Source organism: Physella acuta, unplaced genomic scaffold, assembly GCF_028476545.2.
Source record: "Physella acuta isolate Inbredline_101_S28 unplaced genomic scaffold, ASM2847654v3 ptg001446l, whole genome shotgun sequence".
Taxonomy (NCBI): domain Eukaryota; kingdom Metazoa; phylum Mollusca; class Gastropoda; family Physidae; genus Physella; species Physella acuta.
Genome location: NW_026732961.1, coordinates 170,118 through 242,206, shown reverse-complemented (window position 1 = coordinate 242,206; position 72,089 = coordinate 170,118). Strand labels below are relative to the sequence as shown.

Below are 72,089 nucleotides of genomic sequence, written 5' to 3'. Positions count from 1 at the left end.
TTTATAAGTTTTTCTTTATAGTTATTTAAATCATAGTGTACGACCCGCGGCATATCATACGCCGCTATTTAGTTGTTGTTTTTTCTACTTTTCATAATTTTTCATAAATCGTTTCAAACTAAATTATCTGCCCCTAATAGTCGTCACTAAATCCGGCTGTGTTTGTAATGTTTGTAAACATAAAGAGTGAACCACAGCTCACCAGACCATGTAGGGGTGGGGACGGTAGGGAGCGCGTTTGCAGCTTGTTTTCTAGCGGCTCCCAGAAGAGAATTATATATATATAGATTCTTATATGTTTAAAGAAGCTCATTTATTTTCTACTTTTTAGTGCATTATTACATAAAAGCTTGTTTTTAAAACGTTTTTACTTTCTCGTATATACGAAGTATAGAGAAAGTCTTAAAATCGTGCAAAAAACAAATCGAGATTTTTGCAAATCTCGACATTTTATACATCCCTGAGTCGGAAAAACATATTTTTCCAATCTTGTCTGTATGTCTGTGTGTGTATGTGTAAACACGATAACTTGAATACCATTACAGCTAGGTTGATGAAATATCATATATAATGATTTTATCAAAATCGTAGATACGTATCAATTTTTCAGCGGTCTCCGATAAACAGAAGTAGTACTTTTTCTACTTTGAATTTTTCTCTATCTTCTATAAAAATTTAAGTAATTTCCGTTGACAGGAAGTAGTAATCTACGCTATTTCCAATTTCTTAAAAAACTAATGTAAATTTATAAAGTACTAATAATATTGCGTAATATTATGCACTTTTTATTTGGCGTTCACTTGGTGTGCAATTCTTTTTTCTACGAGATTTTATTTTATTTTTAAAAAGTTTAAGAAATTAAAATGGATTAAAAATCATGTCTATATCCCGAGTTCCCATCCCATGTTGTTTAATGTATGAATATTCGAGAAAGTTCAGGGGAGATCACTATCGGTTTATTTTATGAATTAACACAAAACATTAAGGTTATCAACGATAAATGAATGAATGAAAGAAACTTTGAAATCTTCTAAAGCTTCATTGACATCAGTACAAACAGTTTGTAAACAAATACAAACATGAATGAAAGTATAAATCAAGACAATGATGGCGATGACAAATCTAATGTGGAGGTTTAAACAAAACAAAGATACAAGTGTAGCCTATAAATATTTTATTTATTTATCAACAATGAACATTTGTTTATGAGTAAGTTTACGTGTCTAACAACTCTAAACAAATGACGTGAAAGAAACTAAACAATTTAAGTTTAATTAATGGAGTCGCCATTTTGTTTGTTTACATTAGACAAGGGGAGAGAACTAATAGTTACAGATGGATCAATACAACACAGTCTCTCCACTATAATTTCCTTCAGAGTTTGATCCACTGTGGGGACGTGACCACCACCTGTCATATCCCGGCATGTAGACATGTGCTCCACTGGAGCCTGGACATGTACATGTTGTGTACGTGTACGTGTACCTACCTCTACCCTCATGTTTGTGTGTCCATCGTCCTACTGAGACCTGTTTAGGACAGCCATGAGGATGTGACACTATAACGGTCAACTTGTCCACATCAGCAAATCTCTTGTATTTGTCCCAAACTATCTCACGAAGATCAACAAAGTATCGACACATCTTGTCCAGTTCATCAACCAACTCTAAGTCACATGACACACATGTAAACTCACGCTTGTCTCCTTCAATGTCTGCCCCACCCCACACCCTCCAGCCATCAAGACTGACCCCAGGACCTTTAATGTCATCAAAACCTACAACACACCTGGTCTGTCTCGCCTCACTCTCATCAAACACCACGTGTGTGGCTGTCCTCACACAAACCTCCCCCCACACTTTGCTGGGTGTGTCGGAGTGTTGACACTTGCCACATGGACAAGTGCCCTTGTTGTCACTCTCTGTGTACTTGACCACACTCCACATCCTCCCCGTCCCTGTCCTCAACACGTCACTTCCTCTGGTGTTATAAAATGGATACTGGCCACTGAAGCATGGAGTAGACTTTGGTCTCTCTAGACTGGTGTACTTGACCTTTATCAGGACCGTTAGGGCAGACAAAGCTTTGATTACCTCCAACATGATGACGTCACGCCAACGTGAGGGGAGATGATACAAGTTAAAATCATTAACAGGTATAAAGTTGACATGACCTGGATTCTTCTTACAGCCGGTATAGTGCTTGTGTAAGTCAGCTTCACCTCCATAGCAGATCTCGGCTTCATGATGTCCTGGAGAGGTACAATTGAAGGGAATTTTTCTAAAGAGTTTGAACAGTAATTTAATCAAATAAATAAATATAGAGTGTTACAAAGGGAGATCATTTATAATATTAAAAAATTACTATTAAAAATATTTTCTACACGAAAATATCTAACCTGGTGTAAAGATTTTTTTACTCTGTGTTGCACCCATTTTTAGAACTGGTTCACACTTCCTGGAAACAATTGTAAACAAAATACACATTATGTAAAGTATGCAGTCAAGTTAGCCACCCCACAATCAGTTACAAGATCAGAGAGACAAAAGGAGTCTTCATAGTACATGCATATATACTTTATAGTAAAAAGTCATTGACACATCACCTATTGTATTAAATTGTGAGACATGTAACAGTGTTTTTTAAATAAAGCTCTGGGATTATATAATATAACAGTTTTGTAAATGAATTATTATTTTTTGTTTTTATGTCAATCTTTTAGCTGATTAGTCAGGCATATTTTTAAAACAATAATTAAACGGTATATGAAATGTTTGTATGTTTAGCTGGTTTTATTTTATGCCATTAAACAAGTGAAAATGTTTGAAATTATTTCAGCTTAGTAAACATTCTCTGAGTGATCAGTATTTAAAATATGCATTAATTGCTTAAATTTAGAGTTATCAATTAAAAGTAATTAGTTTTCACAACAGATACATATGTTCTTGTCACCAGCATACCACCACTAATCTGGTTATGCTATAAAGCTTATTTTAAAATTCTAACCTTCAGAATTCCACAATAAAATCCTTGTGTGTATTGCCGTAATTTCTGTACTGAAGTCTTTATTTCTTTACTAACTGTCAAACAGAAGGATACAAATATAGACGTGTAAAATTTACAGAGAGTCAAAATATATTAGGTGAAATACAATTTCCCTTTAATGAAATTCTCGTTGTGTGTGCTAAATATCTAAATAAATGCAGAATGGAATAATGTATAAACTTACCATTTGACCTAACGGTGTAGTAACATATAAAGCAACCACTTGTGATGTCTGATGTTGACATACCCCGAAGTGTTTTTCAAGATTATTCAAAAAAGTTAAGGTGAGATCACTCCCACTGTAATTAGTGCATTCTTACGTCAAATTTGGTTACTAAAACCTATTTGATGCATTATTTTCAGTACTCTAAAACAATAGTTTCATGTCTAAAAAGTATTGCGCGCCCAATGAACATGATAATGTGTGTATATAGTGCGGAATAGTTGTAGGTCACCCTACAACATACAGAAAATTTTAATTTTTTCATAAAAAAATAATTAGTTATCCAATTAGATCTAAGTCAAATTTGATGTCATCGGAATTTGTACCTGCGTGCAGAGTTTGAAACCAATCGGTCGGTTGAAGTGCTCGAAATTTCGTTCGACAATTTCGATCTCTGACGCACGACAGTTAGACAGAGGAAGGAAGATAAATAAAAGCTTGTAATAAATAGATCTAAATAAACATACTATTTTGAATACATCTAGAAATCTTAAACTAATCGGCTATTTTACGGTCGAAAAAAATATATAATTATCTTAAATGTCAAGATCTAGACGTCTAGCAGCAGCTAACCTGTGCTATTTTTTATTTACTCTTATCGATTCAACCAGATATTGCTAGCCTACTATACGGATATTGTTTAAGGTAAATAAAGTATAAAATGGGCTTACATTTTGCAACATGGTGTGTTAAGCTAATGAGTTTGTCACTGAGCGACACTAATTTTAGGTGTAACACTTTTTCAAAAACGTACAGTTAAAATAAATTTTTATCCAGTAAAATAACAGGACAGAGGGGAGTCAACAAACCGAAAATGTAAAAAAAATATAGAAGGGTGGGGTGACACCATCGCTTACCACACACAGACACCCGACCTATAGTGAAATAAGAAAATTCCGGGCTACTAACTAATACAAATTAATGTCAATTTTTTTTTTAATAACAGATGATGCTGAATTTTATTATTTTTACTAAAGACCTAAGATATTTCTTTTGACATTGCAAATTAAAATATTTTGCTAAGAAGGGAATTAAATAGACTGAAATCAAACTAATTGTGGACACAGGTATCTTTTAAAATAAAAAACGATCCTTTAAACAGCTTACCCTACTGCTAAAATCAAAAATTATTCACTAGCTTCGCCTACTCCACTTTGCATGCTGGTAGACCTGAAATACCCATGTAGGTTGCCACCAGGAAGAAAGATAGATCTGGAATTTTTAAGATTTCGTTTTTCAATTCATATTTTCAGAAAATTTTAGAATTTAAATGTGTTCCTGGTCAACAAAAAAAAACAAAAAACGACCACCTACAGAATGTGCCTGCCTACAGAATGTGCCTGCCTACAGAATGTGCCTGCCTACAGAATGTGCCTGCCTAGAGAATGTGTCTGCCTACAGAATGTGCCTGCCTACAGAATGTGTCTGCCTACAGAATGTGTCTGCCTAGAGAATGTGCCTGCCTATAGAATGTGCCTGCCTAGAGAATGTGCCTGCCTAGAGAATGTGCCTGCCTAGAGAATGTGTCTGCCTAGAGAATGTGAATGCCTAGAGAATGTGCCTGCCTAGAGAATGTGCCTGCCTAGAGAATGTGCCTGCCTAGAGAATGTGCCTGCCTAGAGAATGTGCCTGCCTAGAGAATGTGTCTGCCTAGAGAATGTGCCTGTCTAGAGAATGTGCCTGCCTAGAGAATGTGTCTGCCTAGAGAATGTGCCTGCCTACAGAATGTGCCTGCCTAGAGAATGTGCCTGCCTAGAGAATGTGTCTGCCTAGAGAATGTGAATGCCTAGAGAATGTGCCTGCCTAGAGAATGTGCCTGCCTAGAGAATGTGTCTGCCTAGAGAATGTGCCTGTCTAGAGAATGTGTCTGCCTAGAGAATGTGCCTGCCTACAGAATGTGCCTGCCTAGAGAATGTGCCTGCCTAGAGAATGTGCCTGCCTAGAGAATGTGTCTGCCTAGAGAATGTGCCTGTCTAGAGAATGTGCCTGCCTAGAGAATGTGTCTGCCTAGAGAATGTGCCTGCCTACAGAATGTGCCTGCCTAGAGAATGTGCCTGCCTACAGAATGTGCCTGCCTATTATTTCTCTGTAACTGCTCATGTCACTCAATAGGATTACATCAGCACATGGGGGTCTTTAGATACGTGTTTAGGACGGGAACAGGGTTTTACCCCTCTTCCGTCAATTCCAACCCCGCCCCCCCCCCCCCCCCCGACATAACCCCCGACATTACACCCCCCCTCCGGGGTAATTACCACCACCCCTTTCAACCCCCCCTCCCCCCCACACACACAAACCATCCTGTCAATTACCCGGTAAATAAACACAACCTAAACACAAATTTAGGTAAACACAAATACATTACATGAATAGATGTTTATGTTTGTTCACCTTACAGACATACCTATGTTCATGTTGATGTAACATATAGATAAAAATATTTAAACAACGTGATGATGGAAAGTTGGAAGACATGAATGATGGAATGATACAGTTCTATCTGTTCTAGAGATCTCTAAAGGTATGATGTGATCACTGAGGGAATGCTAGAACCCAAATAGGTCTATGATTGTAGAATTGAATCACTAAAAGAATACTACAGTCCCATTGCTGTATGCAAGGGACTGGGCTCATTTCTTTGTGCTACATGCACATTTTCCATCAATGTATTATTACGTCTAATGCGTCCCTAGGATAGGGCAAACACTGCTCAGACCGCCAACTAATATCACCAGGCGGCCATTGAGGTGAAACACACAAGTAAAAGATGTCGACCAAGAAAATCCTGGCGACGGGACTTTGGAGCTGGAACTACATCACCACATTACCATCACCACCACTTTCACACTAGAACAGGGGTCTCCAAACTTTTCAGCCCGAGGGCCGCATTAACTATCAAATATCAGTTCGGGGGCCAGAGTTTCTTTAAGGCATCTCTTCAGGGTCGTGGCGCCGGATAACGTCTACCGCAGACGCGTAGCGACCCTTCCCGGCACCAGGGGACAAACTTTCGATTTTGCACCCCCCATCTCGAACTTTTCATTTGCACCCCCCCTCAAACTTTCAATTTGGCGCCCCCCCCTAAGGTCGGCGCCCGGGGACATATGTCCCCCCCCCCCCCCCGCCCCTCCCTACGCCTCTGGTCTACCGCCCCTTCCCCCCCCCCCCCCCCAACAAAATATAATTTATATAGAAATATATACAAATTTCAAGTGTCCACCCCCCCACCCGAAGTCCACGTTTGTTCTCAAAATGTTCTTCACGCATTGCATTCTTGAAAATGTTTGTTCACACAGGTATGTTGTTCGAAAATTTGAAAGGTACTTTGATGCAAAAGTTTTAATGTTAGGAAAGTCTTCCTTGTGCAAAAACGTATGAAAACTCATCTGCCCTTCTTTGAACGTGTCTCTAAGGAAGTCATTTTCTTGCAATTCAATGACCTCCAGCTGCAGTTCATCTTTGCAACTGGCCATATTTGCTTCAAATGGTATTTGAAACAGTCTTACTTGTTCTGCCTATGAATCTAAGTCAGAAAACCGCAACTGAAACTGCAGCTGGAGGTCTTTGATGATCTCGTATATAAATGACGTGGGGAACTCAGTTGTTGTTTCAGCCGTAATGACCTTGCACTGTTGAAAGTGTGTCAAGTTGTTAGCCTGTACTTGTTCCAAAAGCATGACAAGTTTGTATTTAAAGGCCTTTATGTGGGTGTAAAGATCAGAAACTAGATTTCACTCTGTTGCCGTTTTAGGTTCAGAAAATTTAAATGACTAGTTATGCATACATTATATGTAGGGAAGCCAGCTCTTGTGTTATGTTCAGGTCTTCACCCACACCTCTAATGAACACAAGAAGTTGAGGGGGAACAGCTGCCCAGCGACTCATCCATTGCAATTGAAAAATGGCTGAACTTTCTTGAATTTTTCGCAATTAGAGTCACTATGTTTTCACCAATGTCTGCAACACGACGGGCAATGCTATTTGCACCCAAAGCTACATTTTCAAATTGTTTTGAATTTTCTGTCCAAAGCTCCTCAGCCACCTCCAACAAACATTTATTCAGTTGACAAAAAGATCGTCGCGGGCCGGATAAAATGACCTCGCGGGCCGCATGCGGCCCGCGGGCCGTAGTTTGGAGACCCCTGCACTAGAACAAACAAACCAACAAACTGCTTTACCAACACCACAATACAATCACTAAAACCACCATCACACCAGTAACATACCCTCACAACCGCCACCCCAATAACGCCACTACCTCATTAACGGCTACAGGACTTTACCCCCCTGGATATTTCCCCCCCGGACATTTCCCCCCGTATTTACCCCCCGGAGCAATTACCCCCTGTCAATTACCCCCCCCCCCCCCCCGGGGAATTCCCCCTCCCCAGCCCTCTCAAGTTAAAATCCTAACTCTAACAAAAATTTTAAACCTATATTCTAATTTAATCCAAACCTTAATAAAAAAAAGACCAAAACCTAAGCATCCACCTAAGCCTAAAACTTCACACAAAACCAAAACCAAAGCGAGACACAACCCTAACCCTAACCCTAACCCTAACCCTAACCCTAACCCTAACCCTAACCCTAACCCTAACCCTAACCCTAACCCTAACCCTAACCCTAACCCTAACCCTAACCCTAACCCTAACCCTAACCCTAACCCTAACCCTAACCCTAACCCTAACCCTAACCCTAACCCTAACCCTAACCCTAACCCTAACCCTAACCCTAGCCCTAGCCCTAGCCCTAGCCCTAGCCATAGCCCTAGCCCTAGCCCTAGCCCTAGCCCTAGCCCTAGCCCTAGCCCTAGCCCTAGCCCTAGCCCTAGCCCTAGCCCTAGCCCTAGCCCTAGCCCTAGCCCTAGCCCTAGCCCTAAACCTAACCCTAACCCTAAACCTAGCCCTAGCCCTAGCCCTAGCCCTAGCCCTAGCCCTAGCCCTAGCCCTAGCCCTAATCCTAAACTAACCCTAACCCTAACCCTAACCCTAACCCTAACCCTAACCCTAACCCTAACCCTAACCCTAACCCTAACCCTAACCCTAACCCTAACCCTAACCCTAACCCTAACCCTAACCCTAACCCTAACCCTAACCCTAACCCTAACCCTAACCCTAACCCTAACCCTAACCCTAACCCTAACCCTAACCCTAACCCTAGCCCTAGCCCTAGCCCTAGCCCTAGCCATAGCCCTAGCCCTAGCCCTAGCCCTAGCCCTAGCCCTAGCCCTAGCCCTAGCCCTAGCCCTAGCCCTAGCCCTAGCCCTAGCCCTAGCCCTAGCCCTAGCCCTAGCCCTAGCCCTAGCCCTAAACCTAACCCTAACCCTAAACCTAGCCCTAACACTAACACTAACACTAACACTAACACTAACACTAACACTAACACTAACACTAACACTAACACTAACACTAACACTAACACTAACACTAACACTAACACTAACACTAACACTAACACTAACACTAACACTAACACTAACACTAACACTAACACTAACACTAACACTAACACTAACACTAACACTAACACTAACACTAACACTAACACTAACACTAACACTAACACTAACTCTAACCCTGTCAGGGGGGGGGGGGGGTAATGTCCTACTGGGCGGGGGGTAATCGACAGGGAGGTAATTGACAGGGGGGGGTAATTACTCCGGGGGGTAATGTCGGGGGGGGGGGGAATATCCGGGGGGTAATTGACAGGGGGGAAATGCCCTGTTCCCCTCATTAACACCACCCTACAAGCATACACTCCCCCACCTCACCATCAGGTCGGGTGGTTAATGTGGTTAATGTGGTTAATGTGATTAATGTGGTTAATGTGGTTAATGTGATTTTCTAATGAATGAGAACACACAAATAATGTGTACGTACAAGTTAACGTTTGGACCTATAGAACACGTCTGAAATAAGATAAGTAGGAATAACAAGCAAAAAAATAATATAAGCACCTCATTAAAATCAAATTCATTGTCGAGAATTGTGTACAGTTAGCTTTTAGCATCTTTTATATAAGTACCTCATTAAAACCAAATTCTTTGTTGAGAATTGTGTACAGTTAGCTTTTAGCATCTTTTATATAAGTACCTCATTAAAAACAAATTCTTTGTTGAGAATTGTGTACAGTTAGCTTTTAGCATCTTTTATATAAGTACCTCTTTAAAAACCAAATTCATTGGTAAGAATTGTGTACAGTTAACTTTTAGCATCTTTTATATGAGTACCTCTTTAAATCAACGTGTCACAACGTGAAATGATTCTCACCAGGCAATAGAAGGAAAAACAAATTGACCACACCACTACAAGTAGAAACTGGAGAAGCACATCACAAAGTGTACGAGCAAGAAGAGGGGCAGATATTAGATCAGACCAGAATCTTGTGGTCGCCAAGCTAAAAATAAAGCTGGCACACCTTACAACGAAAATAAACGAGAGAGCAAGATTTGACATAGATAACACACAGACAAATAGTGAATAACAATTAACTTTTAATAATTAACAGCTCAGCAACCAGATGAAAAGGAGAAATATCATAGACACAACGTGAAATAATTTAAAAAATAAACCAGGAGTGATCTCAAAACTTTCTCGAATATTCGTATATAATACTACGGGGGATGACAACTCGGGATATAGACATGATTTTTAATCTATTTTTAATTACTTTAAGTTTTTAAAATAGAGTGAAATCTCGTAGAAAAGAAGGATTGCACACCAAATGAAAAAAAAATATGTGTATAATAGTGCGGAATATTATTAGTACTTTATACATTTTTTTTGAGAAATCGGAAAGAGCGAAAATTACTACTTCAGATCAACGGAAATAACTCAAAATTTGAAAGATATTTTACTTACATATGAAATTTCGTTTATCTGTCTAAAATAGTACTCAAGCTATAGGCTTTTGAAACATTGAAAGTAGAATAATGTCCACTTCCGGTTATCGGAAATAGCTCGAAAGTTTATACGCATCTACAAATTTGAAATAATACTTATATATGAAATTTCATTAACCTAGTTGTAACGGTACTCAAGTTATCGTGTTTACAGACACACACACACACACACACACATACGGACAGAATTGCAAAATCTAGTTTTTCCGACTCGATCACGCATAAAACACTAAAATTTTATATATCTGTATTTATAATTTTTGCCCGATTAAAATAAGTCCTCTATACTCCGGGTGTGATGAAGTACTGATGTGAAAAACGGTGGAAACTGTTAACATTTCATATGATTTTTGTTCATGATTACAACACTTTCTCTATACTCGGTATACGAGAAAGTAAAAAAAAAATAATCAAGAACCATGTAATGAAGTGTTATGCCCTGCACCAAACATTAAAAACATCGGATAAACGATGAGATATGACAAGAAATGAAATATAGAGAAAAAATATCAAGTCAACCTGGCTAAAACATGGACTCACAAGCAACAAACTAGACAAGAAAACAAATTTCATAACAATGCTAAGGAATGACAAGCGCAATCTTTTGCAACAATCAAGCAGAACAAGTTGAAGATGCAGTGGGGAAAGGGGGTTATTAAACAGCTATACAAGATTACTAAACTTTTGAGTGGGGAAAAAACTAGCCAAGTACAGTGTACCCGTCCATTACATACTAAGAAAACTACTTTCTTCTGTAGAACAGCAACTTGAGGGATAGAAAGAATATTTTCAAGAAATGCTGAGCAGACCAACCCCTCTTAATCCCCCCTGAACTAGCTACAGGAAATATTCTTGACATAAATATGGAACAGTTAGACAAAGAAGACATATGGATGGCACTTGACTAAATGACGACAAAGCTGCAGACATAAACAATATATCGCCCGAGGGAGGGGTAGAAATAGTCAACCTACTGCAAAAGTAGTTATCTATACTGCGCAAGGTTTTTAGCAGAATTCTAGTTAACAGATTTAAAGTACCATATTGTGACAAACACCCACAGGGAAAACAGGCAGGAACTAGACAATATCTCTCCTCTATGTAACATTTGTAGATTTTGAAAAGGCCTTCGACAGTATAGATATAAAACTATATGGGTAGTGATGGGACACTATGGAATCACAACTAAAATTATAGCAATAATCAAAGACCTCTATTCATCTGTTTTTATGTATAACTTTTTCGAATTAATTAAATGGTCTTAAAAACCTGTAATTTAATTTAATTTACCTTTTATGGTTGATAAATTAGCAGAATTATAGTTATTTATATTGTAGGTCTGAAAAAAAATAATAAAAGGAGACAACTGCGTCATAAAAGTACTTGACTGCATATTTCATTGTTAGTTCCCTTAGACCCCATGTTAACAAAAGGTTTTACTTTTGAAGGTTTTTTTGTCTTTCGCATTACTAGTTTTTAAAAACTAAGGTAAACTTGAAGATTAATGATAACGACTGAGTGAAAAGTAATATTTATCAGTTCAATACGTTTATTTGTGTGACGTAATAGTTAGTAGATCATAGGCTATTGAACCAGCTGTGATTAAAACAATATTGTCGTTAGCAGTGTAAGTTGGTCTAGTTCAAGTAAATGTTGTCGTTAGCAGTATAAGTTGGTCTAGTTCATGTAAATATTGTCGTTAGCAGTATAAGTTGGTCTAGTTTATGTAAATGTTGCCGTTAGCAGTATAAGTTGGTCTAGTTCATGTAAATGTTGTCGTTAGCAGTATAAGTTGGTCTAGTTCATGTAAATGTTGTCGTTAGCAGTATAAGTTGGTCTAGTTCATGTAAATGTTGTCGTTAGCAGTATAAGTTGGTCTAGTTCATGTAAATGTTGTCGTTAGCAGTATAAGTTGGTCTAGTTCATGTAAATATTGTCATTAGCAGTATAAGTTGGTCTAGTTCATGTAAATATTGTCGTTAGCAGTATAAGTTGGTCTAGTTCATGTAAATATTGTCGTTAGCAGTATACGTTGGTCTAGTTTATGTAAATATTGTCATTAGCAGTATAAGTTGGTCTAGTTCATGTAAATATTGTCGTTAACAGTATAAGTTGGTCTAGTTCATGTAAATGTTGTCGTTAGCAGTATAAGTTGGTCTAGTTCATGTAAATATTGTCATTAGCAGTATAAGTTGGTCTAGTTCATGTAAATATTGTCGTTAGCAGTATAAGTTGGTCTAGTTCATGTAAATATTGTCGTTAGCAGTATACGTTGGTCTAGTTTATGTAAATATTGTCATTAGCAGTATAAGTTGGTCTAGTTCATGTAAATATTGTCGTTAACAGTATAAGTTGGTCTAGTTCATGTAAATATTGTCGTTAGCAGTATAAGTTGGTCTAGTTCATGTAAATATTGTCGTTAGCAGTGTAAGCTGGTCTATTTCATGTACATATTGTCATTAGCACTATAAGTTGGTCTAGTTCATGTACATTTATTTGTTCAAATCAAAGACTTGTGCCTGTTTTCAATTGCTTTAATCGGCGTGGTTTTCTTTGCTCCTGTCATAATTCTCAACCCAATGTTCTGGACTTTGTCAATTTTGATAATATTTGTTTTAGCTGCTGAGCCCCAAGCTGAAGCACCATATTCTAACGTAGGTCTCACATAGCTGGTGTAGGTATTTTCAGGATAGATAATTTGCTGAAAATAACGACCACTGAAGCCTCACCCATGTCCAAGGCCAAGACACCAATACCTCCCAGAGGCCAAATGAAATCTGACCAGGTATGTTTCCATTACAAATAACCTGGTCATGTCTTTGCAGATTGTCAGCAGCGCCAGCGACACAAGGCGATAAACTGCATAAGCCAGTCAATGGCAGTCCTCAGGCGAAGCAGAATGACGGTGACCTGAGTCCGAGTGGTGCCCCGGACAGCTGTTTTCAACCATACGTTGTGGTAGGTACAGTCTCGGGACCACAACAACATGACGTCAGGCCAGTGGTAGGTACAGTCTCGGGACCACAACAACATGACGTCAGGCCAGTGGTAGGTACAGTCTCGTGACCACAACAACTTGACGTCTTGACGTCAGGCCAGTGGTAGGTACAGTCTCTGGACCACAACAACATGACGTCAGGCCAGTGGTAGGTACAGTCTCGGGACCACAACAACTTGACGTCAGGCCAGTGGTAGGTACAGTCTCGGGACCACAACAACATGACGTCAGACCAGTGGTAGGTACAGTCTCGGGACCACAACAACATGACGTCAGGCCAGTGGTAGGTACAGTCTCGGGACCACAACAACATGACGTCGGGCCAGTGGTAGGTACAGTCTCGGGACCACAACAACATGACGTCAGGCCAGTGGTAGGTACAGTCTCTGGACCACAACAACATGACGTCAGGCCAGTGGTAGGTACAGTCTCTGGACCACAACAACATGACGTCATGCCAGTGGTAGGTACAGTCTCGGGACCACAACAACATGACGTCAGGCCAGTGGTAGGTACAGTCTCTGGACCACAACAACATGACGTCAGGCCAGTGGTAGGTACAGTCTCTGGACCACAACAACATGACGTCAGGCCAGTGGTAGGTACAGTCTCGGGACCACAACAACATGACGTCAGGCCAGTGGTAGGAACAGTCTCGGGACCACAACAACATGACGTCAGGCCAGTGGTAGGTACAGTCTCGGGACCACAACAACATGACGTTAGGGCCAGTGGTAGGTACAGTCTCTGGAACACAACGACATGACGTCAGGCCAGTGGTAGGTACAGTCTCGGGACCACAACAACATGACGTCAGGCCAGTGGTAGGAACAGTCTCGGGACCACAACAACATGACGTCAGGCCACTGGTAGGTACAGTCTCGGGACCACAAGAACATGACGTCAGGCCAGTGGTAGGTACAGTCTCGGGACAACAACAACATGACGTCAGGCCAGTGGTAGGTACAGTCTCGGGACCACAACAACATGACGTCAGGCCAGTGGTAGGTACAGTCTCTGGACCACAACAACATGACGTCAGGCCAGTGGTAGGTACAGTCTCGGGACCACAACAACATGACGTCAGGCCAGTGGTAGGAACAGTCTCGGGACCACAACAACATGACGTCAGGCCAGTGGTAGGTACAGTCTCGGGACCACAAGAACATGACGTCAGGCCAGTGGTAGGTACAGTCTCGGGACAACAACAACATGACGTCAGGCCAGTGGTAGGTACAGTCTCGGGACCACAACAACATGACGTCAGGCCAGTGGTAGGTACAGTCTCTGGACCACAACAACATGACGTCAGGCCAGTGGTAGGTACAGTCTCTGGACCACAACAACATGACGTCAGGCCAGTGGTAGGTACAGTCTCTGGACCACAACAACATGACGTCAAGCCAGTGGTAGGTACAGTCTCGGGACCACAACAACATGACGTCAGGCCAGTGGTAGGTACAGTCTCGGGACCACAACAACATGACGTCAGGCCAGTGGTAGGTACAGTCTCGGGACCACAACAACATGACGTCAGGCCAGTGGTAGGTACAGTCTCGGGACCACAACAACATGACGTCGGGCCAGTGGTAGGTACAGTCTCTGGACCACAACAACATGACGTCAGGCCAGTGGTAGGTACAGTCTCTGGACCACAACAACATGACGTCAGGCCAGTGGTAGGTACAGTCTCTGGACCACAACAACATGACGTCAGGCCAGTGGTAGGTACAGTCTCGGGACCACAACAACATGACGTCAGGCCAGTGGTAGGTACAGTCTCGGGACCACAACAACATGACGTCAGGCCAGTGGTAGGTACAGTCTCTGGACCACAACAACATGACGTTAAGCCAGTGGTAGGTACAGTCTCGGGACCGCAACAACATGACGTCAGGCCAGTGGTAGGTACAGTCTCTGGACCACAACAACATGACGTCATGCCAGTGGTAGGTACAGTCTCGGGACCACAACAACATGACGTCAGGCCAGTGGTAGGTACAGTCTCTGGACCACAACAACATGACGTCAGGCCAGTGGTAGGTACAGTCTCTGGACCACAACAACATGACGTCAGGCCAGTGGTAGGTACAGTCTCGGGACCACAACAACATGACGTCAGGCCAGTGGTAGGAACAGTCTCGGGACCACAACAACATGACGTCAGGCCAGTGGTAGGTACAGTCTCGGGACCACAACAACATGACGTTAGGGCCAGTGGTAGGTACAGTCTCTGGAACATAACAACATGACGTCAGGCCAGTGGTAGGTACAGTCTCGGGACCACAACAACATGACGTCAGGCCAGTGGTAGGAACAGTCTCGGGACCACAACAACATGACGTCAGGCCAGTGGTAGGTACAGTCTCGGGACCACAAGAACATGACGTCAGGCCAGTGGTAGGTACAGTCTCGGGACAACAACAACATGACGTCAGGCCAGTGGTAGGTACAGTCTCGGGACCACAACAACATGACGTCAGGCCAGTGGTAGGTACAGTCTCTGGACCACAACAACATGACGTCAGGCCAGTGGTAGGTACAGTCTCGGGACCACAACAACATGACGTCAGGCCAGTGGTAGGAACAGTCTCGGGACCACAACAACATGACGTCAGGCCAGTGGTAGGTACAGTCTCGGGACCACAAGAACATGACGTCAGGCCAGTGGTAGGTACAGTCTCGGGACAACAACAACATGACGTCAGGCCAGTGGTAGGTACAGTCTCTGGACCACAACAACATGACGTCAGGCCAGTGGTAGGTACAGTCTCTGGACCACAACAACATGACGTCAAGCCAGTGGTAGGTACAGTCTCGGGACCACAACAACATGACGTCAGGCCAGTGGTAGGTACAGTCTCGGGACCACAACAACATGACGTCAGGCCAGTGGTAGGTACAGTCTCCGGATCACAACAACATGACGTCAGGCCAGTGGTAGGTACAGTCTCGGGACCACAACAACATGACGTCGGGCCAGTGGTAGGTACAGTCTCTGGACCACAACAACATGACGTCAGGCCAGTGGTAGGTACAGTCTCTGGACCACAACAACATGACGTCAGGCCAGTGGTAGGTACAGTCTCTGGACCACAACAACATGACGTCAGGCCAGTGGTAGGTACAGTCTCGGGACCACAACAACATGACGTCAGGCCAGTGGTAGGTACAGTCTCGGGACCACAACAACATGACGTCAGGCCAGTGGTAGGTACAGTCTCTGGACCACAACAACATGACGTTAAGCCAGTGGTAGGTTCAGGCTCGGGACCGCAACAACATGACGTCAGGCCAGTGGTAGGTACAGTCTCGGGACCACAACAACATGACGTCAGGCCAGTGGTAGGTACAGTCACTGGACCTTAACAACATGACGTCAGGCCAATGGTAGGTACACTCTCTGGACCACAACAACATGACGTCAGGCCAGTGGTAGGTACAGTCTCTGGACCACAACAACATGACGTCAGGCCAGTGGTAGGTACAGTCTCTGGACCACAACAACATGACGTCAGGCCAGTGGTAGGTACAGTCTCTGGACCACAACAACATGACGTCAGGCCAGTGGTAGGTACAGTCTCTGGACCACAACAACATGACGTCAGGCCAGTTGTAGGTACAGTCTCTGGACCACAACAACATGACGTCAGACCAGTGGTAGGTACAGTCTCTGGACCACAACAACATGACGTCAGGCCAGTGGTAGGTACAGTCTCGGGACCACAACAACATGACGTCAGGCCAGTGGTAGGTACAGTCTCTGGACCACAACAACATGACGCCAGGCCAGTGGCAGGTACAGTCTCTGGACCACAACAACATGACGTCATGCCAGTGGTAGGTACAGTCTCTGGACCACAACAACATGACGTCAGGCCAGTGGTAGGTATAGTCTCGGGACCACAACAACATGACGTCATGCCAGTGTTTGGTACAGTCTCGGGACCACAACAACATGACGTCAGGCCAGTGGTAGGTACAGTCTCTGGACCACAACAACATGACGTCAGGCCAGTGAAGATTCCATGGGACACGGGAGCCGCCGTTTCAGTGATGGTGTGTGACTGTTTACCCAAGTCGGCATCATTGAACACTGGAGTATCTGTCATGCTTCAATGTATAATAGCGAAAACTATAGCGCACCCATTCACATAGTTCCAGGCATCTCTTCGGGGGAGGGGGGAGGGGCTCACCCACCCGGGTATCAGCTACAAACTTGACTGCCGACACTACGTCTCAGCTAAAACATTTGACTGCCGACATTAAGTCTCAGCTACAAACTTGACTGCCGACATTAAGTCTCAGCTACAAACTTGACTGCCGACATTAAGTCTCAGCTACAAACTTGACTGCCGACATTAAGTCTCAGCTAAAACATTTGACTGCCGACATTAAGTCTCAGCTACACACTTGACTGCCGACATTAAGTCTCAGCTAAAACATTTGATGGCCGACATTAAGTCTCAGCTACACATTTGACTGCCGACATTAAGTCTCAGCTACAAACTTGACTGCCGACATTAAGTCTCAGCTACAAACTTGACTGCCGACATTAAGTCTCAGCTAAAACATTTGACTGCCGACATTAAGTCTCAGCTACACACTTGACGGCCGACATTAAGTCTCAGCTAAAACATTTGACTGCCGACATTAAGTCTCAGCTACACATTTGACTGCCGACACTAAGTCTCAGCTACACACTTGACTGCCGACATTAAGTCTCAGCTAAAACATTTGACTTCCGACATTAAGTCTCAGCTACAAACTTGACTGCCGACATTAAGTCTCAGCTACAAACTTGACTGCCGACATTAAGTCTCAGTTACAAACTTGACAGTCGACAATAAGTCTCAGCTATAAACTTGATTGCCGACATTAAGTCTCAGCTACAAACATGACTGCCGAAATTAAGTCTCAGCTACAAACTTGACTGCCGACATTAAGTCTCAGCTACAAACTTGACTGCCGACATTAAGTCTCAGTTACAAACTTGACTGTCGAAATTAAGTCTCAGCTATAAACTTGACTGCGGACATTAAATCTCAGCTACAAACATGACTGCCGACATTAAATCTCAGCTACAAACTTGACAGCCGATATTAAGTCTCAGCTACAAACTTGACTGCCGGCATTAAGGCAAGTCTCAGCTACAAACTTGACTGCCGACATTAAGTCTCAGCGACAAACTTGTCTGCCGACATTAAGTCTCAGCTACAAACTTGACTGCTGACATTCTCAGCTACAAACTTGACTGTCGACACTAAGTCTCTGACTGCCGACATTAAGTCTCAGCTACAAACTTGACTGCCGACATTAAGTCTCAGTTACAAACTTGACTACCGACATTAAGTCTCAGCTACAAACTTGACTGCCGACATTAAGTCTCAGCTACAAACTTGACTACCGACATTAAGTCTCAGTTACAAACTTGACTACCGACATACTCAGCCACAAGCTTGACTGCCGACATTAAGTCTCAGCTACAAACTTGACTGCCGACATTAAGTCTCAGCTACAAACGTGACTGCCGACATTAAGTCTCAGCTACAAATTTGACTACCGACATTAAGCCTCAGTTACAAACTTGACTGCCGACATTAAGTCTCAGCTACAAACTTGACTGCCGACATTAAGTCTCAGCTACCAACTTGACTGCCGACATTAAGTCTCAGCTACCAACTTGACTGCCGACATTAAGTCTCAGCTATAAACTTGACTGCCAACATTAAGTCTCAGCTACAAACTTGACTGCCGACATTAAGTCTCAGCTACAAACTTGACTGCCGATATTAAGTCTCAGCTACAAACTTGACTACCGACATTAAGTCTCAGTTACAAACTTGACTACCAACATTAAGTCTCAGTTACAAACTTGACTACCGACATACTCAGCTACAAGCTTGACTGCCGACATTAAGTCTCAGCTACAAACTTGACTGCCGACATTAAATCTCAGCTACAAACTTGACAGCCGACATTAAGTCTCAGCTACAAACTTGACTGCCGGCATTAAGACAAGTCTCAGCTACAAACTTGACTGCCGACATTAAGTCTCAGCTACAAACTTGACTGCCGACATTAAGTCTCAGCTACAAACTTGACTGCCGACATTAAGTCTCAGCTACAAACTTGACTACCGACATTAAGTCTCAGTTACAAACTTGACTGTCCACATTAAGTCTCAGCTATAAACTTGACTGCGGACATTAAGTCTCAGCTACAAACATGTCTGCCGACATTAAATCTCAGCTACAAACTTGACAGCCGACATTAAGTCTCAGTTACAAACTTGACTACCGACATACTCAGCTACAAGCTTGACTGCCGACATTAAGTCTCAGCTACAAACTTGACTACCGACATTAAGTCTTAGTTACAAACTTGACTGCAGACATTCAGTCTCAGCTACAAACTTGACTGCCGACATTAAGTCTCAGCTACAAACTTGTGTGCCGAAATTAAGTCTCAGCTACAAACTTGACTGCCGACATTAAGTCTCAGCTACAAACTTGACAGCCGACATTAAGTCTCAGCTACAAACTTGATTGCCGACATTAAGTCTCAGCTACAAACTTGATTGCCGACATTAAGTCTCAGCTACAAACTTGACTGCCGACATTGAGTCTCAGCTACAAACTTGACTGCCGACATTAAGTCTCAGCTACAAACTTGACTGCCGAAATTAAGTCTCAGCTACAAACTCGACTGCCGACATTAAGTCTCAGCTACAAACTCGACTGCCGACATTAAGTCTCAGCTACAAACTTGTCTGCCGACATTAAGTCTCAGCTACAAACTTGACTGCCGACATTAAGTCTCAGCTACAAACTTGATTGCCGACATTAAGTCTCAGCTACAAACTTGATTGCCGACATTAAGTCTCAGCTACAAACTTGATTGCCGACATTAAGTCTCAGCTACAAACTTGACTGCCGACATTAAGTCTCAGCTACAAACTTGACTGCCGACATTAAGTCTCAGCTACAAACTTGACTGCCGACATAAAGTCTCAGCTACAAACTTGACTGCCGTCATTAAGTCTCAGCTACAAACTTGACTGCCGACATTAAGTCTCAGCTACAAACTTGACTGCCGACATAAAGTCTCAGCTACAAACTTGACTGCCGTCATTAAGTCTCAGCTACAAACTTGACTGTCGACATTAGGTCTCAGCTATAAACTTACCTGCCGACATTATGTCTCAGCTACAAACTCGACTGCCGACATTAAGTACAAACTTGACTGCCGACATTTCTCTTCACTACCATCGTGTTTTGTTTATCATCAACACAAAACATTAAGATTATCAACGATAACAAAATGAATGAAAGAAACTTTGAAATGTTTTAAAACTTTATTGATATCAATACAAACAGTTTGTAAACAAATACAAACAGTTTTGTAAACAAATACAAACAGTTTTGTAAACAAATACAAACATGAATGAAAGTATAAATAAAGACAATGATGGCGATGAAAAATCTAATGTGGAGGTTTAAACAAAACAAAGATACAAGTGTAGCCTATAAATATTTCATTTCTCAACAATAAACATTTGTTTATAATTTTGTTTATATGTCTAACAACTCTTAACAAATGACGTGAAAGAAACCAAACAATTTAAGTTTAATTAAGGGAGACGCCATTTTGTTTGTTTACATTAGACAAGGGGAGAGAACCAACAGTTATAGATGGATCAATACAACACATACTCCCCACTATAATTTCCTTCAGAGTTTGATCCACTGTGGGGATGTCTCCACCCCCAGCCATATCCCGGCATGTAAACATGTGCTCCACTGGAGCCAGGACATGTACATGTTGTGTACGTGTACTTGTACCAACCTTCCCTCTCATGTTCGTGTGTCCATTGTCCTACAGAGACCTGTTTAGGACAGCCATGAGGATGTGACACTATAACGGTCAACTTGTCCACAACATCAAATCTCCTGTATTTGTCCCATGCTTTCCTACATAGATCCTCAAAGTGCCGCACCATCTTGTCCAGTTCATCAAGCAACTCTAAGTCACATGACACACATGTAAACTTACACCAGTCTCCCTCAATGTCTGCCCTACCCCACACCCTCCAGCCATCAAGACTGACCCCAGGACTTTTATTGTCATCAAAACCTACAACACACCTGGTCTGTCTCGCCTCACTCTCATCAAACACAACGTGTGTGGCTGTCAACACACCAATCTCCCCCCACACTTTGCTGGGTGTGTCCGAGTGTTGACACTTGCCACATGGACAAGTGCCCTTGTTGTCACTCTCTGTGTACTTGTACACATAACTCACCCTCCCCGTCCCTGTCCTCAACACGTCACTTCCTCTGGTGTTATAAAATGGATACTGACCACTGAAGCACGGAACAGACTTTGGTCTCTCTAGACTGGTGTACTTGACCTTTATCAGGACCGTTAGGGCAGACAAAGCTTTGATTACCTCCAACATGATGACGTCATGGTAACGTGAGGGGAGATGATCGAAGTTAAAATCATTAACAGGTATAAAGTTGACATGACCTGGATTCTTCTTACAGCTGGTATAGTGCTTGTGTAAGTCAGCTTCACCTCCATAGCAGATCTCGGCTTCATGATGTCCTGGAGAGGTACAAGGGGAGGTCATTATATACATAAAATAAATAATTTCAATTGCACACAATTAATTAGCACATAACAGGCATCATAACATAAATTATTGACAGTTTCACAATTTAGAAACACATGTAAAGAAAGTTAATGTTTTCTATAATAATTTTTGATTACTTTACATATCTTTTTCCGTTTTTATTTTAAACTAAGTTAAACTTTTAAACACATGGGGCAGATGAAGTAGAGTTCTTATGTTTCCAGGAACTCGGACTAGTGTGGTTAGCACTAAGCCCACTGCCTTTGTTTCGCCAATGTCAGTCCGGCAGAGGCATAGCGACCCTTCCCGGCGCGCATGGCGAACTTTCAATTTTGCTGAACGACCCCACTTGATATTTTGTGAGGTGGTAGGAGAACGCCTAGGGGTGTCAGAAAAAACTAGTAACATCCGAGATCTATCTGCAAATGGGTCAAAACAGACCAGTCGTATTTTGCAGTATAATCTTTGTATTTTATGGGAAAAACAGGTTAATTTCGACACAGATTTCAAGGCACTTACCGTCTGTACATCAGGCTAATTTTTGGCATGCTTATAGGTAAATGGCTAGGTAGTGCGGACAACATGTTGGTTTGACTCAAAGCCCTCAACTTGATACCACAGGGCTAGCAGCTAAACGCTCTATTACACAACCCCGCCATACAAACATAATTAAAACAATGTATGCCTAATTAAAGTTATAAATCCCTATTAGCCACTGACCTGGAATAAATTCCACTAAACTTTTTCCAGATTCTTCTATTTTTCTAGCCTTGACCTGACCTTCATCATTATGTTCTGTAGAAAAATAAAATACATTAACAACATAGGCTATTTTTTACTTTGTAATTTAGTATAGTAATATAACATAATCATGTAGAAATACATTTTTTTCTACTCTATTGTCTTTAGAAACTATTTTAAAACAGTTTATTTTATAAAATAAAAAACTTCAAAGCTTTAAATTTACCTTCACTTGCCAGTACCAGTTGCCTTTTCTTTCCTCCTTTATTCTCCATGTTTGTTATTTCCTGTTAGGAAATACAATATTACCTGCGCTAATTAAATGCCTTAAAGTTTTAACATGTACATGTTCTTTTAATTAATAATTACTTTTTTATTTTTGTGTCAATTATACTAATTTATTAAGTAAAACTGTTCATAAACGTTGGGTGTTTAGTTCGGCACATATTATATTTATAACTTTGATTACTGATATATGAAATGTTTGTAGGTTTTGCTGGTACAATACATTTTATGCCATTAAACAATTGAAAATGTTTGAAACGATTTCAGCTTAGTAAACATTCTCTGAATGACTATTATTTGAAATCTATAGGCCCTATATATAATTCTCTACGTGTGAAACATACAAGACACCACCACGTAAGGGGGGAAGAGAGGGTAGTTTCGAATTCACAAATTATGAAGTACTGAAAAGTAGCAAATAAAACATCTAAATAGTGGCAAAAGCTTACGGCGCGGGTCAGCTTGTTTAAATTAATTGTTTCAATTTTGCTTTATTATTAAAATAAGCATATAAATAGGAGATTGTTTATATTATTGTTTTGAATTTATATACAACTCAATGCAACAAGCCCGCCGTTTGGTTGAGGCCACGACGGGGGGACGTTCTGACTTGGATTCAAAGGGATGACTCAAAATATCATCAGTCAAAGTTACTTTAAAATATCTAACTGTATTTATTACTTAAGCAATATTTGGTGGAATCACACCCACATCGTGAAGGTGTGAATCTAGAAAACTAAAAGTTAGATCTCTAAATTTTTAAAAAATTATAAATCTTGATTTAGAACTTAAGTTTCTAAACCCTCGCTCATCTATAGTATAGACTATAGATCTAGAACCTAGAGTCTAGATACTACTAGAATAACTAGATCTAGATAGATCTAGAATCTAGGTCTAGAAAATTCTATTCTAAAATCAATATTTAGATCTATCTTGCTAGATCTAGCTATTATTTATAACTTTATTAGTAGGCCTAGATGATCTAGTCTAGATAGTAAAGTAGATCGTAAGATTCTAGTAATCTAGGCCAACAAATCTAATCTAGAATCTATCTAGAAGCTAGATCTAGATTGTTCTAACAGTCCTAAGCTAATTTTAAGTAGATCTAGAAGATTCTAAATAGTAAATGTATGGGCCTACATCTAATTAAATAAGTTAAATAAGCCTAAATTGAATATTAATTTCGATGTGTCTAGAGTCTAGACAATTGAAATTTTAGGTTTTAAATTCATTTCAACGCTGGTTGTAGTTTGATTCATGATTGTTGGAATAATGTGCTGCTGCATGGTTCAAATGGAAAGTCCGTCGTCTGCTAAAGTCGCTAGGGTTTGTGGATCTAAAATCTAAGCCTCTAAAAGTCTAAGGCACAGAGATCCTCAAAATCTTACATCGATACTGCAATTATATTTGTACTATTACAACGCTAGGTTTGGTAATAAATAGGAAATAAATAGATTTAGATCTAGATCTAGTTGGTTTTTATTATCATAATATTCTGAAACGTAAACGATAATAAAGTACATCTAGATCTAGAAACCTCGACTACAAAGTCAATAAGATTATATAATATATATAAAGATCTAGATTAGATCTAGATCTAGCAGCGGCGAAACGGTGCGATCTTTATTTACTCTAATCGATTCGACCGGATGTTGCTAGACTACCAAGATATAGGTAAATAGGGTAGGGGGCCTAGTCCTAAAAATGTACAACATGGTTTGTTAGGCTAAAATGTTTGACACAAGGCAGGTGTGTGAATGGGGGGGGGGGGGTTCAATCCGCACTAGGTGACACTAATTTGTTTATGGGTGAAACCAAACAGAAACATTTTCATTCACGGTTAAAATAATATTTAATTCAGTAAAATAATAAAATAGTAGGACAGGGAAGTCAACAAACCGAAATAGAAACAAGGAGGAGGGGTGGGGTGACACCCTCGGTTACCGAACAGAACGACACCCGACCTAGATCTAGATCTATAGTTAAGGAAGTTCTGGGTTACCAATATCGCTATATTAATAAATACCAAAATATAATAAGATATCATAACAGATGGTGCTTAATTTACTAATTTTTACTACTGTACTAGACTAGAATAGATCTAGATCTAGTACTAGAGATTGTAGAAATCCTTGTAGTTAGGCCTATCTATATCAGAAATTACCTTAATTATGTAAAAAGTATTTCCTTTTTCTTTTAAAGTATTTTTTATAAATAAAGCTGTTACAATAAACAGTAAAAAATATTATTGGCTTAAACAGCGTTATGTGGAAGCAAAAAAACATTCACAGTAATAAATAAAATATAATTTGTCAATTAGACATGATCATGTACCTTTTGGCAGCAAAAAGTCAATAAAAGTTTGAAAGTAAAAAAAAATGGAAAAAGGCAAATTTATAAAATCCAAAATGCGCTTTTTAAAAAAAATCTCTTTTGACACCGTAAATTAAAATTTTCTGCTAAGAAGGAAAGAGTTTAAAGTAATTTAGCTATTTGAATAGACTTTAACAAAACTAATGGTGGGTACAGATATCTTTTTAAATTAAGAATTTTATTTTAATCCTTTTAACAGCTTACCGTAGGCTGCCTGATGCTGAAATAAAAATTGGCAAAAGTATTGGGCTTGTAAGTTTATCGTTCTTTCTCGCGTTAATTCATGTCTGGTTAGCCAGGGAGAGATAAAAGTTTTCGAACTAAATCAATTGTTGTGAACGGGATTCCCATTGATAACAAAAAACATGGCGGCTATTTGTTAGTAGGTCCCGCTTCAAGATTTCAAAATCATCAAACGTTCCAGAAAAGCAACAATTGTAAAAACTTTCAACGCTGTTTTGTTCATATGGATGGGAACAAACACATGTGTATGCATTTTTTAATATAAAAGTTTTGTGGCGGTAAGTATATTGATTTTATTTTTGTTGTTGATAGTTTGTCCAAGGCTAGGGGACATTACTCTGACTCTACTCAGTCTTTGCTACGAGACTCAAGATTCCCAGACCTAGAAATCTAGATCTAGATCTAGATCTAGACTAGATCTAGATTCTAGAATCTACCAACTAAGATGTACATTGCTTTAACCTAGTTCTAAGAGTATAAGTTCATGAATTAGAATCTATTAGATCTAGATCTAGATTCTAGATCTAGTATTTTAGTGATCTAGATCTAGATAAAATATTAAAAATATTATTATTAAGAAAAGGATGACTCTCAGTCAGTCTCACTCAGTCTACAACTTAAATCGAATCTAGACTCTAGATCTAGATAGATCTAGATCTATCTAGATCTAGATCAGACTAGATTAGAAAGTTAGATTGACCACATTCTCTTGTTTATGTAAAATTTAAATCTAAACATTTGTATTTACTATTTAGATTTTAAATTTATATCTAGATCTAGATCTATCATCTAGCAGCTAGCTAGATAAAAAATATAGATATAGATTCTCTAGACTTTGACAATAATGTTAATAGACCTAGATTCTAGATCTAGCTAGATTACTGAACTAGACTCTAGTCTAGTACTGATTACTCAGTGATTACTGTTTAATATTTTAGAAGTAGGCCTATAAGAAGTAGCTTGTAGATAGATGGCTAGATACTAAGATAGAGATAGTAGATCTAGATGCAGATGGTAGTATGGTAGGCCCTAGATCTAGATCTAAAATCTAGATAATCTAGTAGATCTAGATAGATTCTAGATTAGATCTAGTTTAGGTAAAACCTACCCTAGTTAAGTTTAGTAAGGCTAACCTGTTTTTTAATTTTAAATTGATTTTTTTAGATCTAGAATCTAAACTAGATCTACTCAAGCTATTTACTAGATCAGTAGCCAGTAGAGTGAGAAGAGTAGTAGTAGAGTGTAGTGTAGAGTACTGTAGAGTAGACTATTGTAGAGTGTAGGTACTAATAACTAGACTACATTTAGGGCTTACAGACTTATCAGACTACAGTGTTGCAATTAGTAGATCTAGTAATATATAGATTAAATTTAGACCTAGTTTGAAATTGTTACAGTAGTGCTACTACTTTTCTAAGTACTAAGTAGTGTAGACTACTAGAAGAGCAAGATGATAGATCTCCATCAAGCTACAATAGAGTTTAGTTAGTAGTTAGTTAGCCGTAGTAATAGTACCAAAAGCAGTGTAAGTAGCACAGTAAAAAAAGAGTATTACTAGTCCAACTACTATTGTATTAGGCCCTTTTATTTTTAGCAAGTTAAAGTTTGGTTAAGTACTAGTCTTCTAGCAAGTTGCCTAGTAGTAAACTTAGAAACTAAATCATGTGTATTAGTACTATTAGACTTGTGGGCTAATCTTGTTAGTCTAGACCAGGGACTATAAATTCTACAATTGATAACTTTCGGCCTTTTAGTATAAGCCTAATTATTAATGAATTACATGGTACAAAAATTAATAAATTGGTCAGGGTCAGTACAGTTACAGTTAGCTGTTAATAGAATTAAGTTTTAGATCTATTGACTACAATTTTTAGTTACAAGTAATGAAAATGAAACTAATAGTTTTGTGATAGTTAAGATATGGTTAACTGTAAACCAGATATTTTAGTTTTTAAGACAAGCTAAGTAGATAGAAAACTGAACCTTTACAATAAAATTGAATAAATGAAACATATATATATATATATATATATATATATATATATATATATATATATATATATATATATATATATATATATATATATATATATAATATCACATATTAGTTAAATAATTATTTTAATATAATATATGGATAAACTTAATAATTTATTATATTTAAATTCCCTAGGTACTTGGCAAGCAATTTTCTCACACTTTACTGTGGCTATTGGTGCTGATCTTGAGCTAAAGGTGAGCTGAATTTTTTTTATAATAAGCCATTTTTGAGCTTAAACCCAAGTTTGAAACCAATTCAGTGTTCTAATTCTTAAAGAATATGTTGCTACTAAGATTATTTACTGTAAGTATTAATATGTATGGCTTGATAGTGGGACTGTCAGACAGTAGCTTTCTATCCTAACATTTCTATCCTAAAAGATAAGAGTTAAGTTCCCTGGCTTTAGTCCTGGTATGATGTCCTAAGTCTCATGAGTACCAGCTCTCATGAGTACCTGGCTCAAGATAGGGAAAAACTAAAGGTGGCTGGGTATATACCTCTGAACACTCTAATTTTAAATGTCACAGAAACAGGTGAATTTTAATTCAACTGCTATATTGGCTGTATGTTTTAATCAATGATTAATTTTTTCATATTACTAAAAGTTGTTAAAAATATTATTTATTTAATTTCTAGGTAAATGGAACAGCATGGATGTGGATTTTTAGACACAAGGAAGCTGAATTTAACTTTTAATGAAGAATTTGAATGATGATTGTCCATTAAAACAAATATTAATCATATACATTATAATGCTGTATTATTGATGCATCTTCTGTTTTAAGTAATTAAAAAACCATCCATTTATGAAATTCTTTTAATATTTTTTTTTAAATTTTTAAATTGTAGTTCTGTTTTGTTATTTGAAAACAATGATGAAAGTATACTGAACTGCCATTGAGATATTTATATAAATGCTATTGTTTATAGTTTAATTATTTCAGAAGCAACTATATTGACATCAAAACTGAATTTCATTGTACATTAAGTATAAAAGCTTACCCGCAAACCAGTCCATGTCAATAATTTATTGACATCCAAACATTAAATTTTTTTAACAGACTACTTTCATATGGGATAAGAAACATTTAATTTTGAAATTCATTGGTTTATTAAATTTTAATGGAGCTGAAACTAAAACACTGGGTACAAATTTATTATTATTTTGTTTCTCAGAAAATTGCAAATTTTGAACATAAGAACTGTGGGAAGTAGGCAATGATGTTAAAATATCTCTTGAAACTTGAAGAAATTGTGGAAGGTTTAGAGATAGAAAACAAAATTTTAGAAGATGATGTTTGAAATAATGGTAAAATATCTTCAGCAATTGTCACTGAATAAATATTTTCATTAGACAAATCACATTTAGGTATAGAAGAATAAGGTATGTCTTCAGATTTTCTTATCAGCGAAGATCCTGGGTGATTCTCTTTGTTACCTTCGGTCAAACGACAAGCCAATTCTGGAAAATTCATTGGGTTTTTTGCCTGGGCAGCTAAATATATTTAAATTAAGTTCATGCAAGGCTTTAGAAACATCAATTGGATAAAACTCTATAATTTCATTAACTTTTTATTACTATCAGCTCGAAAGGAATAATATAAATAAGTTACAAATCATCAATAAATTAAATTTGCAGATATTTCCATTTCACCAAACTTTCTCTAAGTCATAATACATATTTTAAATTCATGGCATTTTGTTAGGCTAGAAATGTTGACTTTCATTTACCACAATAATCTGATTATATAAATTAACAACATTGCATTAGGATTACCCAGCTATCATACATTCTTCTTTTTACTGCCCTCCTTTATGAGGGGGAGATAAAAATCATCATTTAATGTGTGACGCAATTTACAGATGAACCCTCTCTCTCTCTCTCCCTCCCCTATATATATGTATATCTATATATATAATCTCTAAAATCATGTTGGTACCTCTACCTGTTTGAATGTTAGGCCCCTTTCCTTCAATTGTTTCTGTGTGGATCTTCTCCATGGGGGTCATCCATGAATGACGTCACGCTTTTTTGACGATTTTTACCTCCTCCCCTCTGTCACACATCGTCACAAAAAACCAGACCCCCCCCCCTAAAATGACGTCACACATTACTAGATTCTAGATCTAAAATACTACAGTTGCCTACACTCTAGATTTAGTTCTTAAGTTCTACAACAAGACCACACTAAACTTCACTAGATCTCTAGATCTAGAATAATCTAGATTCTATATATAAATTGATATTGAACATATTCTAGTCTACCTGTCTTAAAGTAAAAAGCCTATTTATTAGGCCTAATTTTAGTAATTTAGTAATTAATTCCACTCAACTACACTGTAAAATAAAGAATCTAGATCTAGAATCTAAATCTCTAGACTACTCTTGAGTCTATAAATTAAAAATAAATCCTGTATGTCGTATGTTACTGTCTAAGTCGAAATTTTCAAGAGGGCTTTTTTTTAAAGTCATAGATCTAGATATAGAATCTATATATAGAATTCTAGATCTAGAAATCTAGATCTAGGCTATATATATATAGGGGTCATCCATAAATGACGTCACGCTTTTTTGGACGATTTTTACCTCCCCCCCTCCCCTCCGTCACACTTCGTCACAAAAAGCCAGACCCCCCCCTAAAATGACGTCACACCTCAACCTACAACCCCCCTCAAAATTGCAGTTGAATTTTTTTTAAACATTGATATTTTTCCAAAATCTTGTCTAAACTATTACAATTTATTAAAACAGTTATCTAAAACGCGAAATAACGTCTAAAATTCGTTTTCTAACATTGCTTTTTTATAATGCAAAAATGTGACGTCGCAACATCTGACCCCCCCCCCCTCCCCCTCATCACACATCGTCACAAAATTACGGACCCCCCCCCCCCCTCCCCCCTACGAGTGTGACGTCATTTATGGATGACCCCATATATATATATATATATATATATATATATATATATATATATATATATATATATATATATATATTTATATATATATATTGAAATCTTTTACTTTTAGGCCTATAAATCTCATATTTTATATAAATGTATTATTATTATACAGGGTGTATTCTAGATCTATCTAGATCTATATAAAATATAATATAATTGTGCGTGTGTGTTATTTTAAACTTAATTTACTTAAAACAACTCATTGTCCGACAATTTTTCGGAGTTTGTTTTTATTCCAAAAGCGAAAGAAGATTTCATAACTTAAAGAAAATTGCGCTAAAAAAATTAATAAAAAATATTCACATTTGGTTTGAAAAACAACAAAAACGCTAGCTGGCAACTACCGGAGCGAGAACTTGGTAAGCTACTTTAACAACTTACAAGCCCAATAAGCTACGCCTCGTTCGCTTTGTATGCTGGTATACTTGAAATAACCGATTAGGTGGCCACCAGGCCTAAAAATAGAAATGAAATTCCTGGGATTGTATTTTTCAGTTCGTATTTTCCCGAAATTACGTAATTGATTTATCAAAAGCCAATCTAAATCTATGCATTTAAGGAATATAAAATAGGCCTATACATTTTGGGGTCGTCCTCAAATGACGTCACACTCGTAGAGGGAGGGATAGGGGGTCCGTAATTTTGTGACGGTGTGTGATGAGGGGGAGGGGGGTCACTTTTGTGCATTATAAAAAAAGGAATGTTAGAAAACGAGTTTTAGCCGTTATTTAGCGTTTTAGAAAACGGCTTTAATAAATTAAAATAGAAATTGATCAAAATACTCTATGTTGACAGAGTTCTGACAAGATTTTGAAAAAATATCCATGTTTTAAGAAAAATTCAACTGCAATTTTGAGGGGGGGGGGGGGTGTAGGCTGGGATGTGATGTCATTTTAGGGTGTGGGGTCTGACTTTTTGTGACGTGTGACGGAGGGGAGGGGGGAGGTAAAAATCGTTTAAAAAGCGTGACGTCATTTATGGATGACCCTTTAATTCACGTTAGAAATCTCCAATCTAATTAGCATTTTAAAAAAAATTATTTTGTGAACTGAAGCAGTTTCTTGTTTTACGGCATCATAACATGACAAACAATAGCCCACCACCAATTCTCAAAGATTTTTCGCGAAGTTCTATAAATGGATTATAGGAAAAATAATTTTATATTTTGTCATTTTAGTTTCTCTAACTTTGTGTCCCTGATTATTTGTATGATATTTAGTAATTCAAAGTTGTCAAGTTTCTCTCAGTATATTGTATGTGATTGGTGAGTGACCTGTTTGCACATGATAGACGATACACAAATTTCATGTAGGCATACAATAGTTTCTATTTTTAAACTTTGTAATATTCTAAATATAGACCAAATACTCTCGCTATTTTTACATCTTCTGGCCCTTGCCCTAACAACGTGCATGCATCTAATGTTGTTTTATTTCCTTATATCTAATAGAATTAAATAGGCCTACTTGTTGAGCGTGTTCCTCGTTTTGATGTTGCCATACAAAATTAAATAACGAGGATCAGATTCCTAAACCAAGTCTCGAACCCAAACATTTCACTCACCAAGTAAACCACCAGCTTGCGCCATACTGCAGAAGTTTTCGTGGGAAGGGAAGTAATCAGAAGAAAATTGTTTACATTTTGTTTCTTGTTAATATGTCAGATGGTTAAGATGGGAGGGGGATAACTCCTGCATCAAAACACAGTTTTTGGGTTTTTATTTAGTTAATTGTTCAAGGCATAGAAGAGGGACTAAAGAAACATCAAGATTACATTTTACAGCTGGTCGTATTAAAATTGAAGTGGGGTACTTTCGTAATATATTTATGTAAGGCGAGTTATGGTACATTAATGTAGCTGTTACCTAGTCTAATGGTTGGTCTAGACAAAAATGTCCTACTTCAACCTATTGTCCCCTGGTTGATCGAGACAAAAATGTCCTACGTCAACCTATCACCTCATGGTTGATCAAAAATATGTAGAGCTGATTGGCAGAAGTGTTTGCATGTCTGACTTGATGCACGGAGGGCAAGGCGATTTGGTGCCGCGGGAATTGGTAGGTTGAAATATCACTTTCTATAAGGTGGGTGTAAGGTGGTGTCTAAACATGTGTTGGTCACATCACTATAGCTTTTATTATACGATAAACAGCTTTAGCTGACCACACTACATACATAACACAACAGCTGCAGTGAGACAGACTACATACATGACACAACAGCCGCAGTGAGACACTACATACATGACACAACAGCCGCAGTGAGACACTACATACATAACACAACAGCCGCAGTGAGACACTACATACATGACACAACAGCCGCAGTGAGACACACTACATACATGACACAACCGCAGTGAGACACACTACATGACAGAACCAGAAACAGTCCAATTAACAACGTTGGAAAATGTAGAGATGAAATATATTCCTGGGCAATGAAAATGGCCACCTACAGAATTCTTTCTCTATAGCTGCTCATGTCACTTTGACTACTTGTTACATGTAGGTTTCTATCATATAAACACAACCTAAACAAACACAAATCTAGGTAAACAAACACAAGTACTCCAAAACATTTGAAAACGTTTTTTTAATTAAAATATACTTTTAAAATTTAAATTGAATATAAAAAGACATTTTTGATGAGACATAGAAATTTTTGTCATCAATTGGATGAGTATTTGTACAGGATGTGGAACAGTTGTGTGTACTCTGTAGCCTTGTGGTCATTACATGAATAGATGACATGTTCATGTTGGTTCACCCTACTGACATACTCATGTTCATGTGGTCTAACATACAGATAAAACCAAATTCATTTTGGTTTTAACATACAGACATATCCATGTTCATATTGATGTAACTCAGATAAAACCATATTCATATTGTTCAACATACAAAACCATGTTCATACTGGTGTTAACATACAGACATACTTATGCTCATGTTAATGTTAAGATACAGACATACCTATGTTCATGTTAATGTAATACATAGATAAAACTATTCAAACAGCATGATGATGGAAAGTTGGAAGACATGAATGATGGAATGATACAGTTCTATCTGTTCTAGAGATCTTTAATGGTATGATGTTATCACTGAGGGAATGCTGAAACCCAAATAGGTCTATGATGATAGGAGGGAATCACTAAGGGAATACAACAGTCCTATTGCTGTATGCTAGCGAATGGACTCATTTTTTGTGCTACATGCTAATTTTCAATCAATTTATTATTGCTTCTAATGTGTCCCTAAATTGCAGTAAAATACAGTAAACAATGTTTGTGCTAAAACAAAATGAGCCACTGTTGGAATGCTTAGTTCTACAGCACTTGATACATGGGATGTGTGGAAGACACAGTGAGTGGAATGCTAAAATCTACAGTGTTTGTTTTACATTATTTGTTGAATTTGTAGGTGAAAAGTAATGAAACACCTAAGGCATCCTGCACATGTTACAATACAAAATGGAACATTTTTTAACCAACCCCTATCCCATATAAAACTTCTATCCACCTAATTTTGTACATCACTGCTAGGAACCACCATGCCCTTCCCGCCTATCAAGTTAATAAAAACAAATTTTTAATATAACAATGGAAGCTACATAATTTAAAGAAAATTTCCCGATACCTGTTGAGTGTTACATTACATAAATTAGAAACAGTAGCAAAGCCCCATATTTGGTTCTTAGTTAAAAGATTTAACCTCTCCGAACAGTAAACATACTTTTTTTTTTTACATCAATGCACTATTTTAATATAACACAACAACCCCCCCCCCCCCCCCCCCCCCCAGAAATACAACAGAAATTTTTTTTTTTAAGAAACATCCCAATCCCATTGTGTTTTAAAATATCTAGTCTTTGTGTTGTGTAGAACTTGAGTATTGTTTTTTTTTGTGCTAACCGTCTGGAAGATTCAACTGATGGAATGCTACGGTTACTGTACCCATCCACCAAATACATTTGTGCAACAAATTGGGAATCTGTAAGCCAACATTGTAACTACTTTTACAGAAACAACAGAAGGAAATTTTTAGTTAAAAATAAACAAAAATTAATTGTCAATAGATAATAACCTCAGTATAGTTATAACAAAAATATGCCATATTGACTAATCGTTGTTGTATACAACATTAAGACATAAAGAAAATAGATATCTCCAGTTTTACAAAAAGTAAAAGCATTCTATACATGGCTACCTGGTCAAATAAAATATCCTTACATCAGTTCAGGGAAATTACATGTTAAACTTTACATCAGTACAGGGAAATGGTAGGTTGAACTTTAGTACAGGGAAATGGTAGGTTAAACTTTAGTACAGGAAAATGGTAGGCTAAACTTTACTTCATTACAGGGAAATGGTAGGTTAAACTTTAGTACAGGAAAATGGTAGGCTAAACTTTACTTCATTACAGGGAAATGGTTGGTTAAACTTTACATCAGTACAGGGAAATGGTAGTTTAAAAATGATTGTTAATTAAACCTATGTAGCCAACATCCCTAGCAAACATTTATTTAAAAAAATAAAACCGCGACACCACCTAAAAATATTAGTGTAACTTATTTGCAACTTGAACTAGAATAAATACCTTGAATAGGCTGATAATGATATGAAATCTTTTTCAGCATTTTAAAATTATTCCCATTGTGTCTATTATTTCAATGTTTTGTGAACTAAAAAATACACTGTTATCATAGAAGCCAGAGAGTTGAAAAAAAATCTACACAAAACCAATTGATGTACTTTACATACAAAACATCCATATGAACCATACTATAGCAAAACAAACATCATTGTAACGATTTCAGAAAGAAAATATATACAAGATGTAAAGAATTATGAAAAAAATGTTATAATTGTGATTGTATTAAAATTTCAAATGAATGATTAAAACAATGAGAACTGGCAAAGTTGTAAAATAATCAACATCAAATCAAATGACAACAAATGGTCCCATTTATCCCATGCAATAAATAAAATAGGACACTAAATGTGACTAGCTTGTTCACAAACATAAAATGGTGTCAAATCAGAAATCAAGTAAAAAAAAAAGTATTAATGCCTATCTTGGCAGTGGAACATGTTCATGTTAAAATTTAGACCAATAATGCCTGGATTTGCAATGTAAATATATGTTGAAAACATGCTGCAGCTAAAATAATGGCACTGCATATAAACTAAATTATAATGCATGATTAGGATAATGTAAGGCTAAATCTGAGTTACAGAGAGTAATTATAGCTTGACATTGGTCTGCAATAGCAGAGGTAAATTAGTACAAAATTATTTGATTAAGGCATTAGATTAGCACCATTTACTCATGCATAATTGCTAATACAATTAATTTTATTGTATTGAAGTTTTGTGCTGTTGATTGTAACCCATAGTATAGCATGGAATAAAGAAAAAATAAGTAAAAATAGTAATACACAAAGCTTCTCACTTATTTGTAAGTAGACGAGCAAAAACTTTTAGAAAAATTAGAGTTAGAGCTTGGTCACTTGTGTCCCAATCAAGATAAATGACTATATACCAGCTCCTGTAAAAAACTATTGAAAATTCTAGAAGTTTTAAATTAACCCCCTACAGTCTAAACACTAAAACTATTTTACTTCACACATGGCAGAGTGAGAAGACAACTTATTTTCTACCATGACTCTTTTTAAAATAATTTTATTGAAAAAAAATTTTTTTTTGTAAGTTAAAAATAATAATAAACCCAGAAAAGAGTAAAATAAACAACAACACAGCTTTTACTATTATTTCAATTAAAATGCTAAAATGTTTTTAAAAATGTCAATCTAGTCTCAGGAACTATATAATGTACCTAATATTTTTTATAGTGACTCGCTCTTCAGCTTTGTGAAAAGAGGGGTCTAATGTATAAGCAACCTACTGTCCAGGTCTTGCAGTTGATTTTCAAGGTGCAACTATCCAATAATCTATTAGATTATAGGGTAAAGTAATTTAATTACTTAATTTCGATTTGTTACAATATAATCAAAACCCCACTCAACAGCAGACACTTGATTATGATAGCCTGTCATTTAAAAACAAAAATTCTTTTAAAAAAAAAATTCATAAAAATGAGCAGCTAGTGACAGAGCAGCGAAATATAAATATTTCCTTTTTCTGTTGGTATATTCAGAATCTCATTGCCATTAAGATTTAAGTTACAAAGCATAAATGGAAATGCTATTGATAGACCTCTACTATTATTTCAACTACTATTGTTACCGTTATTGAATAAATTGAAATTAAATTAAAACCTTAAGTCTGGGGTATCAGACTGAATCACTAAGGAAAATCTAAGGTGCATAGGACTGTAAAGGGTTAACACACAGATGAACTGATAGCACTCAAGTGTCATAAACCTAACCTGGGTAAATTATTGTATCAAGTAATCTATATATAATTCTCTTAGGGGCAGATAATTTAGTTTTTAAACAATATGAAACTAAGATAATAAGTTCTACTTGACATTTTCATTGTCGTCCGTAAACTGCTGCTTACACTGGGCGGGGTGTGGGGGGTAGTGTTGAATTCACAAATTATGAATTGTTGATAAGTAGAAAATATACTAGATAGCGGCGAATGCTACGCCGCGGGTCAGCTCGTAATTAAATAATTTCAAAAGTTAAATTCTGCACATAAATCGGCATATTGCTTACTGTAGAAAAGAGCCTAGTAAGTATACAAATACTATTTTAAAGATGCACACAACTGTAAGCTGCAAATAGCAGAATTTCATAAAGCCAAAGTAAGGGTATCCCAGTCCAGCTTGTGTAACTAACAAAAATAAATGGATTATTATTTGGATTATGAGCATTGTTTTACATACATCCACACTAAAGCTGCTTGTTATTTGCTGGCCAATCAAAGTTACTCTATGTTGTGGTGTAAGCCTTCTGTTTCGTTGTAAGTCAAGAAGTTGTAAATACAGGAAATGCAACAATGGTTTGGTCCCATCATCAACAACATTTTAACAAAATACACATCATTACAATATTAATGTCAAGATTCTATAGAATTAATTGGCAATGAGATATTTATGCATACAGAAGAGAGAAGACTTAAACAAATAACAACAGAAAAAATGCATGCACACCGTAGCTAAGAAAGAATGAGTAAGTTAAAGAAGAAATAAATATGCACACAGCAAAACAAGTTATAAAAAAAAAAGTATTACATAAAAAACAAGACACTCATGTACAGAAAAGAAAAAATTATTACAGCAAAACATTTCTCCTGAGATGGCTCAACAGGTTATAAACAGGGGCAGTAACTGCTGGTGAAATACTTTATCCCAGATAAGTTATTTATGGTAGTAGAATGGATAAAACATGTATCAAATATAGCTTTAGATAGATTGGCATAAGATGGCAGCAGTGTTAGAGTTTGTAAGGCAGAGGGCAAAAAGGTAAAATTTTAAGGACAGAAGGCAGAAAGATATAGCCTACCTCTAATGGCAATTAGAGAGACAGGTAAGTTACTGGGTAAATAATTAAATGCTTCAATAAATTTAAGGCCTTGTCATATTTGAGCAATTCAAATTAGAAAATCTCAATTTTATATAAATCCTGGACATTTCTACCATAACAATTATTTAATTGTATATAAATCCTAATTTTTTAGTCTGCATCACCACGAGTTAATCCTATCTCACAATCCACTCTGTGAAAGTTTCCCATGTATATCAGTGATGGTGGTTCATTTCCTTCAACTCATCAGGGTCCAGCTCCAGCGTGGACACAGGCAGTTTCCCATTGGTCCTTGCCTCACGCTGCCTCTTCTCATTAGGCATGGTGGTGTGTGGGTTGTCCTTGAACAGACTCCACATGTGGTTGACTAAATCACTCAGCACCAGCTCCGATGAGTTTTTAGCCACAATTTTAAGTACAAATATTCCGTCATCTCTCAGATATTCATCCGCAAACTTCCTGGCGAATTTGGCGTCATTTTTGTTGCGGATGTTGTCCCCGATTTTCAAATATTTTTTAATGTAGTGATAGCGGTTGCTGGCAAACAGGACTTGGTACAGCCAGGAGAGATAATTTCCTACGGTGAGGACAGCCACTAGAAGGTACCAGAACCACAAGAAGATGAAAATCTTCTCGTTAAACAAATTAATTGGAAGCACGCACTGCACGGTGTACCTCTGGACATTGGCCAGCTGACGTATCTCAAAGTCACACAAGGTCACGCGCGGGAACCTCGGAGAGTCCTTGAACTCACCAGTCTGTATCAGACTCTGTAGGACCTCAATGCCGTAGACACTGTAATCCATGGACAGAAACACATTCAGGATAAAAAACTGAAACACGATGTTGGCCACATAGAGGAGCTTAATGAACAGGTAAAACCCAGTCAAGAACCTGCCGTCACGCTTGGCGAACCAGAAACAGAAGACGTTTGAGAACCTCTGGCGGATGCGGACCAGCAGGTTGTAGTGGTACTGGCGGTGTGCCTTGAGCCACCTGTCCAGGTACTTGGCCACCTGGTAGATGATCTTGTCCCGGTCCTCAGGCTTACCCAGCTGGGTGCTCTCTGCCATTGAGATCAGGCGGTCCATGTTCAGTCCACCTGTGTCATTCAGCATCTTCCAGATCAGGTTGGGGAGCTGGGCGAGAGAAAAAACAGGTTTAATTAGGCTAGTGGGTAGGTTGGGGAGCTGGGCGAGAGAAAAAACAGGTTTAATTAGGCTACTGGGTAGGTTGGGAGCTGGGCGAGAGAAAAAACAGGTTTATTTAGGCTAGTGGGTAGGTTGGGCAGCTGGGCAAGAGAAAAAACAGGTTTAATTAGGCTAGTGGGTAGGTTGGGGGCTGGGCGAGAGAAAAAACAGGTTTACTTAGGCTAGTGGGTAGGTTGGGGAGCTGGAGGAGAGAAAAAACAGGTTTACTTAGGCTAGTGGGTAGGTTGGGGGTAGACAAGAGAAAAAACAGGTTTATTTAGGCTAGTGGGTAGGTTGGGGGTTGGGCAAGAGAAAAAACAGGTTTAAATAGGCTAGTGGGTAGGTTGGGAGCTGGGCGAGAGAAAAAACAGGTTTATTTAGGCTAGTGGGTAGGTTGGGGGTTGGGCAAGAGAAAAAACAGGTTTAAATAGGCTAGTGGGTAGGTTGGGAGCTGGGCGAGAGAAAAAACAGGGGTTTACTTAGGCTAGTGGGTAGGTTAAGGGTTGGGTGAGAGAAAAAACAGGTTTATTTAGGCTAGTGGGTAGGTTGGGGGTTGGGCAAGAGAAAAAACAGGTTTACTTAGGCTAGTGGATAGGTGGGGGAGCTGGGCGAGAGAAAAAACAGGTTTATTTAGGCTAGTGGGTAGGTTGGGGGTTGGGCAAGAGAAAAAACAGGTTTAAATAGGCTAGTGGATAGGTTGGGAGCTGGGCGAGAGAAAAAACAGGTTTACTTAGCCTAGTGGGTAGGTTAAGGGTTGGGTGAGAGAAAAAACAGGTTTACCTAGGCTAGTGGGTAGGTTGGGAGCTGGGCGAGAGAAAAAACAGGTTTAATTAGCCTAGTGGGTAGGTTAAGGGTTGGGTGAGAGAAAAAACAGGTTTACCTAGGCTAGTGGGTAGGTTGGGAGCTGGGCGAGAGAAAAAACAGGTTTACTTTGGCTAGCAGTTATGATATAATGTTCAGTTCATTTTACTGTTTAGTAAAAATGACATTATGCTCGGCTATGCTGCATGAAGCAAGCAATAAATTTATAGCTGCAATGAATTTTAGCAATTTTAAGGTAATTTAGGGAACAAAGAGAATCATTATCAAAACTTCAATAGCAGAAAACGGGAAATGAAACAATTTTTGTTGAAACATGCAACAAATACACTTTTTTAATAATGATTTCTTTGCCATTTTATTGTCAAAGCTAATCTCTAGAGATAAAAAACTTAACTGCAGGTTTGCAAGAGACAGTAAGTTTATTTAGCCTGGTACAACCATTAACATACCCATATATAAAACTTGTAATAAATACGCTGAATAACTCTAAAACACGCTCAGTATAAACATAAGGGTGATAAGCATAGTCATAAACCTAAGTACAAACAGCTAACATTTGTAAAAACATTTATAATGATATCGTCAGAAAGGAGAGTTGTGCATTAAATGTAGGCAGCTAACGATGTTTAAAGTAAAATTTGTAACCATGTTTCATTTAACTGCACATCTGTTGGAACATTCTGTTCTGATAATTCAAATATAACATATGTGATATAAGAACCTTTGATATGTGATATAAGAACATCAGATATATGATATAAGAACCTCTGTGAAATAAGAACGCCTGATGTGTGGTAAATTATAAACATTTCTGATATGTGATATAAGAACCTCTGATGTGAGATTTAAGAACCTAAGATGTGTGATACATTACAAAATATTACCTTAAACATGAGAGCCTGAAACAAGAAGATGATGGGGACCCACTGGTAGTAGCTGATCTCTTTCTCCTGTCTCAGGTGTATGTTGGCTGGGATGGCATCGTCTATGGGCACGTAGTACGTGTTGCTGATCCAGCAAATATTCTTCGTATAGCTCACATACGAACCTACATTGGTCGAAGTGTTTTACATAAAATTAAAATTATCTTTATGATTACAATTAAAATAATAGAATTATAAAACTAGTTTAAAAATAGTCTTGAAAATACCTTGAAAAAACAGATTATCAACAAAAAAGCCCCACCTACCTATTAAACTAAGATAATCAACAAACAGCCCCCACCTACCTATTAAACTAAGATAATCAACAAACAGCCCCCATCCCCTTACCTGTTAAACTGAGATAATCAACTAACAAGCCCCCACCTACCTGTAAAACTGACATAATCAACAAACAGCCCCCACTTACCTGTAAAACTGACATAATCAACAAATAAGCCCCACCTACCTGTGAACTGAGATAATCAACAAACAAGCCCCACCTACTGTAAACTGAGATAATCAACTAACAAGCCCCCACATACCTGTAAACTGAGCAGGACACCAACACTGGATGGGGTCTCCCACATACTGGGCAGAACTGACCAGTATGGTGAAACAAACCAAGAGGACAACTGTCCAAAGATGACTAACTCTGTCTGCCCAGTCGTCATCTTTGCTCCCCTGGATCCTTGACCAGCTGGCAAACCCAAGTAAAGACATTCTGCTGTGGAAACAACACCAGAGTATATAAAGTCATCATCTGGTTTTTCTTTAGTGAAAAATACTTCAAGTCATCATCATTATCTTTTCCCTTTTGTGCCCTAGAGACATTGGGTTTCATATATCAAGTCAAATCATCATAATTTCTCTTCTATGCCCAACACATGGGGCCATATATATATATATATATATATATATATATATATATATATATATATATATATATATATATATATATATATATATATCTGTACTACACCCATCACATTATGAGGTATCAACATAACTGGATGTATGACCAAACAATGACATATAAACAAAAAACAACTATCAATAAAACTGGATGTGCAACCACAACTTGAAGTATAAGCAAAACATATTAATATTGTAACTTAGCATGGTCTACCAAAATATCACACATGTGATCATCCAAAATTCCAAACACCGAACTCAATTAATGACAAAATATTCAGAAAACAAAAAGCATGTACTGTACATTGTACAAAACATGTTACCTTTAAAATGACATAAACAAAATGCAGTTAATTATTAAGGTGTCAAATACAGAATGATTAAAACAGAATGTTGGCACTAATACCTCTAGCAGCTGCATACGAACATGTTTAAAACTATGGGGAGAAAAAAATTCCACTTGAATTCACTGAAATGTTATAACTAATGTAAAGTGGAAATAAGTGTGTGGTGTGGGTGTGTGGGGGAGGAGTGCAATGAACATGCCAACATCTGTCATGGATTAGCCAATGCTTTTAGGTTTAGAGTTTCACATTACCTCTCTAGAACCAGATTGTTTTAACTCCACATTTCATTTTCAAAAATGTTCACAACAAGGCTTTAACTTTAATTTTTTTTTCCTTAACATTTCTATATTAAGCACTTGGTAGAATTAAATTGTAATAATGTTTTGCCATGATGCCTTAGCATTAGCAGATCCACATATAAATCTAAATAATATAATAGGACACAAAATCACATATAATACCAATGTTGAAAACACATTCATGTCATATTATTCATGCCTGAAATTATATTAAGGCTCAGAACCACATAACCTAACAATATACCACTTCCAAAAACATCTGGCGTATGTAATATGTCATTGTCTTAAAGCATAAGACATATAATCAGATAAACTCAGAATAAAATCTCTCACAACTGATGTAACAGTCCTTATGTGGACATACAAGTATTATTATTATGAAATGCAATGATTTAGCAATGTTTCTGTATTAATTTATAGATTAGGCCACACAAAAATTAGGCTGTGGAGTTTTAGCCAGATTTTAAAGCTGAAAGTCCAAATGAATGTTAGGTATAGGGCCCTACTACTACAAACTTCTGTACAATCTGGAACCTTCTGATTAGGTGAACACAGAGAACAAAATAGATTCAAGTTTGATGGGATATGAACAACAAGAATCAACTTGAGATGGAAACATGAACTTAAATTTAAGTACCTTTAACAATCTCAGATCAACTTTATTTGAGAGGATCAACACACTTGACCATAGGCTAACAGAGGATCAACAACTTGACCATAGGCTAACAGAGGATCAACACACTTGACCATAGGCTAACAGAGGATCAACACACTTGACCATAGGCTAACAGAGGATCAACACACTTGACCATAGGCTAACACAAAGGATCAATGTACCTGACCACTTTTACTTAGAGAAGGAATGGAACAACTTTGTGAACTTTAACTGACCCCTTGCGTCAGTCAAGCTTATTGAAGCTATTGGGCTGACGTCACAGGTGATGGTAGCAGATTTGGGTGTAGTACAGTAGAGTGTAGGGGGAGGCGTGTTGAAATGGCAATACACATCCAGTAATCATGGATCTCTATATTAATTAGTAATTAGTCCACGCATTAGGGCTTATAGTCTAGCTAGTCTCGTGTTATCGGACATACACTGGCATATCTTAAATAAACATTGAATACAATCAATAGACCTGCCCTTTGTCGACTACATCTAGATTCTACTAGATCTAGATCATCTAGTCTAGATCTAGAAAAATCTAGATCTAAAAGTCCAATCTATCCGCTACCCTAAGTATCCCACCCTAATGCACTACCAACCATATGATTTTTTCTGATGAAATACCGATGTCCGAAAATAGACTCTCTCAAAAACAGGTGTGTTAGGTTGTTAATATTAATAATATTGTAGTCTCGACTAGTTTTGTGGTTATAAATTAAATTCTAAGTTGAAACTAGGGCGTATGGTAGGACTAGGGTTGGGGTTAGCGGTTAGGCCATTCATCAGGGATGGGGTTAGTAGGCCTAATAGGCTAATAGATCTAGATCTAGAATCTAGTTATTGATTGACATTAGCAAGCAATGTGTTATTTTAGTTGACAACCAGTAGGCCTAACCTCTTTTAGAAGAAGATTCTATTATCAGGACAGACACTGGTGAACACCCCCCCCCCCCCCCCCAGTGATAAAAAGAGCGTGGCTTAGGATAAAATTATTAAATCTAAAAAAAAAATTGGTAGGCCTAGGCCTAAATTTAACTAAATTATTAATATTAGGCCTAGACTAATTAAATTAGATTCTAAAATATAAATCCTACAAACTACTAGATCTAGATCTAAATTAAAACGTTTTAAAATGAAAGTAAAAAAACTGCTCACCTATTTAAAAATGACAATCAAACTGTTATTGCGTACACCTTGCGCTTCCGTGAATGAAGTCATTGACTTTACTACAACCGTAGCCAACCATGTGTGACGCACCACCTATCCTTCTTGCCTCAGCTAAATGAAGAAAAGTGATTCTATTTTTAGGCCACAACTTACTTTGACGTCCTTAAAACTTCCGGTGCTAACCAGTCCAGCCTAGATTTGCCTCACATAGGCCTGGATACTAACTTCTTACTTTGAACTTAGGACCTTAGTAACATCATAGATCTAGTTATATTAGATCTCTATCGCTAAATAAAATCCAGCTTCTATAGAAAAGACACTGTTCTATTAAATCACATAGAGTCTAGATCTACACAGGAGGTTTGTTTTGAAAGTTATGTAACGCAAACTGAAGGTTGTTAATTTAAACTCTCCCTCAAGAGAAGTCCGCTCGAATCAGAACAACACGTCTGCTAGGCATGGGATACAACACGGGTTAACACGTCACGTGGCCTGTAAGTCACATGACAACGCCCCATTCACGTGCTGGGGAAATAGTGTATTGACACAGCAAGCCCGCCTAAGCCTAGGGAAGTAGAGAGTAAACTTCCTTATCATAAATCTCTTGACAGTGTAGGCTAGTATCCCTGAGCGGTGTGTTGGGAAATTACAATTTACATTGTCGAATCGGCAATTTAAACGAAATACAAAAAAAAAAAAAAAAGGTTTAAAATGACGTACATAATATTAAAGCTATATCATAATCAAGACTAGGTTATATTTTTAAAATGCCAGCTTTTTAGCCCATACAGATGATGGTAAATTGAGAAAAAAAATCGATCTTTGGCACTTGATGAAGTGCTAAATATATAAATAGATCTGGTGAACATCTGTTGCCAAGATGGAAAAAAAAACGTCAGATTTATTTCTAGGTCAGGCCATCTATTTATATTTTTAATATAGCCGTCATAGAATGTATTCCTTACTTTATCGTCTGTATCTCGCTTCACAGAGGCGGTGAAATAATTTAGATTTAGCTCAAGTTAGCGCAACTACATTGCTTGAATCCTGTACCACACCACCTAACAGAGATCGTTTAGCTCAAGTCAGCTAAAAATGTTTTAGCTCAATCAGCTCACTAGAGTCTACATTATTTGAATCCTGGTTACAGCGGGATAAAATATGTTGTTGTAAGTGTAAGCTTTAATGACGACAAGCATCCCCTCATCATGCGTATTGATGATTAGCTCAACTACAATGTTGTTGAGCCTCTTTACGATTTTGTCGATTGAGAATAGGACCCTTCCCGTCATTCTCAATCGACATAAAATGTACTATTTACTGATATTCATGGGGGGGGGGGGGGTTGACATCTTTAGCGCGGATGTCCGGGGTTTTAAGAGTATTTGGCTGATATTATTGTTTCAGTAAACAGCAGTCGAATCCGTTTTAAGTTAGTAGACCGTCCCTGAGTCCACCCAGCACTGATGGGTACCTAACTGATGTTAGGGAAAGTAAAGGCGGCTGGGCATAATAATGACCACACTATCCCTTCATATGCCGAGGTTACATAAACAGGTGAACTCTACTTGCCCCATAAATCGTCAGGTTTGGAAGGGGAACTTTTCTTTTTACACAGCAGTCAGATTGTGTACACAGATGTTTGGTACAACACAAATCAGACATACAGAAGTACACAACATACACATCACAAAACATTTGCATCAGTCATCAAATAACATACTGCACACATCAAACAACATACATTACGCATCATACAACATACATAATACAACATACAAAAAACATCAAAAACATACAACACACACCAAACAACATACATCACACACAAAAACATACATCACACATCATACAACAAACAACATACATCACACACAAAAACATACATCACACATCATACAACAAACAACATACAACACACATCAAACAACATACATTACACATCATACAACATACATAATACAACATATAAAAACATCAAGAACATATAACACACATCAAACAACATGCATCACACATCAAAAACACACAACACACATCAAACAACATACATTACACATCATACATCTAACAACATACAACACACACCAAACAACATGCATCACACATCACTCATCAAACATCAAATAACTTACACCAGACGTCAAACGACTTCAACACTACACCAAATAACACGATTACACAATCAACGCCAGTTTTTGTGTGTAAAGGTTGAGGTGGGTGAGGGGCGGTGGAAGTACAACTAGCTGTAGTGTAGAGGAAACGTCTTTTACTATTAGCGTAGTGTACATGGCGTCATTGCATCGGAGTACAGGAAAGTTCAATGGGAACTAAAGGTTAAAACTGACATTTTATGGCAACTAAAAATTGACTAACATTTTACGGCAACTAAAATTGACTAACAATCAACGGGCAACTAAAATTGACTTAAAACTAACATTTAACGGGCAACTAAAAGTTGGCTAGAGTTGTCTAAACTCCCCATGTTTCGAAAAGTTGACTTATTTCGGTAATTGTTGCCTTCTTGCGTTTGTTCCTGTTTTTAAACGTAAAACGTGGATATTGTTTTAATTTTTTTAACTGCCTGTTAGAAACGTATTTAATGTATAGAACAGGTGCATCCCCCCCCTCATAATAGTTTAATGTAGACAACAGATGCATGCCCTCCCCCCCCCCTATACTTTCCTGTAGACACAACACTGTTAGCCACTCAAATGTTTGTTAATTAAAACAATTGGTTTGCTTTATTTAAATAATCACAGTTGTTATCAAAGCATTTTTTTATTAAAAGAAAAACAACTTCCATTGACACATTGTTGTGTGTGTGTGTGTCTACATTCGTTTACAGTAGTGTGTGAATGGGGGTGGGGGAGTGGATTTGTGTGTGTGGGGGGGGGGGGTGAGGTAAATTAGCATTCCAACCTTTAGGAAAGCGATTACCAGAGTGGAGTTGACAGTTTGTGGCATGCATAGGGCGAATCATTGGAGCCACTCCAGAAATATGTCTTACATAGAGGCACGACATTTCCGTAACATTTAGCTGGTGGTGTTGTGGGGGATGTGGTACAACCACATGACACGTAGTCGATAGGAGGGATGTGGTACAACCACATGTCACGTAATCGTTAAGAGGGATGTGGTACAACCACAAGACATCGTTAGAGTTAGTTGATATGCTGCACTTCAGCGTTGGGAGAAGTGTGGAACAACCACATGCAACACTTGAGATGTAAGAAATGTGGAACAACCACATACCAGGGAACGATGTGGTTTGGTCATGCGCACAGTCAAGTCAACCACAACTTCATAAGTTAACCATCCTCACCATCACTCCCGTCTTAACTAGCACTACAACTAGCTGGGCCTAACGTTACAAAGTGTCGATCACGTAGCTATGTAGCGAGTAGGCTACCATACAGCCTATATCACGTATCTATGTAGCGATTAGGCTACATGTAGCGAGTAGGCTACCACATTGCCTAGATCATGTAGCGAGTAGGCTACACGTAGCTATGTAGCGAGTAGGCTACATGTAGCGAGTAGGCTACCACATTGCCTAGATCATGTAGCGAGTAGGCTACACGCAGCTATGTAGCGAGTAGGCTACATGTAGCGAGTAGGCTACCACATTGCCTAGATCATGTAGCTATGTAGCGAGTAGGCTACACGTAGCTTTGTAGCGAGTAGGCTACACGTAGCTATGTAACGAGTAGGCTACCATACAGCCTAGATGTACTCAACCAACCTAAACGCGGGTAAAGGGAAGAAGTTAACTGATGGTAGACGTGGGGTGTAGGGAGTGGTTGGGGGGGGGGGGGGGTCACGGGGGTGGGGTGTGCGTGAGATTTGCTGCTGGTCCCAGAGATGAACAGAATCAGATAAGCCCCGGGAAACCAGGGAATGTTCGTCAAGTTCTGCTGACCTACATTGTCAGCAGACGACTCCATCAGATACAACTTAACGCCGTGACGTCACTAGACGCTGTCAGTATAAACACATGGCGTGTTTCAGACAACAATCAATTCATTATGACACGTGACACAGCCCCACGTCATCATTCCACATGCCTACAGCCACCAACATTCAAGCCAATCACACACCCTACATCAACTTTCCAATTTTCTTCCAATTTATTTTATCGTCTGCGAGAAAAAAAAATTCCCGTTACCGGATGTTTATTTTGTGCGCTTCGAATTTTCCCTCAAGGCAGAAGATTATAAAACCACGCAACAACCGAGACAAGTTGAGTTGGAAAAGTTCATCAACATTTATTAGACTAGTTATGGCGGGAGGGTGGAGGGTCGGGTGGAGGGGAGGGGGGAGCGGCGGGTGGATGGGTGGGGGTAATCAGGTACTTGAGTGCCAGCCGCAATATTGCTACCAGACGAGGCTAGAGCTAGGCTAGCTGTTATCATCTTGTTTTCATTACAAGAAATCGAAAGTTCTAGAAAGATGCAGGGTTGTGTTGTGTACGTCTGAGAGTTGGTTTGTTGGGTTGATACAGGTGTGTAGTGGGTGGTGTGTACACAGTTAAGGGTAGTGTGTGGGTGGGAGTGGTAGGGGAAGTCATCGGATAGGATTGGTGATGGAATGGGTTGGGGGGGGGGGCGGTGAGATGGATGGTATGGGGAGGAGGGGTGGTGTGGGGGATACATTGTGTGGGGAGTATGGGTGGTGTGGGGGATACATTGTGTGGGGAGTATGTGTGGTGTGGGGGATACATTGTGTGGGGAGTATGGGTGGTGTGAGGGGATACATTGTGTGGGGAGTATGGGTGGTGTGGGGAGTAAGGGTGGTGTGGGGAGTATGGGTGGTGTGGGGAGTATGGGTGGTGTGGGGAGTAAGGGTGGTGTGGGGAGGGGATACATTGTGTGGGGAGTATGGGTGGTGTGGGGGATACACTGTGTGGGGAGTATGGGTGGTGTGGGGAGTAAGGGTGGTGTGGGGAGGGGATACATTGTGTTGGGTGTATGGGTGGTGTGGGGGATACATTGTGTGGGGAGTATGGGTGGTGTGAGGGGATACATTGTGTGGGGAGTATGGGTGGTGTGGGGAGTATGGGTGGTGTGGGGAGTAAGGGTGGTGTGGGGAGGGGATACATTGTGTGGGGTGTATGGGTGGTGTGGGGGATACACTGTGTGGGGAGTATGGGTGGTGTGGGGAGTAAGGGTGGTGTGGGGAGGGGATACATTGTGTTGGGTGTATGGGTGGTGTGGGGGATACATTGTGTGGGGAGTACGGATGTTAAAGTGGGGGATGTGTGGTGTGAGGAGGATGGACAGTGAGGGAGTATGGATGATGTGGTAAGATGGATATGGTGTTGATGTGTGTAGCCCTCACATAGCTATGTGTGTAATATAAGACAAGGCAGAGACCAGGGTTGGCTACTGGTTGCACTGTGTAAACCACTTCACGGTGTGATGCCCGTCTCATACATATGCAGGTCGGGAATGTTGAATAAGGATGTTGCCGGGGGGGGGGGGGGGGGGGAGCGAATGTTGAATAAGGATGTTGCCGGGGGGGGGGGAGCGAATGTTGAATAAGGATGTTGCCGGGGGGGGGGGGGGAATGTTGAATAAGGATGTTTGCCGGGGGGGGGGGGGGGGAGGGAATGTTGAATAAGGATGTTGCCGGGGGGAGGGGAGGGAATGTTGAATAAGGATGTTGCCGGGGGCGTAGAAGTGCTTGTATAGCCTCGACTAACAGAACTTTGTAGCGTGCTAGCACCAATAATTTGAGGAGCGCCCACTGTATTAATGTAAGAATTGGAGGGGCGTTAACACAATATTGATGCATCTGTTGGGGGGGGGGGGGTGGTGGTGGGGCAATAAGTCACTGTACGAAAACCAGAATCCAGATGACGTCTATAATTAGACACAAATGTATGATCTTAAGTCGAAACTCGGGTCACAGTTTTCACCCCACGTCGTGTCAAACATTGGTACAACAGCCTACACGCATGTGTTTGTTTGATGAGACAGGTTCGTGCCTGTTAGTCAGACAAAACGTTTTGTTGGACTGTCGTCACATCAGGTCAACAGAGCGGAACAGGATGTGACGTCACCACCCACACCCCCGGGTGTAGGGGGTCACCAGACACGGCTCATTGGTTAACCCAATACAGACATCTGCCGTACACCAACACTCCCACAACAAACTTACCCTAAAATTTACCCATCAATACAGACATCTGCAGGAAACCAACACCCCCATGACTAACCTACCCTAAAATTTACACATTACAGTCAAATATAAAATAGGGCGATTGTCGTCAAACGTGGACACATTTAATATGAATGAGCAGTTGTCTTGGTCGGTTGACTACATAGGTCTGTGTCATGTAAACTACATAGGTTAACGACCTGTAGACTACATAGGTCTGTGGTCTGTAGACTACATAGGTCTGTGGTCTGTAGACTACATAGGTCTGTGGTCTGTAGACTACATAGGTCTGTGGTCTGTAGACTACATAGGTCTGTGGTCTGTAGACTACATAGGTCTGTGGTCTGTAGACTACATAGGTCTGTGGTCTGTAGACTACATAGGTCTGTGGTCTGTAGACTACATAGGTCTGTGGTCTGTAGACTACATAGGTCTGTGGTCTGTAGACTACATAGGTCTGTGGTCTGTAGACAACATAGGTCTGTGTTCTGTAGACTACATAGGTCTGTGGTCTGTAGACCAACTAGGTCTCTGTCCTGTAAACTACACAGGTTAACGACCTGTAGACTACACTGGTCTGTTAAAATAAAATCGACAATGAACAAAAAAAAATATTACCTGTTGTAGTTAATTAACTGGTCACGGCATAACTAGCTTAACTTTCTCGCAATCAAGATTATATTAATGAGATTCATTACCTTATCTTAATTACTTGACCTGACCGACCTTTGTACCACTCAACAAAAAGAAAAAAGTCGTGCTGTTTACTTTATTTTCTTTTAAATATTTTACCAGATAACTTTTTCACCTTAACAGCCTATCTGTTTATCATCAATTTTACGTTGTGTTTAATTAAATGCGTTTACAACCCAACAACTAAAATTGCGTTGTAGTCAACATACCAGCAACAATGTAAGGTCACGTGACAACCATGTGTTTACGCGACACCGCGACTTTGTACGGCCGAGTTCACATATCAGGGTCAGAGGTCACCGCTCAGACGTAAACACTCTCTCTCGTCTTTATTTGGTCGTGTCAGGCCGAGGAAAACTTGGCGATAAGGCCGGGTGTGTGTGTGACGTCACGGGTTTTTGTGTAGGGCGCTTGGCGGAGAGGTGAATGGCATTGCGGCGTCACGTTCGACCCGTGACCTTGTCGGTTTGGTGACAGCTATGATGTCACAAGTTAAGTTCTACTGAACCCAGAATAAGCTTTTTTATAAGATTAAAAATCTTTTTTCTTATAAAACACGTATTAATTATATTTAGCAATTACTTATTGTGACCAAACACACTGATTTAAATTTTATAACAAAAATCATTTAATTTTAAATAGAATATTTTTATTCAACTCGTGCAACTACAAAAAGTACCCAAAAAATCTAGCCTCAAAGCATGCTATTTATAGCAACGACCGATTAGCTGAGCAAGATGTCACACCGTGATCGGCAATCCCCGATAACTCACGTGTTTAGACTGCTGGGACTGTGAGAGATACGAGTGGTGTGATTTACAAATTATATGCCTCGCGATGTTTTCGTTCTGTTATTATACAGGCCAACAATTTCTTATGTGGTTTATAGGTCAGATAAAAGGTCAGGAGGTCATGACCTGAGTACTACATCATACCATTACTACACACGTGGTTTGAGTGGTGAGCGCAGATAATAGATATCTCCATCCCTGGTGTCTTCCTGGTGGGGGGAGGGGATGTAATTCTAGTAGGGGTGGGGTGTCTTCCTGTTGTGGGAGGGTGTAGTAGAGCTAGATGGTGTGGGTGGGGGATAAGGTAATTCTGGTAGGGGTGGGGTAAGGGTCTTCCTGTTGTGGGAGGGTGTAGTAGAGCTAGATGGTGGGGGAGGGTGTAGTGGGCGTAGTTCAGGGCAGGGGAGATGAGAGTGTGGGTCAGGATAGATTAGGGTAGATGTGTGTGTGGTGTAGGGTAGATGTGTGTGTAGCGTAGGGTGATGGTGTGTGTAGACATATACATACATATAAAGCATATATCAGTAGTATAACCGTGTACGTGAATATTGTGTACAAGGACTGGACTTGAAGGCCTAAAATTATGTGAGATCTATATCGTCTGTGAGAACGACAAGTTTAATGAAGATTCTTGCTTGTGTGTGGTATTGTGTTTAAGCAATGTTAGATGTAACATCTGGTCCAACAATATATGGTGAGGGAAAATTGCCGGGTAGCTCTAAAAACAGGTGTATGACGTAACAGCCATAGATGGCAAGTGTTCTAAATATAGGGGTCCACACTAGTCATATTGTACAATGGTTAACACAACCCCAGTTTTCTTAAGCTTTTAGGGGTTAACACGACCCTAGTTTAAAGCGTGTTGGGGTCAATAAGAGACCCCAGTCTAAATGTTTTATGGGTTTTTGAGTGTTGGGATGATCAAGAGACCCCAGTCTAAAGGCTTTAGGGGTCTTGGGGTCAGCAAGAGACCCCCGTCTAATCAAGTGCTTGGGACTAGAATTGTTATGAACCTGTCTAGTGCAGGCGGTGTAACGGGTGGGGAAAGGTGAAGTAGGGGGGTGGGGTGATGGAGGAGGTGCAACAAAAAACTGTCGAAAACTTGTTACATTAGTCATGATGTTTTAACATTGGTAAACACATCTCCCCACGTCTGCTCAAATCATCCAAAGTTCTCCCAGGTTATCTCCCCCCACTCACCTGTTGCAGGGGTCGATCTACCTGTACAAAAAATGTTCCCACCATCAGCGCAGGTGAGACGTGCATGTCTGCACCAAACCTGAGGTAAACAAAAAAAAAAAAAAAAATACTCACACCGTGACGTCACGGCAAGCAATTACTTGAGAGGGAACCCCGCGCTGCGAGGGTTAAATTTTTATAAACCGGCGCTGTGGGGGTTAAATGTTGGAGAGAGAGAACGCCCAAGGTGGCTGGCTACTTCTTCTCTCATTCGACCTTCTGTTCTCCTAGTTAACATTAAAGCTGTACACAGTTCCCGCTGACATTTAGCGTGGAGGACGCCACCCCCACCCCACCTTCCCTACACCCCCACCCCACCTCCTCTACACCCCACCTCCTCTATACCGCCCCCCCCCCCCACGTAACTTGGAACACTGACAACAATGACCGTGTTATTAAGTGGCGACCTCTACACGCGTGTAGCCAGTGTTGTTGTCATGAGCATTATTCATGAGCTGCCCATAAAGGGAAGTAATAAGCTGTAAGAAACAACGATTGTTTCCCCTGCATGGATTAATTAGAGCAGGCAATGAAAATTGTGTACAATAAAACACAACAGCGTATCCAGAATAAACATATGTGGTATACTTGTAAAATGGCTAGGTTTTACACTGGGGGATTTTATTCAGGAGAATTTTTTGTTCGATCAACCTGGAGTGTTTTTTAAACTATATTTAGTATAATATAGTGTAATTAGTTCCTAGTTAATTTTATTATAATCTAAAAAAGGAGATATTGCACGTCTTGTACAGACATTTCATTAATTAATTAAATTTATTGGACGTGTTGGTTATTGCACAATAAAGTAATTGATCTGTTAAAACCAGTTTGTACATAGTAAATCAAAGTAATCATGACGTGTAAGTGGTTCAAAAAGACGCAGCACCCTATTTACCACACCACACTTACCACACATAACACACCACACTTACCACCACACTACTCCTGCGACACAACACCATGTTCAGATGGATGGAGCAACATATTCACCACACATACAGACACCACACAGAGATCACACACATATAAAACACACATAACCTGACTACACACATCATCGAGGTCTATATATTGATTAACAGCTGTGAAACATTGACTTGAAACACATTGTTTTCTTATGTGTGGGTTAATTTTATTTCACAGCTGTAAGTCAAATCACAGCTCTAAGTCAAATCACAGCTTTAAGTCAAATCACAGCTCTAAGTCAAATCACAGCTTTAAGTCAAATCCCTGCTGTTGGTCAATAGATATAACTCTGACATGTAGGCAGGTGAAACAAGGGAACTCAAGAATTACCTTGGTGTGTATGGTAGGCCATCAACTCTGTGTGATCGACCTTGAGAGGGTGGTGAGTGAAGTACACCAGAGGGTGGTGAGTGAAGTACACCAGTGGGTGGTGTGTGAAGTACAACAGAGGGTGGTGAGTGAAGTACAACAGTGGGTGGTGAGTAAAGTACACCAGTGGGTGGTGAGTGAAGTACACCGGTGGGTGGTGTGTGACCTACCTGAGTGTGTTTATTAACTGAATGACACACCTCCTGCGGAGTGAATGTCTTACCATCAACGGATGGTGTGTGACCTAACACCAATGGATGGTGTGTGACCTACCACCAATGGATGGTGTGTGACCTACACCAATCTGTTGGTGCTTGACCTCAGCATGAACCCAACCCTTTGAACCACGATTCTCAGAGTGCCCACTGTAAACTACCCACTCACACCCTCCCCCCCCCCCCCCGTCGCCAAAAAGCTGATGAAACACCGGCACCATTCAATGATACACAAGTGTACTTGATGACACACCAGTACACACCCTCCCTGACACACCAGTAGACACCCTCACTGACACACAAGTGTACTTGATGACACACCAGTACACACCCTCCCTGACACACCAGTACACACCCTCACTGACACACCAGTACACACCCTCACAAACACACCAGTACACACCCTCACTGACACACCAGTACACACCCTCACAAACACACCAGTACACACCCTCACTGACACACCAGTACACACCCTCACTGACACGCCAGTACACACCCTCACTGACACACCAAGCTGTAACACACGTGTTATGACACACTTGGTGTCGACACACCTCTTGCATCTTACAACACTTTTTATATGACGCAATCAAAGTCATTTATTGCTTCATCTTTTTCCCTCACTTTTTAAAAATTTGGGTTAAGAAAAATTCCTAAGCCATGTGTAAATCAAATGTTAAGGTCATGTGATAAGTTTCTAGCGACCAAAACTTCTGTTCTTGCTTTATTAAATTAGTACCGTCAAAATATTTTCCGTGGGCCTATTGTTGATTCAGCAGATGATGGGCCTGATAAAGCCCACTTTAGATGAGTTTGGGCTACAATAATTTGATTGTACTTGTGTTGTTGTGAGCATCTTAACTTAGCACCACACGGCGATGTTTTGAGTTAACATAACATGGCTAAAACAAACGTTTTGTGATTATAAGAAGTTCAAATCTTTACCCAAGATAACTTTAAACTTTATCAATCAATACTAGAAACTACAACATTCTTCTCAAACTGAGTCAAACAGCACACAATACTTTTGTAGATAAAACAGATTTTTAAAAAAAGTTTCAACTTTTTTTTTATCAAGATTTTTATCTAATTTAGACTTTTTGTTAAAAACACAGTAGAGCTAGACAAATGAAGCAACAAAAACCCGAGGTGATGGAGTGGAACGTGTTTTGAGTACTCACATGTTTTGTGCCAGCAGACGACCAAACAAACAACGGCTAAACTTTCCTCCTGTCTGTCTTGTCACAGCGCGCCATTTCGTCAGGCTACCACTGTGAGCACTTCTTTGTTTAGGATACCCTGCAAATCTAGGTCAGTGGCTATTTTTAGATATTATTCCTCACGCGACCAAACTCTTTCAAAAAACTTGAATAAAACATTTGATAAAATTAAACTTTATTTCTACAGACGTGGTAGGTTGATTATATTCTCACTGTGGGAACTCTCCACTCGCTAGACACTAAAATAAAAATGTTTTCCTTGAAGAAACGGGTCAGCGAGCAGCAGGCGCAAAGGTCAAAGTGCACGGTGGCGGCCAGTTGGGGTCGTTCAACATCCAACAATATTTCGGTCGTAGCACTCTAGCAGCAGACGATGTGTGAGGCTGGGTACTGGGATATGGGATATGGGGAGGGGGGGGGGGGGCCTAAATGAAAATACAACATAATACAATTAGTGATATTCTTATAACCAGCTGTTTTATCATAGTCCTGTTTAAAAAGTTTTCAACCAAGGGAAGTAACAATGAAAATACTTACGTTTTCTGCTTTTATCTAGTTATCGCGCTTATCACGAATTATGACAAAATTATTGTTATTCATTTGTACGGCTGTAAAAGATCTGTCAGCAAAAATATTGCACGTGTTCCTAGTATACAGGGGACGGTGTGGTCTAGCGGTAGAGGGTTCCTAGTATACAGGGGACGGAGTGGTCTAGCGGTAGAGGGTTCCTAGTATACAGGGGACGGTGTGGTCTAGCGGTAGAGGGTTCCTAGTATACAGGGGACGGTGTGGTCTAGCGGTAGAGGGTTCCTAGTATACAGGGGACGGAGTGGTCTAGCGGTAGAGGGTTCCTAGTATACAGGGGACGGAGTGGTCTAGCGGTAGAGGGTTCCTAGTATACAGGGGACGGAGTGGTCTAGCGGTAGAGGGTTCCTAGTATACAGGGGACGGAGTGGTCTATCGGTAGAGGGTTCCTAGTATACAGGGGACGGAGTGGTCTAGCGGTAGAGGGTTCCTAGTATACAGGGGACGGAGTGGTCTAGCGGTAGAGGGTTCCTAGTATACTGGGGACGGTGTGGTCTAGCGGTAGAGGGTTCCTAGTATACTGGGGACGGTGTGGTCTAGCGGTAGAGGGTTCCTAGTATACAGGGGACGGAGTGGTCTAGCGGTAGAGGGTTCCTAGTATACTGGGGACGGTGTGGTCTAGCGGTAGAGGGTTCCTAGTATACAGGGGACGGAGTGGTCTAGCGGTAGAGGGTTCCTAGTATACAGGGGACGGTGTGGTCTAGCGGTAGAGGGTTCCTAGTATACAGGGGATGGAGTGGTCTAGCGGTAGAGGGTTCCTAGTATACTGGGGACGGTGTGGTCTAGCGGTAGAGGGTTCCTAGTATACAGGGGACGGAGTGGTCTAGCGGTAGAGGGTTCCTAGTATACAGGGGACGGAGTGGTTTAGCGGTAGAGGGTTCTTAGTATACAGGGGACGGAGTGGTCTAGCGGTAGAGGGTTCTTAGTATACAGGGGACGGTGTGGTCTAGCGGTAGAGGGTTCCTAGTATACAGGGGACGGAGTGGTCTAGCGGTAGAGGGTTCCTAGTATACAGGGGACGGAGTGGTCTAGCGGTAGAGGGTTCCTAGTATACTGGGGACGGTGTGGTCTAGCGGTAGAGGGTTCCTAGTATACAGGGGACGGAGTGGTCTAGCGGTAGAGGGTTCCTAGTATACAGGGGACGGAGTGGTCTAGCGGTAGAGGGTTCTTAGTATACAGGGCACGGAGTGGTCTAGCGGTAGAGGGTTCTTAGTATACAGGGGACGGTGTGGTCTAGCGGTAGAGGGTTCCTAGTATACAGGGGACGGAGTGGTCTAGCGGTAGAGGGTTCCTAGTATACTGGGGACGGTGTGGTCTAGCGGTAGAGGGTTCCTAGTATACAGGGGACGGAGTGGTCTAGCGGTAGAGGGTTCCTAGTATACAGGGGACGGTGTGGTCTAGCGGTAGAGGGTTCCTAGTATACAGGGGATGGAGTGGTCTAGCGGTAGAGGGTTCCTAGTATACAGGGGACGGAGTGGTCTAGCGGTAGAGGGTTCCTAGTATACAGGGGACGGAGTGGTCTAGCGGTAGAGGGTTCTTAGTATACAGGGGACGGAGTGGTCTAGCGGTAGAGGGTTCCTAGTATACAGGGGACGGAGTGGTCTAGCGGTAGAGGGTTCCTAGTATACAGGGGACGGAGTGGTCTAGCGGTAGAGGGTTCCTAGTATACAGGGGACGGTGTGGTCTAGCGGTAGAGGGTTCCTAGTATACAGGGGACGGAGTGGTCTAGCGGTAGAGGGTTCCTAGTATACAGGGGACGGAGTGGTCTAGCGGTAGAGGGTTCCTAGTATACAGGGGACGGTGTGGTCTAGCGGTAGAGGGTTCCTAGTATACAGGGGACGGAGTGGTCTAGCGGTAGAGGGTTCCTAGTATACAGGGGACGGTGTGGTCTAGCGGTAGAGGGTTCCTAGTATACAGGGGACGGTGTGGTCTAGCGGTAGAGGGTTCCTAGTATACAGGGGACGGTGTGGTCTAGCGGTAGAGGGTTCCTAGTATACAGGGGACGGTGTGGTCTAGCGGTAGAGGGTTCCTAGTATACAGGGGACGGAGTGGTCTAGCGGTAGAGAGCTGGACTGCCAGATAGAGATGCCTGACACTGTGGGGATGGGGTGAAAGGATATAAATAGGCAGTTACAGTTAAAATTAATATGCTTATTGAAAACAGAAAGAGTACACTGCATACAATAAGAGGACAAAATATATAAGATATACAATTTATATAGGAGATATAACTTCAACCATATTACTGTGACTTCAAAAATATTTCACGGATTCCTAGCACACAGCGACACAACTATTATTTAGTAATAGAGAGCAAGGCCTCCAGTGTTCCTTAATGATGTGTTTCCTTCAATGGTGAAAGTCTCTGGCGTTTGCAACTAGCTTTGTACCGACAAAAGAACTCGATAAAAGAACTCAAAAAGACTAAGAACAATCTGGAACCTTCAAGTCTCTTTTAATGTTTTTAAAACATCAGTTGGAAAAACAAAACCTCTCAGAAATCACGAGATTTCGCATACAAAAGCTAAATCGGAAAAAATAATAAAATAATTAAAGCGGGAGTAATCTCCCCTAAACTTCCTCGAATATTCTTATATAATACTATGGGGGATGGCAACTCGGGATATAGACCTGATTTTTTAATCCATTTTTAATTACTTTAACTTTTTTAAAAAGTAGAATAGAACCTCGTAGAAAAAAGAAGTGCGCACCAAGTGAACGGCAAACAATAAGTGTATATCAGTGCAGAATACTAGTACTTCATAAATTCATATGCGTTTTTTTGAGAAATCGGAATTAGCGTAGACTACTACTTTCGATCAACGGAAATTACTCAAAAGTTGACAGAAGGCGGAAAATTAGATATTTTAGTTATATGTGAAATTTTGTTTATCTATGTGAAACAGTTCTCAAGTTATAGGCTATTGAAAAACTAAATGTAGAATAAGTCCACTTCCAGTTATCGAAAATCGCTAAAAAGTTGATACAGAACTACAAATTTGATATAATACTTATCTATATATAGGTCTATATATAATTCTCTTCTGGGAGCCGTTAGAAAACAAGCTGCAAGCGCGCGCCTTGCAGTCCCCTCTCTTCCTCTCTATCGCTACCACCCCCCCCCCCCACCCCACCCCCACCCCCCTCACATGGTCAGGTGAGTTGTAGTTTGGTTACGGCTATTAGGGGCAGATAATTCAGTTTGAAACTAATTTAAACTTAGAGGAGGTAACTAAGAGGAGGCTGCTTTCACGGGGGGGGGGGGGGAATGGGGGTTTAGTGTTTTAAAGCAAATATTTTCAGTGGCAGCATTGGTACTGTCGAATTCACAAATTATGAATTACTGAAAAGTAGAAAAAACAACTAAATAGCGGCGTATGATACTCCGCGGGTCGGCTCGTATATATAATTTCATCAAACTAGCTGTAACGCTACTTAAGCTATCGTGTTCACAGACAAATACACATACACACATAGACATACGGACTAATTGCAAAACTATTTCTCCTACTCAGTGAGGTGTAAAACGTAGAGATTTGTGACAATCGTGATTTCGATTTTTTGCACTATTACAATACTTCCTCTATACTTCGTATACGAGAAAGTAAAAATTTAAAAAGTATAGTATAGAAGTATTCCAAGGAATCACTCCGTGTTTCGTTGTTTAATGTGAAAGTACTCAAACTTCAAGACAACATTAAAAACTTTAAACTATAAAATTGTTTAGAGAATTTTTTGTTTGGTTTAGTAAACCAGTTCGCGCCCCCCCCCCCCCCCCCCCTGGGGATCTCGACTCACAGTTTAGGATTCCATGATCTATACTATACACTACTTGTGAGGCTAAAAGGGTGGGGGGGGGGGCGGACTTGAAATGGACACATCAAAGACCTCAAGTACTTTATCATCGAAACTTTTGAATTTGGGATGGTCGTCTACATGATCTAGCGACCTCTCAAGGTATGGGCTTTGATTTTTTTTTCCAAATAATTTGGTAATAGGAGAAAGAGAACTCGGCTTCCGTTCCACCGTGGGTTAAAAACCAAGGGGAAAATAAAAAAAATTTAAATAATTTTTTTTTAAATGAATTTGGTGATAATAAAAGCGGTCTGATGGTATGGTAGTTTCGCCCATGTCTCTCTTAGTCTTTGCATTCCCAACCTTCCAGCCATCATAAATTACCCAGGGCTTTTATTTTCATCAAAACCTACAACTTACAACACACCTGGTCTGTCTCGCCTCATTGTCATCAAACTCTAAGTGTGTGGCTGTCACCACACAAACCTCTCCCCCCCCCACACTTTGCTGGGTGTGTCCGAGTGTTGCCACTTGCCACATGGACAAGTGCCCTTATCGTCATTCTTTATTTGATCACTCGCCACAACCTTTTATGGCACTGTCCTCAAAATATCACTTTCTTTGGTGTTATAAAATAAATTCTGATCACTAAAACATGGAGCAGGGCCGTTAGGGCAGACAAAACTTGGATTAGCACCGTATGTCGTATGCCATATTCGGACATAAAGTTTCAGCTACAAACTTGACTGCCGACATTAAGTCTCAGCTACAAACTTGACTGCCGCCATTAAGTCAACAAACTTGACTGTCGACATTAAGTCAACAAACTTGACTGCCGACATTAAGTCTCAGCTACAAACTTGACTGCCGACATTAAGTCAACAAACTTGACTGTCGACATTAAGTCAACAAACTTGACTGCCGACATTAAGTCTCAGCTACAAACTTGACTGCCGACATTAAGTCTCAGCTACAAACTTGACTGCCGACATTTAGTCTCAACTACAAACTTGACTGCCGACATTAAGTCTCAGCTACAAACTAGACTGCCGACATTAAGTCTCAGCTACAAACTTGACTGCCGACATTTAGTCTCAACTACAAACTTGACTGCCGACATTAAGTCTCAGCTACGAACTTGTCTGCCGACATTTCTCTTCACTACCATCCTGTTTATCATCAATACAAGACATAAAGATTATCAACGATAACAAAATGAATGAAAAAAACTTTGAAATCTGATAATACTTTATTGACATCAATACAGTTTTGTAAACAAATACAAATATGAATTATAGTATAAAGACAATGATGGCGATGAAAAATCTAATGTGGAGGTTTAAACAAAACAAAGATACAAGTGTAGCCTATAAATATTTTATTTCTCAACAATAAACATTTGTTTATAATTTTGTTTATGTGTCTAACAAGTCTAAACAAATGATATTTAAAAAACTAAACTATTTCTTGCCTTCACCAGAATACAAAGTTGCTGATGAAGACATTCAAGTCTTGACACACACAAGTTTAATGAAGAGAGCCGCCATTTTGTTTGTTTACATTAGACAAGGGGAGTGAACTAATAGCTACATACACTCCCCACAATAATTTCCTTTAGAGTTTGATCCACTGTGGGCCAGTGACGACCACCACCCGTCATATCCCACCATGTAGACAGTCGCTCCACTGGAGCCAGGACATGTACACGTTGTGTACGTGTACTTGCACTTGGTGGTGGTCAAAACTCTCCTCACATGTCTGTATGTCCATTGTCCTACAGAGACCTGTTTAGGACAGCCATGAGGATGTGACACTATAACGGTAAAATAGTCAGCATCAAATATCGCGATTGTGTCCCTTACTTTCCAACATAGATCATACAAGTGCCGCCACATCTTGTCCAGTTCATCAAGCAACTCTAAGTCACATGACACACATGTAAACTCACAGCAGTCTCCCTTAATGTCTACCACCCTCACCCTCCAGCCATCAAGACTGACCCCAGGACTTTTATTATTATCATAACCTACAACACACCTGGTCTGTCTCGCCTCACTGTCATCAAACACCAAGTGTGTGGCTGTCCTCACACAAACCTCCCCCCACACTTTGCTGGGTGTGTCAGAGTGTTGACACTTGCCACATGGACAAGTGCCCTTGTTGTCACTCTCTGTGTACTTGACCACATGATACACCCACCCCGTCCCTGTCCTCAACACGTCACTTCCTCTGATGTTATAACATGGATACTGACCACTGAAGCATGGAACAGACTTTGGTCTCTCTAGACTGGTGTACTTGACCTTTATCAGGACCGTTAGGGCAGACAAAGCTTTGATTAGCTCCAACATGATGACGTCACGGTATTGTGAGGGGAGATGATCCAAGTTAAAATCATTAACAGGTATAAAGTTGACATGACCGGGATTCTTCTTACAGTCAGTGTAGTGCTTGTGTAAGTCAGCTTCACCTCCATAGCAGATCTCGGCTTCATGATGTCCTGGAGAGACACAAGGGGAGAGAATTTATTGAAAGAAAGACTAAACTGTAATGTAATATATTAACATATATAGCTACAATGGAAGATCATTTATAATATTAAAACTTAACTATTGAAAATATTTCCTACCTAAAAATATCTTACCTGGTACAAATTCAGGTTCACTGTATGTTTCAGCCATGTTTAGAATTGTACTTTCTTTAATGTGAAATTAAATTTGAATTGATTACACAGCCTGTGAATGATGTATGCAATTATGTCAGCAAGCCACCCCCAACCCCCTCTCTCCCAACACACTTATATGTTACAATATCAGATTGAGAAACAGGCTTGACTGTATATGTATATTTAATTTCTTTTAAAAACTCTTTGACACATCTCATACAATATTTAAATTATATGAAACTGTGAGACGTATTAATCTTGATTTAGTTACAATAATTTGAGTATTTTTAAAAATAAAACTTAGGAGTGGAACAATATAAAAGTTATATAAATTAACAATTCCTTTTAATTGTGTCAATTGTTTTAATTTATTAAGCAAAATTAAATTGTACTTTATGTTAGGTGATTAGTTAGGCATATTTTTTAAACTTTGATAACTTTGTTTACTGATATGTGAAAAGTTTTGCTGGTACAATACATTTTAATTTTATGTCATTCAACAATTGAAAATGTTTGAAATGATTTCAGCTTAATAAAGATTATCTGAGTGATCAGCATTGAAAATATACATGAATTGTTTAAGTTTAGATTTAATTAAAAGGAATTAGTTTTCACAACAGATACAGAAGCTCTTGGCAACAGCATACCACCACTCACTAATTACGTCATCTGTTTATGCTGTAAAACTTATTTTTTAAAATTTTAAAATTCAAACATTCAAAATTCTACTTCAAAATCATTGTGTTTATTGTCCTGATTTTTCTTACTGAATGCTATATTTCTTCACTAACTCTTAAACTGAAGAATAAAAATGTAAACATGTAAAGATATACGAAGGGGCAAAATATATTAAGAAACAGTTTTAAATTTATTTAACTTAAGTAAAAAAAAAATTAACCATATTTTAAAGTATTTTTAAAAATCAGGTTTTAATATTAATGAAATTCTCATTTTTAATGCCAAATATCTAAATATGCACTATGGAATAATGTATAAGTAGGTAGTCCAAACTGAAATTAACTATTGATTGCAGACTTCTGGAGTGAGTATGTCATGAAAGAACTTTTAATTGTAAGGTCTATGCCACAAATTTTATAAAAATATTTCAATAAATAAAAAAGTTATGCGATTTTTAAAAAAGCAAAATTTGGTAAAAAACTGATTTTCAAAAAGTGCCATTTTTGAGAACCCGTATTTTTTAAACTAAATAACATAGAATTGTGGAAATTGGTAAAGTTGCTGCAAAGTTTGTAATATATATGCTCAATTTTTTTCAGTCATCTAAAATGAGTCTTTCTAAGGTAAAAAAATAATTGAAAATGACAAAAATGCGTTTTGGTCACTTTTTATTTTCATAAAAAAAAAAAAAAATTCAATTTTTTTTTTGCTTTGGAATAACTCTTAAATTATTGTGTTGGTAACATCGACGTGGAAAAATGTGTTAATTATTTTCAAAAATCACATGAGTTAAAATATTATTTTAAAAAATACCACAGTTATCTAGTGCAGGAGAAAAAGAATCAAAATTTAGTAGAGTAAATGTAATGTAATGTAGTTTAATAAAGACGTGATGCCTACAAGTGATGCAGCAGTTGATGCCACATGCTTTGGTTTCTTTTCAAACCTGATAACTGCTTTGGGGGAACAGTTTTGGGGGAACATCTTTGTACGTCTTGTTTCCCTCAACCTTGATCTTGTGGAGCATCAAGAGTAAGTAATATGTTTTGGGAATAGTAGGGGGGAGGGGGGAGTGGGGTCTTGGCCTTCTTCCCTTCCCTTGTAAGGAAAGTTCTGGATAGGCCACCGTAAATGTCTCCAGCTATGGAACGAACAATTGATTTAGTGATTAATAAAATATAATTAAATTTACTACTAGCCTATTGTGTAGGCCTACTATTTGTCCTATGACTATAACTGGGAACATGAAAAAGCCTGAAAACACCTTTTTGTTAAAAGTAATTTATATTTTTTATATATATTTTTAAGAGTAATTCTACTGAATGAAATTTGAAATAATCGTTGCTTGTCCCACAATGGTTGAGATATCCAATGATGAAGATGCCATACTGTGGTTCTCAACATCCTATAGGGCAACTTAACTGTCCTTCATTGTTACTATTATATGCATATAAAATAAATAAATAATGAGAAATACTACTAGTACTACTTACACTTACAGCTAATATAACATTTAAACTAAGTCACAACATGTACAATCTTAATAAATTGCACAACCATCTAAAAATTGATCTGGTACATTTTATTAAGGAGACTGGCGCAGACCATTTCACATTATTCAGCAGGGGAATCAGAATCAGAGTGCACAACAGAAAATAAAAAAATTAATCACATTAGTCCTTCAAATTTAGTGTCTTTTGTTTTAAATACATTGATAAAAATGTATAGTTATTATAATTATAAATTTCTTTTGTGTTTCATTAGTATTTTATAAGTATTTAACCTTCGTTCCCTGTAAATAATTGAGTTCGTCCACATAGTAACCAGGATAGTCTGGTGGCCATTTTGAATTTGTCGATTCATAATTTTGACGTGATAGTCCAGATAAACTGTAGTAATACGACCCTATCATTGATCCCAGTCAATAGATTTTAAAGAATTAGTAAACACTAGCATCTAATAGTTAAGTGCATCAATATTTCAAGTCCCTAGAATGTCCTGAATTAAATAGCTTCACGTCTAAACACACCCTGTGTACAAGCGTAGTTCACACGCTAAAACTGTGGACTTGTAGCGTTCAAATTTACATTAATAACGTGTACTAATTAAACCAAACTGACATTCAAACTTAAAATTCATTTATTAAAATGGAAATGAAACTTTAAAAATGATACTTACAACTTGTTTGAAGGCTCTAGCAAGGGTAAAATCCGTTTAGCATCATCGGTCGTCAACCTTTAAAACCGTTCGGCGAGCAACTTACTCGGGGCTAAAAGTCGACTCGAGGGTTATATATTTATTGGGGGTACGGCTTCGCGACCGTAAATCAGAAATACTTGAATTTACAACACAAAGTAGTTATAAAACTGAACTTTACATCGGTGTAAAAATTGAAACAGAATTAGTTTGTTTCCGTGTATATATCGTCATTTAAAGTTTAAAATCTGTATTTTTAAAATGAAATAAACAAGTTATTTTTTCAATTTATACATCAAACGATAGCCTAGAATTCGATCTTTAAAATGACATTAAGATTATGCTTCTACGATGCTTCGTCGCGAAGCCGCGACTAAATAAAACAGTGTGGGGTCGATCGGTACACGCAAAACGGTGAAATTTGTTGACGTAACTGATACTTTTCAAACAAATATAAAACACATTCAAACATGTGTTACAGATATAAAAATACCAGATTAAGACAGATAAAGACTTAAACTTTATTGACATATAATTTTTATTCTTATAGGACAACTAGAAGTAGTGAAATTTTTTTTTTGAAAACCGCAAAAACTGACCCTAAAACGCACTTTTTCGCCAGTTTGCACTACCTAGTATAAGCTTACCATTGACCTAGCTTTATAGTGACATATGAGGCAACCATTTGTTGTCTCAGTTTTTGGCTGAACTTGTGATGTCTGATGTTGGCTGAGCTTGTGATGTCTGATGTTGGCTGAGCTTGTGATGTCTGATGTTGGCTGAGCTTGTGATGTCTGATGCTGGCTGAGCTTGTGATGTCTGATGTTGGCTGAGCTTGTGATGTCTGATGTTGGCTGAGCTTGTGATGTCTGATGTTGGCTGAGCTTGTGATGTCTGATGTTGGCTGAGCTTGTGATGTCTGATGTTGGCTGAGCTTGTGATGTCTGATGTTGGCTGAGCTTGTGATGTCTGATGTTGACTGAGCTTGTGATGTCTGATGTTGGTTGAGCTTGTGACCTGTAACACCCAGTCAAATACTTTTGCATGGGTCCTCAAATAATTTATTTAGTTTTATGACATGAAAATACATGAAAGTAGAAAATGTAGTACACTGGATTGAAATGAGTGGAAATATAATGATATTGTCTTTATTAATGAATGTTGTATTTTAGAAGTTTTTTTTTTTCATCAAAGAATAGACAAATGCATCGAGTTAGTTTTTGTTGAATCAACTATATCCTAGTCGAATGGTAATCTAGGTGACTTTATTTAACGTCTAATATTAAAGTACAGAAATTAAAATATAAAATATTTTAATTACAGCACACAGAATTATTTTATCTGACTTAAACAAAGTACATTTCATCTTGAAAAGTTAGGAACGATGTTATAAATGTGATTACATTTATTTAATTAACAATGCTGACTAAAATATTAAATGGCTTTAATTGTATTTGATTTTCATAAGCAGTGATTCTTCAAGACTTTTATTCTTCGGGGGTGGGGGGGAGGGGTGGTGCGGATTAAAATGTCTGGGGGAGGGGGCGGACACTGTTAAAAGTAAATATTTTCTCTATTTTTTTTTGTTGGGGGGGGGGCGGTAGACTTTTTTCAGGGGGTCAGAGCCCCCCCCCCCCCCCCCCCCCGAAGAGATGCCTGGAAGGAACTCTGTTCATAAGCTAATAAAATATTGTGTAAAAATACCAGCCACTTTACAGCCAAAATGTATAAGTTTAAGACAAATGAATTATCTACTTCATAATAAACTTTTGCAACCAAAATAAACATTTCTCACATACACTGGTATAAACTTATATAGGAATTTTTTCTAGATTTAGATCTTGAATCTAGATTAATTATACATAAAGTAAAATATGTGCACGACGTCTGCTGAATGATGAAATAAGAGCCTCAATTCTGCTGTTGCTGAGGTCATAAATATCGAATATAGAGTTTAGCCAACATTTCGACTACTGCGCGACAGTCATTATCAATTAAAATATTTTAATGCTATGTTTAATATCAAATTTCAAAGCTAATCTATATTCATGTTTTTAAAATTTAATACTTAAATTAATCACAAGTTTTTTTGTGTATTTTATTTATTTACTGTTGCTGAACGCAAAGTTTTACATTAGGAAATTACAAGTAGAGTATTTTTCCGACTTTGGATTAATTATTTATGCCAGAGTTTTCATAAGATTTAAGCTAATATATTCATATCAAATTTGCCACATTTGAATTTCTTTTATAATTTGTCATAAAGTTAATACTTTTTTCTTTGTCCGAGGCAAAATATATTATTTCAAAGAAACAAATATTTAGATATCACTGGCTATTTATATACACAAATAACTCTTTAGATAACCTAGGAAATAGCTTTGTCTCAATCTGTCACCTTGACATAAAAGCCTAATCATGCTTTTATGACAAAAATCATTATGTGAATTAAAATTCCATTATATTAAAACCAATTTTAGGTTACATCTCTTATAAAATTGTTGATTTAATTAAACTAAATTAACTTAACTAAATTTAACGACTAACATATATAGGCCTACATAAGCCCAAATTTAAACGGAAACTCAACAAATTGGAAGAAATTATATTATATTTTACAGTGAAGGATTGAATAAGAAATTGTTCGTGCTATTAATAGCTACATATAACGTCCTTCTGGAAATATCAATATAAAACTTATTTTAACGTTCGATACTCACAAATAAAAAGTTCAGCTTTTGACTTTGAGGTATCGTTGTCCTCAATGGTACAGGCAAATAGACTACACTAACTGGGAAGTAATATAAAGTCTATTTTCATTTTATTGGTTTTCCTTAATCACGTGACTTAATTTTAAGAATTAGTTTTCCCGGTTCTAAAAAAAAGAAGTAACTTAGCCTACATTTCTAAAGTACGCGAGAAAACATTTTTTTCTAAAACATTAAAATTGTTAATATCGATATCACACCGTTTTTGTTTTAACGAAATTAATGAATATATTTCCATCCAATAATCAAGAATACACTTTAGTGTGCGGGGGCGATATCATCAGATGTAGATAGTTATCACACGTCAAGACCGAATCCCTTCTCAAAGGAGTGTGACGTCATTTATACACGAACCGACCCCTCCCCTCCTAGTTAAACCTACTCCTTAAGCACTATTTTTTTCACAAAGATGGATTTTTTTGTTAACTTTTCGTCTATGCTTACAAAAGAGACCCATAAGATTTGTGCTAAAAGGTGTCATATAACTTGGTATCTAACTTTAGGGCCAACACACTCACAGGTGAGCTTTAACATAGGTCATAGTGTGAGCAAGAGCCGTATGTCATACGTGCATGGGGTCACTTGAGTTCATATAAGAGCCGATGTAGGTCTTCTTTAGTCCTAGATATTTATTTTTTTGCATTTTTTCCAAACTGGCAACTGTTGCTGTAACATGTATTCCAGATCGATGCACCGACAAAACGACACAGTGAAAATAGCCCCGACTAAAAGGCCTTGATATATTGGCTACTGTCAAATAGACTACCGAGATATTAACCTCCGACATATAGGCTCCCGTTATATTGGCTTACGACAAATGGACTTTCGATATATTGGCTCTCGACAAATAAACGACCAATCTTAGTATAGACGTAATCATTTTGTGTCCACTACCAGCATAATATCTTACAAAATGCCTTAATGGAAAACTTCATAAAACAACAGCAATTTGCAATGAAATCGAGTTCTTGAAAGCAAAGTGCCGCTACTTTTGAAATTTTGATAACAAGTTATTAACACCGGTAAAGACCTGTTGTTTAAATGCGAGTACCTAAGTTTAAATTTCTGATTTACAATTTGGTTAGGGATAAACGATGTGCTGTTTTGATTAGAAATTACTCTAAATGAGCCTGAAATACATCTGTCCATACACAATGAGTTGGAACAGCCCACAACCAACTCGTTATCTAATCATTGTTTACAATAGCAACAACTCTTTTTAGTTTTAGATTATTTATTGTACAGTATTGTACACAAACACACCACACATGAAAACATCCGCAGTGCCGTATTCATTATATATATATATATATATATATATATATATATATATATATATATAGGCTATATATCTGTGTAAGTGTGTTTTTAATTTTTTTTAAGTGTGCAATTTTAATAAAGCTGATTGTAAAATCGGTATCTGTATGTCTGCTTACCCTTATGATTCACATAATGTTAATAAAATTTAATTTTAATTTATGGTATACAATAAGCAACATATTTTGAGAAACCTTTCAATCTATGGGCAAACAAAAAAAAAGCTGACAGAAATAAGACGGTCCTAGACTACAGGAAAGTTAGGCAGAAAGCAGAGTGCATTAAACTGACAGTCGTCTTGTTTTAGTATATGTGCCAAATGTCTCTAAGAGACCAGGAGATAAGTGCAATATTTTCTTTAAAATAAACGCTCTGCAAATCTAATCTGATGGGTATCTGACACGTTATGAAAATCGATCACAGTATCCCCATGTATTCCGAGACTCTTGAAACAGATGAACTCTACTTGACCTGCCCCGTGTGTCATGGGCACGAGCGGGGACAGATAATGATGAGGAAGAATGAGTCGGAAGTTGGCCAAGACAAATTATTATTAAAAATTCAACAACTACTTTTCTGACGAACAATGGGTTAACTATGGCAGACACAACTGACACAGACTATGTTGAACCTCACAACATCACACTTGATCACAGATATTGTACATTGTTGTTATCGATTTGAAAAGTGTGTGATAGCTTAGCTAATGAATGTTTTAAAAACCCAAAAGCATTTCTACAAATTTAAACTTTTCAAGTTCCAACCATGATATATCATGTACTTAAAATTGTTTACCCGTTAAACGAAATAAGAAAAAAAAATTCTGTCTCCGTCTGAGCGATTTTGTGATGACACTCATCACTTTCATCCCACATCCAACAACAACAGAAATAATAACGTAAAGTAACGTAAAATGTATCAGTCGTGTGGTAAATAGACGCCTTCATTTGCCCTCTGTTGAATACTTATGCTGACCACTAGTTAGGCGAATTTTCGTCGGACTATAGAGACGATTAGCTTTCTAAAATAAATATAGCGTGTTTCCCCCGCATCAGCTAAGACAATAATATAGGCAGAGCTACAGAAAGCAAAGGTCACCATGTTCAATAGATGTATCAATAGATATATCTCGCTTTTCTTTGTTTCTCTTAGAATTTCTCAGGAGAACAGCCAGAATCAAACAAATTTTTTGACAATGTTTATCATCAAGATGCCTGTTTTCAGTTTTTTTTTTTTATTAAACCCGTAATTTCTGTTTCTGTCTCTTTTTTCTTAATCGTAATTTTGGAAGGTTATCCCCCCCCCAAAACACAATTAAGTATTACGTGTCAACTTGTTTTGTGCCATATACGCCGTTGATTCCGATTTCAACCTGTATTTTTTTTTATTTGCTTCCATTGCCTTTGTACAATGTGCAGACTACTTTGTTGCTGTACAATGTGCAGACTACTTTGTCACTGTACAATGTGCAGACTACTTTGTCACTGTACAATGTGCAGACTACTTTGTTGCTGTACAATGTGCAGACTACTTTGTAACTGTACAATGTGCAGACTACTTTGTCACTGTACAATGTGCAGACTACTTTGTCACTGTACAATGTGCAGACTACTTTGTCACTGTACAATGTGCAGACTACTTTGTTGCTGTACAATGTGCAGACTACTTTGTTGCTGTACAATGTGTAGACTATTTTGTTGCTGTACAATGTGTAGACTATTTTGTCACTGTACAATGTGCAGACTACTTTGTTGCTGTAACCCCTATTGACAAATGATGTTGTAAGACAATCGTCATCGTGAGAACCATCACCTGGTTTACGTATTGGATTTTTGCATTCAGACACCTTACCACATCCTTCTTGATAAGATTTTTCTTTTTCATTTTTTCAAGTGTCCCTGTCTTTAGTTTAAATATGCATATATAATTTTTATGTCAAAAGCTTCAGAGAATTTAAGTAAAGTTATAGTTATATGCTGTTTAAAAGAGATCTTCAAATAAATACATATTGTAATAAGCTCAAGATGTAGTATATGGTACATGCAAATTGTCAATTTTATATCCAAGTTTTTACAAATTTAAGAAATTACAAAATTCAAACATAACTATCGTAATAGATGTCTCTTCGTTTCTAGATGTATAATCTAAAAATTCAATTT

At 38.7% G+C, this 72,089-nt stretch overlaps 3 protein-coding genes and 1 long non-coding RNA gene across 8 annotated transcripts; 1 reads left to right on the top strand and 3 right to left on the bottom strand.

Annotated features, from left to right (window-relative positions):
• Positions 1-20,529: 20,529 nt before the first annotated feature.
• LOC131927912 (uncharacterized) lies at positions 20,530-32,055 on the bottom strand. The gene is made up of 4 exons (XM_059283789.1): positions 32,015-32,055; positions 22,773-22,833; positions 22,526-22,600; positions 20,530-21,777 (listed from the first exon to the last, which is right to left on the bottom strand). The coding sequence occupies exons 2-4, from the start codon at positions 22,819-22,821 to the stop codon at positions 20,867-20,869; spliced, it is 1,035 nt and encodes a 344-aa protein (XP_059139772.1). The 5' UTR covers positions 22,822-22,833; positions 32,015-32,055; the 3' UTR covers positions 20,530-20,866.
• LOC131927915 (uncharacterized) lies at positions 25,454-28,246 on the top strand. Its single transcript, XR_009383714.1, has 3 exons — positions 25,454-25,725; positions 27,621-27,682; positions 28,125-28,246. It is a non-coding gene; the product is annotated as an uncharacterized LOC131927915 (long non-coding RNA).
• A 2,221-nt stretch (positions 32,056-34,276) lies between the features above and the next one.
• LOC131927910 (innexin unc-9-like) lies at positions 34,277-55,972 on the bottom strand. 4 transcript variants are annotated; one of them, XM_059283786.1, is made up of 5 exons: positions 55,888-55,972; positions 44,257-44,379; positions 41,422-41,603; positions 40,841-41,004; positions 34,277-39,083 (listed from the first exon to the last, which is right to left on the bottom strand). In XM_059283786.1, exons 3-5 carry the CDS (start codon positions 41,597-41,599, stop codon positions 38,160-38,162), a joined length of 1,266 nt encoding a protein of 421 aa, XP_059139769.1. In that variant the 5' UTR covers positions 41,600-41,603; positions 44,257-44,379; positions 55,888-55,972; the 3' UTR covers positions 34,277-38,159. The 4 variants fall into 4 exon arrangements, with proteins under 4 accessions (XP_059139769.1, XP_059139771.1, XP_059139768.1 ...); XM_059283788.1 differs by lacking the exon at positions 55,888-55,972 and adding an exon at positions 53,115-53,134; XM_059283785.1 differs by lacking the exon at positions 55,888-55,972 and having other exon boundaries at positions 44,257-44,724.
• A 5,578-nt stretch (positions 55,973-61,550) lies between these two features.
• LOC131927914 (uncharacterized) lies at positions 61,551-67,018 on the bottom strand. 2 transcript variants are annotated; one of them, XM_059283794.1, is made up of 4 exons: positions 66,493-67,018; positions 62,951-63,004; positions 62,561-62,806; positions 61,551-62,090 (listed from the first exon to the last, which is right to left on the bottom strand). In XM_059283794.1, the coding sequence occupies exons 2-4, from the start codon at positions 62,985-62,987 to the stop codon at positions 61,963-61,965; spliced, it is 411 nt and encodes a 136-aa protein (XP_059139777.1). In that variant the 5' UTR covers positions 62,988-63,004; positions 66,493-67,018; the 3' UTR covers positions 61,551-61,962. The 2 variants fall into 2 exon arrangements, with proteins under 2 accessions (XP_059139777.1, XP_059139776.1); XM_059283793.1 differs by having other exon boundaries at positions 61,551-62,806; positions 62,951-63,041; positions 66,493-67,014.
• Between the last annotated feature and the right edge of the window lie 5,071 nt (positions 67,019-72,089).

Excerpts from the sequence above, each read along its gene's own strand:
- LOC131927912 (XM_059283789.1), bottom strand. The coding sequence starts at position 22,821 with ATGGAGAATAAAGGAGGAAAGAAAAGGCAACTGGTACTGGCAAGTGAA. Across the intron at positions 22,601-22,772 it reads ACTGGTACTGGCAAGTGAAG|AACATAATGATGAAGGTCAG; the intron begins GTAAATTTAAAG and ends ATTTTTCTACAG. Across the intron at positions 21,778-22,525 it reads TTTAGTGGAATTTATTCCAG|GACATCATGAAGCCGAGATC; the intron begins GTCAGTGGCTAA and ends GTACCTCTCCAG.
- LOC131927910 (XM_059283786.1), bottom strand. The coding sequence starts at position 41,599 with ATGTCTTTACTTGGGTTTGCCAGCTGGTCAAGGATCCAGGGGAGCAAA. Across the intron at positions 41,005-41,421 it reads GTGTCCTGCTCAGTTTACAG|GTTCGTATGTGAGCTATACG; the intron begins GTATGTGGGGGC and ends CGACCAATGTAG. Across the intron at positions 39,084-40,840 it reads TTCAGGCTCTCATGTTTAAG|CTCCCCAACCTGATCTGGAA; the intron begins GTAATATTTTGT and ends TCTCTCGCCCAG.
- LOC131927914 (XM_059283793.1), bottom strand. The coding sequence starts at position 62,987 with ATGGCTGAAACATACAGTGAACCTGAATTTGTACCAG. Across the intron at positions 62,807-62,950 it reads TGAACCTGAATTTGTACCAG|GACATCATGAAGCCGAGATC; the intron begins GTAAGATATTTT and ends GTGTCTCTCCAG.